The sequence below is a fragment of the Odocoileus virginianus genome, chromosome 6 (assembly GCF_023699985.2).
Source record: "Odocoileus virginianus isolate 20LAN1187 ecotype Illinois chromosome 6, Ovbor_1.2, whole genome shotgun sequence".
Lineage (NCBI taxonomy): Eukaryota > Metazoa > Chordata > Mammalia > Artiodactyla > Cervidae > Odocoileus > Odocoileus virginianus.
Genome location: NC_069679.1, coordinates 9,820,981 through 9,888,047, shown reverse-complemented (window position 1 = coordinate 9,888,047; position 67,067 = coordinate 9,820,981). Strand labels below are relative to the sequence as shown.

At 47.5% G+C, this 67,067-nt stretch overlaps 1 long non-coding RNA gene across 2 annotated transcripts; it reads right to left on the bottom strand.

Annotated features, from left to right (window-relative positions):
- Window positions 1-8,347: 8,347 nt before the first annotated feature.
- LOC139035562 (uncharacterized) lies at window positions 8,348-41,108 on the bottom strand. 2 transcript variants are annotated; one of them, XR_011488160.1, is made up of 4 exons: window positions 40,983-41,108; window positions 36,851-37,048; window positions 10,204-10,316; window positions 8,348-8,608 (listed from the first exon to the last, which is right to left on the bottom strand). It is a non-coding gene; the product is annotated as an uncharacterized lncRNA (long non-coding RNA). The 2 variants fall into 2 exon arrangements; XR_011488159.1 differs by lacking the exon at window positions 36,851-37,048.
- Between the last annotated feature and the right edge of the window lie 25,959 nt (window positions 41,109-67,067).

The window sequence follows — 67,067 nt, the reverse complement described above, 5'->3', positions numbered from 1 at the left end:
GTGACTCCCCTAGAGATTTTGAGTCATAAACACAGACCTGAGTCTGGGAATTTGTATTTTTAAAGTATCTCCCCCGCAACCCCCTTAATGTAGTCTACTGAAGGGTGCTCAGCTACACAGTTTTATTCAGATTCTAATTCCTCTTCAGTACCTGCTCACCTCCTCCAGAAAGTCCTCCTGGATTTACCCACCCCATCTGTCATCTCCAGTCCTCATCACTACTGGCCCTGCTCTCTACTCATGCTCATCTACTGCTCCCCAAAGGCATTTTGTCCTCCATGCATGTGTGTGCAGGTGTGTTCCTGTGTTTCCTATGTGAGTTCAGCAAAGTTAGCCTCCAGACAGCACAGAGGAAGGCACTCAGCCCTGGAGCCGGCTAGCCCCAAGTTCCCAGCTATACTCTGCTGCCGAAGGTTGGGAGATTCTGGAGAAAAGACTTAACCTCTCCAAGCCTCAAGGTCCACAGCTCTGAGATGGGCCTAAAGAGACATTACCTCACTGGGCGGCCCTGAGCTGCCCTGAGGGGAGATGTGCGGGCATTCATCATGGGTCCCGGTGGGGAGGGGACAGCTGGGTTAATGGAAGGATGCGCCCAGAGCAACCTGAGTCCCTAGGAAGCCAGCCACCCTTGCGCACCTGCACGACTGTGCTAGCGTGCATGGGTCCTCAAAGGAGAACAGGGTCACTCAGAGTTCCCACAGAAAACAGAATCCCCCAGGTGGTTCAACTAAAGAGACACCAATGGATGGACCATTGACAGGGGAGGGCAGGGTGAAGGGAATCTGAAAGCGTGGTGAGGCTCCTAGAGACCAGCAATGACAGATGGCTGTTAGCATCCCAAACCTAAAGAGCTAGGAGCCGGTGGCATCACCAGAGCCTGCCAGGAGCTGGAGCCGTGGAAGAGGGTCCACTCCTCAAGAGCAGCAGGCCAGTGGGAGGCAGCCATTCCCCAGACACAGCATCCTGGTAGGGAGAAGCAGAAAAGAAGTAGCCTCTCACCCTGCCTTCTCATTCTAGTACCTTCTATAGGCCAAGCCCAGGCTGCAACATCAGCCACTAGTAGTCCCCTCCTGGGCCACAGCAGGGCAGAGAAGGCAGAGAGAGTCTTGCAGGCAAGGGGGAGAGCAGGGGGACAATCAGAGGACAACCAGCTCTCGGGCGGCCTGGCAGTCACCCACTTTCTCCACTCTACAGGTGAGGGGGCGGTGGGCAGAGGTGTGGGAGGGCACCCAACACAGCCCCCTCTCTGCCACAAAGCCACAGGGTAACATCAGCAAGTCACCTTCCCTCTCCAGGCCTCGGTCTCCTCCTCTGTAAACCGTCGGGGCTAAGCCAGCTGTCTTGGACTACCTCTCCTCATTCTGACCTGAGATTTTTCCTCTTCTGCCTTTTCTAGAAGGGAGAGGCCCTCTCGACAGGAAAATGGGCTGGGAGAAGAAGGGAGCTTAGCAAATGGAAAATTAATTCTGGGCGGTAAAGAGCAGAGGCTGTTGTTTGTGATGTATAACTTACTCTTTGTGTCAAACTGTGTACTGTGAATATCAGTGGGATGGCAAGAAAACCGAGATCTATTACTTAGAGTTTAATCTGTTCTCCGTGTCGGGGAAGGGAGAGGGAGGAGGGAAGAAGACTACAACTTTAATCACAGACCCAACTCGAGATGTCAAGCTGCTCTGGGGTACGCTAGTAAAATGATGTCGTATTACAGCCCTCCCAGACAGCGCCCCGCACCACAGCTTCAGCTGCCGAGCCGTAAATTAGCACACCTACTTCACGCTCTTCAGGTAAAACCGGTAATTTAACTGAAAAATATACACACACGCACACAGAGCGTGGGAAGGGGGAGCTTAGGAGAGGGGGCTGCTCCCCTTGAGCAAGGAATAACTAAAAAAAAATTGTGCAAAGACAGAGGAAATGACACGTGGGCTACACCTCCCGTCATGGCGCGTGGGCTCCGGGTGCAGGCCTGACGGGGGCCCACCTTGCTTTCTACCTGCCTTGGTGCCTACCCCCACCCCCGACACCCCTTCTCGCCATGAAGCGTAAATTACATGCTGACACCTTTAATTTGTGCAAAGGATGCCTGGCTGCGCCTGGCACCAGCAGCCGGCTGCTATAATAAGGTCAATCTATATTCATTGTCGCAGCACTTGATGTGCCAGATAACACAGGGAGGCAGCCTGTGGTGGCTTCTCCGGGCCGGGCATAGCGGGGGTGGGGGTGCCCGCTGCCGCTCAGCGCGGCCTGGCACCAGTTGGTTCATCACTTATGCATGTTATGATTTAGCTAATCACCATCAGTTATGCATCCTACTGCTGCCTGGAGACTCCAGCCAGAGAGGGGCCGCCCCCCACCAGCACCATGGAGAGACCACCGAGGTGGGGGGCGGGGGGTGGTGGAGGGAGGGCTGATTGTCCTTTCTGGGTCGTGGCCCTTGGTGGTGTGTGGCTCAGAGCCCCGAGCCTGGAGGAGAAGCTGTTGGGCGTATCCCTTGGGCAGGGGCACTCATGTAATGTCTCTGCATCCTTGAGCCCAGCCAGAGATGGGCATCTTAGTGATAGGTCACATAGCCTGAGGCCAGGCGTTGAAGTCACAGAGTTCTGGGTTCTAATCCCAGCTCTGCCTCTTGCAAGCTGTGAGAGCTTTGTTAAGTCACTTAACCTCTCTGTGCTGCAAATTCTTTACCTATAAAGGGGATAAACAAGGCAGGGAGAGTGTAAGGATGGGAACTAATATATGGATGCAGTTCCACGTGTACGCACACTGTAGGCACTCCGTCAAAGGCAGTCCTGTTATCAGAGCCCCAGTGGGTCTATCACATGTGTTTTGGGTGAATGTCTGCTTTCAGTGGGGAATTCAGAACCATGAGGCTCCTAAGGGACAGGAACCCATAGGTGGGCCCATTTTTTTTAATAGAGGTTTTTTTTTTTGTTTTAATGTTTATTTGCTTTATTTTAGGTTTTTTTTTTTTTTTTTGTCTGAGTCAAGTCTTAGATGCAGCTCGTAGGATCTTCACTGTGGTGTGCGCGCTTCTCTCCAGCTGTGGCTGGAGGGCTCCAGAGTGCACGGGCTCTGTAGTTGGCAGCTCATGGGCTCAGTTGCCCCAAGGCAAATGGGATCTTAGTTCCCCAATCAGGGACTGAACCCAAGCTCCCTGCAATGAAAGGTGGATTCTTAAACCACTGGACCACAAGAGATGTCCCTGTGAGCCCATTTTAAGACAAACAGCACTCAGATGGGGCAGTGTTGAGACAGATCTTAGATTCTGAGATATTTAAGCTAACCCATGACTGGCGAGGATCAGGGAGGCAAGGATGAAGCAAGTTCTCAGCCTCAAGCAGGTGGGAGGTAACGGATGAAGCACCAGTAGCTCAGTTGATGGTGGTGAGAGGATTCGGAGTTTGTTCAGCCAAACCCTTTCTGCTAGAGATGGGGAGAGGGAACCCCCAGTCCAAGATGGCCTACAATGAGAGGATGGAGTTGAGGTCTCCCAGGCTTCTGTCTTCACAGTTCCCCACAGGACAGCCTCAGGGAGAGACCAATGCCCATCAGTCTCTGGGGGCTTCCCTTGGGATTACCAGGCACCCTCTCCCCTCTTCCTGGCGCTTTGTCAGGGGTACACACCACGTGTTCCCAGTTTTGTCATGGCCACATGATTGGTGGGAGGCATGAGGTTGCATCCTGAGGCCCTTGGCCATCCTGTCTTTCCTTATTTGCACCACAGAGCCAAAAACATCTGCCCTTCAGTGCCGAGGAGAAGATTAAGTGAACCCACCTGTGTGTGAAGCTCAGAGCACCAGGGAAGAACAAATGGAGAGTCCTTTTCCCTCCAGTTAAGTTTAGAGTCTAAAGAGGGCTGGCTGGGAGGACACCAGCCTAGAGGCACCTCAGTCCAGCTACACACACAGAGCCAATTTAAATAATTAATTCTCTGACCGGGCAGCTCATCTTCCACCACACCTTTGTGTCCCTGCTGTTCCCTCCCCCAGGAATGCCCTTCCCTTCTCACCTCTCCAGGTCCAGCCCCTCCTCCCAGGTCCATACCAGCTGCTGCTGCTTCCAAAAAGCCCTTCTTCCTCGTCAGCATCTTCCTCATCAGCCTTCCCCTGCCCGCAGTTCCACACTCTCCCTGACGGCAAGTGGGTTCCTTCTCTGTCCACTAGTGATCTGGCCCCAGGTTAGAAGCACTGGGTAGAGAGGCCGCTATTTAAGAGCTAAGCAGCCTTTGGCCTCTCTGGGTCTCTACCAGCTCATCAGTAAAATGGGCAGGCAGGGGAGGCATGCCATGCTCTTGGGGCCCTGGGCATCACATTCCTAGTCAAAGCTGTTAGGAGAATTGGGGGTCTAGAGGGACTAAAAGGGTTAGGCAGTGGGCATCTCCATGGAAACTAGTGCCACTAGGTTAAATTTCCCCCCATTCTAGTAGGATGGAGACTTGGAGCCCGACAATTTAAAGAAATGCAAAAGTTTTCACCTGCCTGGGCTTGTGCCCTGAGGTTTCTTCCTGTTGCAAGGTGAAACCACCCACCCTGGTGGTCCTGTAGCCGCCGCTGCCCCAGGCCAGCCCACGGCTGCATCTCTGCACAACTCATGTATCACAATTACACAGACACCTGTGTCGCCAGCGCCTGCCAAGCCACAGCACATCCAGTGCTCAGTCGCCCTTGAAATGCATTTCAGCTCTTACCTGCAAAAACTCAGACAGCATGGAGGGTGGGGCCTTCCACAGCAAGCAGGGCCATCAACTTCCCACCACCAACTGGTGGGCTTGCTTGGCTGGACACCCCACACCCATCAGTCCCAAACAAGATCAGAGAGTTCCTGACTGGCCAGCGTGAAGCCAGGCCCAGACCCTTGTCTCATAGCATCCTTATCATTTCATCAGCAAGTGACCATAGCCAGTCACTACTACTGAGGACCAGAAGCTGGAGGGCCATGGGGCTGGTGCCTTCTTCACAGTGCAGAAGCTAAGCCTCCCACAGACCCTGAGACATCCAGCTCCTGGATGAGCACCACCCCTCAGTTCTGGAAACTCAGGGTCTATCATCCCAAACAGCCTATTTCCCCAATGTCTTTTCTGAACTTTGACACCTGGCTGTCCCCTGACACACCACTTCCTGCCGCCTCCCAAGGGGGTGCTGTTCTCTCTTCCGTATCCCACACCACCTGGGGCCAGGAGGTGAGGTGGGTCTCCTACCTCCCCACTGCCCTCCCAAGACATTGATCCTCCCTCCCAACTCAAAACTCCAGCTCCTCTGAATCCTGGACAAGAGACTTTACCTCTCACCACTGTCCCTGTTTCATCCCATTGACAGGTGAAACAACCCCCACCCCACGTTGCACCCCTCATTCATTACAGACTTAAGCAACACCCTCACTGTCTTCTTCTCCACCCCCATAACGGCATCGTTTAGGGTGACTCAACATCCATTTGGAGCATCCATCAACATCAGGGCCTCTCTGTTCTCCACTTGGAAGCCCCCATCCACCTACTCCCATGGGTGTCCCACCCTTGACCTTACCATCATGGAAATGGCACCGTTTAGACCGTCTCCACCTCAAGCATCCTGCCAGATGATCACCCATCACCTGAGGTCCTTCCAGACTGCTCTCCCACAGCCCTGCTGAGCCCTCCAGACACTGAGCACCTCTGGCTCAGGATCACTGCCCTCTGCGGTCACTTTCTTTCCTCTCTCTCCCTTTATTCTTAGAAGCCACGCCCAAACGTGGTAAATCCACACACCCTCCTTGGTGCCTGCACCCACACAGCAAAACACTGCTGGAGAAAGAGAGAGCTGACTTTCCCCTAAATGCCTAACCTCAAATCTCAAAAGAGCCCTGTCACTGCTCAGCAGCGCTATGCTCGCTGTCTAACTGCCCTTGTGCATGTTCTCTGTTCTCCCAAACAAGTGTCTCATCCTGTCTCCTCTCCTCACACCCCACACCATCCTCACCCACACTGGCCTCATGCTTCGTTCAGAACACAGTCCCCATCAGAAAGCACTCCCTCATCCTCCCATGAGGATGCTTGGCAAGCCTCCCATATCTGCACCCACACTCTGCCTCCCTTCCGCTCAATGCATGGAGGAAGGTCGCTGCTCTGCCCAGGGCTACCCACACCCCCCCACCCCACAAGCAGGGACTGGATCTCTCACCTGTTCAAGTATCCAGGGGTCCTCTCTTTCTGTATCACATCTTCCCCCTCCCCACCATGTCATCCATGGCAGAAGGCATACCTGCTCCATAGTCTCCTGTAACAAACATCCAATTCGACCATGTCCCTGCCTGTCCCCAGCTCCCAGCCCATTTTCCTGCTCTCCTTCACTGCAGAACATGTTGAATGGATGGTCTGCCGTCCCTGTCTCCTCTTTCTCACCAATGTTCTGGCCCTGCAGCTAGAGCTGTGCATATGCAACCCCAGCTCGGAGCTGGTGGGCTGTGGAGCATGGCCAGTGCTCAAGAGGAAGAGGGGAGGGCAGCTCTGATGGAGAGGAAAAGACCCTAAGAGGGAAGGGCCTCAGAGGTCACAGAAAGAAGTGAGCTGTTTCCTGCAGCAGTCTTCGGATTTGTGTTGTAGAAAGGATACTCTGGTAGCACTGGGTGGGGTGGGCTGGAGGTCAAGAGAGGTGACAATTAGGAGGACATGGAAGTGATCAGCTGAGAAATCCGGAAGTGATCCAGGTGAGAAATCCAGAAGGCCTGAATTAGGCAGCCAGTGGAGAAGGAGAAGGATGAATTCTGAAGACAAAGTGAGAGTGTAGAATCATCAGCAGGACTAATGGGCCCGTTAGCATTTCCAGCATCAGGAAAGATCAGGACTGACCTTCTCTGGCTGGAACAGAGGCAGAGTCGAGTTCCCCTGACTCCTTACAGGCTCCTTTATCTCCAGGTACTTTCTCATCAAGAAACGGACCAGACTGAGTGACTCTCTGTTTGGTGACTATAGCTCTGTCAGTAAAGCATCTGCCTGTAACGCGGGAGACCTGGGTTCAACTCCTTGATCAGGAAGATCCCCTAGAGAAGGAAGTGGCAACCCACTCCAGTGTTTTTGCCTGGAGAATCCCATGGACAGAGGATCCTGGCAGGCTGCAGTTCGTGGGATCACAGGAGTCAGACAGAACTTAACACTCTTTCTTTCTTTCCTTATTTCTCCTGCACTAGCTGTGATCACTGCAATGCCAGTGGCTTCTCACCATTGCCCTTCAAGCTCCTGCACCCTGCCCTTCACTGCTAGCACATGCTGGGCACTCAACACAGCCAGGGAAACGGGATGACACAGAAGGGAGAATGGGCTGGGGAGGAACAAAGGGCTGTGGGGTGTCAATGCCTGCCTCGGAGCCTGAATGCCATCATAAATAGGTACCAGGGAGACTCAGAGGGTTTTAAGTACAGAAGTGACAGGGCCAGCTCTGTGTGGGACATAAACCCATCTGACAGCTGTGGACAATGAATTCAAATTCATTGTCAAGACTAGAGGCTGAAGTCAGTGTTGAAATCCCAGGCAAGGGAGGACGAGGCCTGATCTTGGGAAAGGAGACAGAAGAGAGAAGAAGGCGTGGCTTTAGAAATACCAAGGATGTCAGACTGGTAAGGTAGAGGGATAAACCGGAATATGGTTCATTGGTTGGTGGCTTAAGCAGATGGGTAGATGGTGTCACTTACTAGGATGGGGCGATGGCAGGGGGTGCTGTAATGAACCTCACTTTGGGAGTGTTGAGTTGAAGGTTAACTGTGGCCCATTTGGGGAGAAATGCACTAGACTGGAGGGTGGAGACGTAAGTATGACACCCAGGGTGGGACCCAGGACTAAAGAGAGAGAGGTTTGGGAGCCAAGAACAAGGAAGGGTGGCGACCACAATGACAGGATAACCAGGGAGTCACCGAAGTAGGCCACGACCAGTGGAAGGAGCGGCAGCTCCAGGACAGAGCCACGGGGAGTGCCCAGCTTTGAGGACTGGCAGAGGGAGAGGATCCGATAAAGAAACAGAGGAGAAAAGGAAGCCAGGGAGGAAACGGGGACAGGGTGGTAGCCCAGGTACCAGGAATAGGGTTCGGGAAGGAACAGTGGGTGGTCAGTGGGGTCAACATCAATGGCAAGAACTTCCCTGGTGGTCCAGCGGCTGAGAAATCGCCCACCAATCCCAGGGACACAGGTTCAGTCCCTGGTCTGGAAAGAGCCCACATACTGTGGAGCAACTGAGCCCATGCACCACAACTCTGAGTCCATGGGCTCTACAGGTCATGTTCTGCAACGAAGAAGCCACTGCAATGCAAAGTTGGCACTCTGCAATCAACAGTAGCCCCTGCTCATCTCAACCAGAGAACGCCCATGCACAGCAACAAAGACTCAGCAAAAAATAAATGAATTTTTAAATATATCAATGGTAAATAAAGAAGGACCAGAGCCTTCCACTGAATCTGGCAGTGTGGTGGTTCCTGGTGACCTTTGCCAGAGCACTTTCCATCAAGTGATGATGTGGAGGGAGTCATACAGCTCTGGGCTGAGGTGTGAGTCAGCAACAAGAACATAGAAGCAGCTTGATTAGTCAGTCAATGGCTTGGCTATCATTGTCACTCTGCCCTCTTCCAAAAAGAAGCAATGTCTCCGCTGTAAAATAGAGAAGACAATGGATCAGAAGATAAAACATAAAGAACTTAGAACTGTGCCAAGTGCAATGTGCTGCTCAATACAGGTTAGGAGCATTTGTTTCTTCTCTCAGTAGGAGAAGAGTCAACACAGCTATTGAAATGGAAAATGGAGAATCATGTGCAGATGCAGACAAAAAAGAAATAAAAGCAGAAACTTGAACAGATGCTCGTACACCCAGGCCCATAGTAGCATTACTCACAGTAGCCAAAAGACAGAAGTGTCCATCAGTGGATGGATGGATGGATAAAGGAAATGTGATATACCCACACAATGGCATATTATTCAGCATTAATACAGAAGGAAATTCTGACTCTTGACTACATAGATATTATAGTTGTGACATTACTCTAAGTGAAACAAGTTGGTCCCAAAAGAGCAAATGTTGTATAATTCCATTGATACAAGGTACCTAGAGTAGTCAAATTCATAGAGATAGGAAGAAGAATGCTGGTGGCCAGGGTCAGGGGAGAATGGGGATTGAGGAGTTATTGTTTAATGATTATGGGTTTCAGTTTACGAACATGAAAAGAATTCAGGAGATGGATGGTGGTGATGGTTGTACCAAGTATAAATGTACTTAATGCCACTGAACCGTGTGCTTTAAAATGGTTTAAATGGTAAATTTTATGTTGTGTCTATTTTACCATAATTTTTTTAATGTACAGAAAGACAGAAAATAGGTACTGCAGTGTGGGCTAATAAAATTACTAGAACTGAATATTTGTTTAAGTTCTGAGCTTACTAGTAACCAAGACTTAAAGGGAAACTTTTACATCTTGATGTTTAATGAATGAAAAAATATTACAGATTTTTATTGAAAAATATTTCAGGAGATATCAAATCCACCCACTCCTATCTCTGCCCAGGGCTGGTTATAACAGACATGTACCTTGAAAATTCTTACCAGAGGCATTCACAGAATAAGGGACAATTTATTCTACAAAGGTAGAAGAACTAACACTGTACACGGACATGTTCATTACATAACCACTTGCGGCGATGATTCTTGAAGAAATGTAAGAGAAAAATCAATAAAACCTAACTCCGGAAAGCCTTTCTGGGGGGAGTGAAGTTAATAAGGTCTAGAAGATCTCCAGTGTGGGATTTAGAATTCCCCAAAAAACATGTTCACTCAGTGCCCCTAGAATTTCCAGAAGCAGAAATTTCCAGAATTTCCAGGAGGCAGCTGGCAATTTGCTCCCAAGCTCTGGGGAGAAGCCTGGTTTGTGGTGGGAGTCTGCATGCCACCAACACAGAGATGGTGTTCAAAGTCATGGGCAAGACTGCAGTGGGCAGGATGGGGGTAGAGTCCCAGGAAATACTACCTCACAAATACCTCCATTTCCCCAGGGCCCATCCAAGTGCTAGAGCAGAAAGCAGTAGTGTGGTGCAGAACAAGAGCAAGAGATCATGACCTCTGACTCTCGGTCATTGCACGCCATCATCCCAGGCCCCTTCTCTGTTCAGAAGAAAGAACCTGGTGCTGGACACCAGAGGACCTGTGTAAGAAGCTCACGCTCTCACTTGCAGCCTTACGGCCTTGGACAACTTACCTGAGAAGATGGTATCGACAGTCAAGCATGCCGTATCTGATGAGAGTGTGGATGCTTCGGATGGAGAGGCCCAGGGGTCAGCTGCACGTAGGGGTCCAAAACCCCTGATGGGTCTAGGGAAAAGAGAGAAATTTGGTCGTCAAATTCAGCATATAGGTAGAAGAGGAAATAAACACGGGTCCCTTCCAAAGGGTTCAAGCATTAATAACTTGAACAGTGATGTGATGATTGGGCATTAGGAAGGAGCTGGGGAAGATCTGAGAAGACTGGGGGTCTCTACATGTGTCAGAATTTGAGCACACCCAGCTGCTCAAGCCCACGTGAGTGGGACCCTCAGTGTGCAGGCCTCTTGACACAGGAGAGCCTGCAGAGAGGGGCCCCGCGATAGGTTGGACAGGCTTCCTTGCCAGACATTTTCAGACACATCATCTCTTAAAGCCACAGCCCGGATGACTGTGCTCAGCAATCATGTGTTTAAAAAGCAATAAGACTAAACACTTTTCCGTTTCCCCTTTGAGAGACCATGTATGATAAATGATAGGCAATTTCATGGTTGGAGTTTCAATTTCCGAAAATATTAGTGCTATTCCCCAAGCTCCACTTCAGAGATAAATTCTTTTTGGCAGCCTCCTCTGTTGTCTCCTAATTCCCTGATTCTGAATATATTTGGAGGTCTGGTGTGAATTTCATCAGCTCATCCCCAGCGTTCCCCTGTCTGGGCTGCATTGGAAGGGGTATTACCCATCTGCCACTCTTCAGGTTCTTTCAGCATTGGCTTCAAGTCAGAGGTGTTTATTAAGCACCTATGTCTTCCCAGCTAAGTCTGCTAAGTGTCATTATGGTGGGTGTAAGGGAGCTTTTGATATCAACATAATCAATCCTTTGATCCACAAACTTTGGTTATGTATCTAGTCCCTTCAAACTCCAAGCAATAGTAACTCTACAGTAACTGATACCTCATGTTTGTTTCACATGGTCCTCATTTCACTGTTGGGGAAACTGAGGCTCAACGCTAACCTAGTAGAGTTGGGATGGACTGGTGGAAGACAGCAAGCATTTTCTGAGCACCTACAATGGGTCAGGTGCAGGGCTGAATGCTTACCCATCCCTCTGCACACGAGTATAGGCTATCCATCCTCCTAAAACTCACGCTGAGGGTGATTATCCCGATTTCACTGAAATTGGAATTGAGAATCAGAAAGCTAATCAATTTACCCAAGAATTCTCATCCACAGGACCACACTGCCTCTCCTGGTGTCCGCGGGATAGATGGTGCCCCAATAATCATTGCCAAACTATGGGAGTTCTCTTGTTGGAAAACATCAAAGTACCAGATCACGTCATGGGAGGAGACTACCCGTCCTCTGGGTTAGCCCCTTTATCTCACATTACTCGGCACGCTCCACCTGCCCCAACACGCTGCCGGTGTCCTCAGCGTATCACTGCCCCCCAGGACCATGCCCTGATTTCTCTTGTGTCAGCATCCTCCAAACCTTCTCCATCATGGGTCAGCTTAGATCCCTATGGCCATCTCTCCCCTCTTTTCCATTCACTCACCCCTGAGAGGGACTAGTTCATGCCTGGGATGATATTTTCTTCTCTTATCATCTCATAGATCCTTATCAAAATACTGAGCACAAAGCAGGTATTCCAGAAATCTCGAGGGAGCACTGGGATAAAATGAAATGGAATAGGTCAAAATGAGGTGGAAACTCTCAGACTAGAGCAAAGGGAATGAATTGGAACAGAATGTAATGGAATAGAATGAAAAAGAATAGGATGGCACAGGTGAAAACAAGGAGAAAAAACAAAACTATGGACTAGAACAGTATGGAACAGAATGAAAGAAGGTTGAACTAGACTATGACAGGCTGGGACAGAAGAGGCCAGCGTGAAACAGAATAGAAGCAGGTGAAACAGGATAGAAGCAGATGAAACAGAATAGACCAGGTCAGAACAGAATGGAACAGAGAGGCCAGTCCAGGATGCAAGAGAGTAATATAGAAGAGGATTCAACAATAGTGTGTAAGACACCAGAACAAGTCTGAACAGAAGAGAGTACCACAGAATAACCGGACTGGGGCTAACTAAATGTTATATAACTGGATAAAATAAAATTCACTCTATTCACTCAATAAATATTTATGGGGTGCTAATCCTTGCTAGGTGAGAAAAAAATAGACATAGTCCCATCCCTTGTAGATCATACTGTCTGATGAAAGAGACCCCAAAAAAGACATAAGTAAGCATTAACAAATACACGATTGCAAAATATAAGTGTGAACTACCACGAAAGAATGGACAGGTGGCCATGATTAACGACAATAGGATAGGACTTTCCTGGTGATCTAGTGGTTAAGAATCTGTCTGTCCATGCGGGGTCACAGGTTCAATCCCTGGTCCGGAACGATTCTATATGTCATGGGTCAACTAAGCTTGTGCACTGGAGAGCCCGTGCTCTGCTACAAGAGAAACCACCGCACTGAGAAGCCTGCACACAGCCAAAAATAAAATAAATTATTTTTTTAATAAAAAAAAGAATAATAAGATCGAAGAAAAAGAATAACAGGAGGGGTGTCATCATATTCGTAATAAGGAGGTCAGGAAACCTAAGACCTAAAACGTGAGGAGTCAGAAGACAACTGAAGGAGCAGGGAAGAGCATTCCAGGCAAAGGGAACAGCATGTACGAAAGCCCTGAGGTGAGTGTTTTGCCTGTTCTGGAAGCTTAAAGAATATCAGGGCGAACCAAGCTCATGGAGCAAGTCCTAGACTGACAGGGAAGAGGCAGGCAGGGGCCCGACACCAGAGGGCCTGGTGCGAGTTTGGAGTCCCATCTAAGCGTAATGAGAAGCAACTGAGGGGAGCACCAGTAACTACAGCGTGTTTCCTGCTTCCTCCTCGGCTGGGTAAGGGAATGAATGAGGGCAGGGAGGCCATTCAGCCATCTACTGCAGCCGACAGGGTAGTAATGTCAGTGGCACCAGAAGGGAAGAGATGCAGGAAGTGATGCAGCCAACTGGGGAAATATTTGTAAACACAGCCAAGGAATTTGCCAATGTTTTGGATGATGGGCTGGCAGAAAGGACAATCTGAAGGTGCTTCGGGGGGGGAGGGGGGGGCAGTGGTTCTATTACCTGAGATGATGCTAAGGAGAGGTGGTTTAAGGAGGAAAATCAAGTTCTCGTTTAAATCCTAAGGCTCCGATGCTTAGGTTGGGTCCAAATAGAGATGTTAAGCAGATTCAGAGATAGAAGCCTGGAGCTCTGAGCTGGAGGTCTAAATTGAGGAGTTGTCAGCATATAAATACTGTGCGTGCTTTGGGACTGGATGAATCATATATGCAGTCGTGCAATGCAGAACTTCATCAAAGCGTGTTCCATGAACTACTTGCATCGTAATCTCTTGGGGTACCAGTTGAGCATGCATATTTCTAGGCCTCCAGGCCACTAAAATGGATCTCCAAGGATGGAGGCTCAGGAGTCTGCACGGTTAGCAATAACCCTGGAGTGTTTGGATGGCGTCTAACTCATGTGAAACACTGATCTGGGCGAGGAGTGGAGGGCAGAGCCCCATTACTGAGACAGGAGTACATTTGCACATCAAGAAGGAGAAGCCAGCAAAGGAGACAGAGGATAGCCAGAGAAATAGGAGAAAAGTCAGGAGCGGGTGGTGTCTCAGAGGCCAAGAGAGAAGGGGGCGTCAGGACCTGGCGATCAACCGAGCCTGAGCAGGCTCTGCTGAGTAGGATGAACCCAGGACAGTGACCGTGGGATATGGTAATGCACACATCTCTGGGGGTGGGAGGGGTACTGGGCTACACCAGAGTGGACTGGGCATGAAGAGGACACTCCAATAACAAAGTGGGAGCATGGAATGCATAACAAGCAAGATCTAGTATCCAAGTCAATGGAACATTTGAGGACAGACCCTAAAGTTCATTTCACACAGGTGATTTTGTCCTCTCTGGTCACAGCTTCTGGAGTCCTCTGGCTTAGGGGAGTAGATATGCTAACACATACCAGGAGCGCTTCTTTCCCACCACCTTCCCACTGGGCTCAGCATCCTCAGATGCCCCGCTACTCCTAAGAGCCCACACAGTGCAGAACTTCCTGTAGGTCCCATCTCTCTCCCTAAGCATGCTCCCTCAGGTGCCTCTCCCCTCTTCTTTAGAGCAATCTACATGCTGCAGCCATCCATATAGATGCTAAGGGCCCACTGTGATCTATATTCTTGGGCCCCACCTCCCAAGAGTGAATGGCTAAGGCTGCACACAGCAGGTTGGCAAGGCAGCCACTGTTTGGCAAGAGAGCCTTCCTGGCATCACACAGATCTCCTTGACCACCCCTTAAGCAGCTGCCTAGTCCACCTAGAACCCTGATGCTCAATAAGCGATGAAACAGGCAACTTTTAAAGGATACTTTCAACTGCATATTAGACTTTCATGTTCACAAAACAGAAAGCAAAAACCCATTGCTTTCATAACACAAAACTCAAAAAGAAAAAAGAAATAAAAGCAAGTCAAGAGCATTTTCTTGTTGATGGAGCTACCAGAAACAAGAGATTTTCAACTGAGGATCAATCCCTGGGGGATTCTTCAGATCCAAAGTTGGGAAGGGGGTGTTTATGTTTTTCAAAAAGGTTAAATAATATTAGGTGGTAGTGGCAGGAGCAAAGCCCACCCTTGCTTCCCCTACATGGGAATTTCTTTCCCATGTTACAAGTATGCCTTCCCAGCTTACGCCCCCAAGGGGCCACACACACCTCTGAAGACCCAAAAAGCCGCTGCCATCCATCTGGAGGCAAATTCCTGGCAAGGAGCAGCATGGAGAGACTTCACAGCCCTCCCCGAACCTCTGCAGAAGAATCTGTGGCAGCAGAGGGATTTTCCCCAGGAGAGCGAATGACAACACAGCGCCTGTTTGTTTTTGATGCAGCAAGGAGCCAGGAACATCTGCTCCAAGAAGCCACTTGAAAGATAATCAGGCAGCGATGTTGGCAAAACAGCTGTGCGGCAGGCAGGGAAGGGGGTGGCGGGGAGCTGGGAGGGTAGGGGAATGGGAGGAGGGAAGTTAAGCTCTGAGCTAGGGCTGCCGCCTGGGAACTCAGTCTGATAAGTCCTCCGCCCCGGCCCACCCCCACGGAGCTTGGAGGGAGCTCCTGCTTAGCTGAGAGCAGCTCACATGGGGAATCCACTTTGCTAAGATCCCTAATTGTCCTCATGGAGAAATGCTGGGTCTATTTTACATTTCCTGCAGGGCTCAACTCAAATTTTAGGACAGGAATGAAAATGTTGTACTTGTCCTAAACCCGTGATCCTGGAAAACAGCAAAGTCAAAGAAGTCCCCGCCCCCTTCACCTGCCCATCTCTTTGTGTTTTGGAAAAGATAGCTCATCACCATCCTTCCCCCTGTGACTCAGATAGGACTTATAATGTCCCCCTGTTTATTCATTACAGAACAGACACAGACTGTCCAAACTCCAATCCCTTTCTTATAAAGATAGCTGAACTGTTTTGTCCCCACCAGTCAAATGGAACAAGATGCTTGTTAACCAAATGAGTTAAGTTTCTCTCCTTCATCCAGGCTCCTGTACTTGAAGCCACCTTCAGCCTGAGCCAGAGAACACCCCCTCTTTCACAGCGCCTCTAAAGAACAGGCTGGCCTCAGGGTAAAACATCCTCTAATCAATTGTCCCTTTGAAGACGATGATGCAAGGGGGACAGATCACTCTTACTTGTCATTTCTGGGTCAGTCCATCACTCACACACACAGTACTGATTACATTAATCAAAAGCGTGTGTGTGTGTGTGTGTGTGTGTCTTAGTGTGACTCCTCCCAGAAGAAGACCCTGAGACCAGGATTTGAGGAAAAGTAGCTCATTTGAGGGGCTTCTCTGGTGCCTCAGACAGTAAAGCATCTGTCTGCAATGTGAGCAACTTGAGTTCAATCCTTGGTTCAGGAAGCTCCCCTGGAGAAAGATATGGCAATCCACTCCAGTATTCTTGCCTGGAGAATCCCATGAACAAAGGAGCCTGGTGGGCCGCAGTCCAAGGGGTCACAAAGAGTCGGACATGACTGAGTGATATAACTGCAGGAAGCACCAAGAAGACGGTGCAGGAGGTGGGCAAGGAAGGGAAGGTGACCAGTGCAAGCTTGTTAGTGGGCAAGTGGCTGCTGTGAGTAGGCAGTGGCTCATTTGGGAGGTCGGTAGTCAACTCCTACTTGTCCAAAATCTGCCTATAACTCAAAGTCCTCAAGCTTTCCCTCCTGTGTGGAATTTCTCCCCACGGATGTCCCAGAATGTAGGAAAAGGAAGGGTCATTTAGGACTCAGTTTTCCCCATGGACATCCTGGACTCTAGGAGATACTTCAGTGACTACTAAGGCCCAGGAACTAGTGGTCAGGCAGCGATCTCCACCCTCACTTCAACTGAAACATCTCCATTGTTCTCCTTGAAGTATTAGGCTTCCACTTACAATATTTTTGGAAGGATTCAGCAGCTTAAAAGTAAAGTTCAAGTCCACTTCTAGTTCCAGAAGATGAACCAGACGTGCATTCCCTTATTCCTCGCGCTAAGTTGAGCTGCATCCCTGGACATTACATATGAAACAATGGCAGGCAGACTCTGAGAGGTGGACAGACCAAAGCAGATCAACTAGGGATATCATGACCCCAGGAACTACACACTGATGATTTCCTTGGAGTTTTGTTATGTTTCATACATCCCAAACTTGGAGCTGAAGAAACCAACAACGCAGAAACTCCAATGACCACAGATTAAAAGAAAGCCCCAACAAAATCTTGTTCTCTTGTCAAAGGACAAATAAAAGGGCAGCCTGAAAGTGAAAGTGCTAGTCGCTTTGCTGTGTCCGACTCTGAGACGCCATAGACTGCAGCCTGCCAGGCTCCTCGGTCCATGGGATTTTCCAAGCAAGAATACTGGAGTGGGCTGTCATTCCCTTCTCCTGGGGATCTTTCTGACCCAGGGATCAAACCCAGGTCTCCTGCATTATAGGCAGATTCTTTATCTTCTGAGCCACTAGGGAAGCCTCAAAGGGGCAGCCTAGAAAGACAAAAAACAGTTAAACAATAGCTATTCTACTCTAGCCAAATACCACAGAATTAAAAAAAGAAAAACTGCGCCCCCCCACCCATGCTAGCAAAGGTCTAGTGGGGAACTCAGACTCCCTCCCTGCTTGATAGTAACAAGGCTTTCCCTCGACCTCCCCACTGGGATGTGGTGTCAGAGAAGGTCTAGTGGAAAGCCAGAGTCGGGGTAACACGGCCACCCACAGCTCAGTAGCAACAGAGACTGCCAGAAATCCTACCCCCACCCATGGATGATGGGGGTCCCCCTCGCGTATCAGCGGGAGCTGAGTGCAGGACCTGCACTTCTACCCCATATTCAGGGCAGGTGTCTTCCCACCCTGCCCTGGCTGGGGTGGTATACAAAACATTCAGCCAAACCAGAGGGCTTCAAGTAGGATCCAGAGTCTCATAATACAAAAATATCCAGATTTTAATAAAAACTTACTCATCATACCAAAAATGATCTCAAGTTTCATGGAAAAAAGCAATCAGTAGATGCCAACACCAAGATGACAAAGAGGTGAGAATTATCTGTGACAAAGATTTGAAGGCAGTTATGATAAAATGCTTCAATGAGAGATTATGAACATGCCTGAAACACATAAAAAAATATCCTTAGGCTTCCTGTGGCTCAGTACTAAAGAATTAGCCTGCCAATGCAGGAAACACAGGTTCTATCCTTGATCTGGAAAGATCCCACATGTCGCAGAGCAACTAAGCCCACGTGCCATAACTACGGAATCCTATGCACCCTGGAGCCAGTACTCTACAACAAGAGAAGCTTACAGTGAGAGGTTTGGCAGCTAGAGATACTCACTACTCACTGCAACTACAAAAAAGTGCACCAAGGAAGACCTAGCAGAGCCAAAAATAAATAAAATTATTTTTTTTAGAATAGCCTCAGTAAAGAAATAGAAGATACAAAGGAGAAATAAAATTAAATTTTAGAACTAAAAAATACAATAACCAAAATTTAAAATTCAGTGAATGGGTTCTACAGCAGGGTGGAGAGAATGGAGAAAAGAATTGATGAACCGGAAGACAGAATAATACACACAACCTGAAAAGCAAAGAGAATATAGACTAAAAGAATAAACACAGCCTTGGAGATCTGTGGGACTATAACAGAATATCTAATTTCATGGCCCTGGAGTTTCAGAAGGAAAAGATAGAGGGCAGGATTGAAAAAGCTTAGAAATAATGCCTGAAAACTTCCCAAATCTTATCGAGCCCTAAATGGGACAAAGTCAAAGAAGCCTATGCCAAGACTCTGGAAAGTAAAAACAAAATCTCAAAAGCAGTCAGAGAAAAATGACACTTCAGCTTCATAGGAAAAACTGTTTAAACAACATATTTCTCATCAGAAACCACAGAAGGCAGAAAAAGTGGCACAACGTTCTTCAAGTGCTGAAGGAAAAAAAAAAAAAGACCAACACAGAATCCTATATTCAGCAGAAATATCTTTAGAAAATGAAGATGTATAGTGATCAAGGAAAATAAAGGGACTTTGTTTGCAGCATGCCTACTCAAAAGAAAGGAAAAGAAGGAAGGAAGAAAGAAAGAAATTTTTCTAAGTCCAAAGGACAATAAAAGAAGGAAACTTGGATCATTGGGAAGGAATAAAGAACACTGAGCATAAGTGTGGGTAAAAAAATGAAAAAAATGGCTTTCCTTCCGTTACCAAATATTCTAAATTACATTTGTCAGAGAAACAATTATAACCCTATTTGATGTGGTTTTAAATGACAGGAGAAGAAACAAAACAATGTAAAGTAGGGGAGAGTAAAAAGACGTAAAAGGAGGTAAACTTTCCACTTCACTGGATGAGAAAAATGATGACACCAATAGATTGTGATATGTTATGTATATAATGTAATACTGAAAGCAACCACTAAAATGCTAAACAAAGAGATCTGATCAAGATACTATAGATAAACCAAAACAGAATTCTAAGAAATGTTCAAATAACTCATAGAAAGTCAGGGAAAAGAAAACTGACAGACAAGAAACAGAAACTATAAAACAAATTTAAACCTTGAAATATCAATAATTAAATATAAATGTTCTAAATATACCAATTAAAGGACAGAGACTGGCAGAGTGAATTAAACAGCATGACCCAACCAAATGCTACCAAAGCACACTCACTTCAAATATAACATAGGCAGGATGAAACTAAAAGAAAAAGAGACATCATGCAAACATTAATCAAAATATAGTAGGAGTGGCTATATTAATAATCAGATAAAGTAGACTTTGGGCTTACTTAGTGGCTCAGTGGTAAAGAATCCACCTGCAATGCAGGAGATGCAAGTTAAATCCCTGGGTCAGAAAGATCCCCTGGAGAAGGAAATGGCAACCCACTCTGGTATCCTTGCCTGGGAAATTCCAGGGACAGAGGAGTCTGGCAGGCTACAGTTCATGGGGTTGCAAGCGTCAGACATAACTTGGCAGCTAAACCACCACCACCACCAAATTAGACTTCAGAGCAAAAATAAATTACCAGAGACAAGAGAAGAACATTATAAAACCAACAAGACATAGAAATCCTAAATGTGAATTCACCAAAAACCAGTGATGCAAACTATGTGAAGCAAAAGCTGATAGAACTAAAAGGTAAAATAGTCAAATCCACAATTGGAACAAAAGACTTAAATACCTCCTCTCAATAATATATATTAATTATATACAGAAAACAAGCAAGAATATAGAATATAGCACTGTCAACCAACAGGTTCTCATCAATCTTTATAGAACACTCCACTCAAAAACAGCAGACTATGTATTATTTTCAAGTTGCCCAAAGAACACATACCAAGATAGTCTATATCCTGGCTAAAAAAATAAACCTCAAAAGTAAAACAACTGAGAGCATACACAGTGTGTTCTCCAAATATAATGAAACCAAACTAGATATCAGTAACAGAAAAATAACAAGAAAATCTCCAAACATCTAGAAACTAAGGAAGCCCCTTTTAAATAGCCCATAAGTCAAAGAGGAAGTCTCAAAGGAGATTTCAAGATACATGGGACTCAACGAAAATGAAAATATAGCATATCAAAATTGGGGGGACAGAGCTAAAGCCATACCAAAAGGTCAATTTGTAGCACTAAGTGCTGTCATTCGAAATGAGGAAAAGTCTCAAATCAATAATCTAAGTTCCCACCTCAAGAACCTCAAAAAAGAAGAGTAAAGTAAACCCAAAGCAAGTAGAAGGAAGGAAAGCATAAATATAAGAGTAAATTTGATGAAACTGACAACAGAAAAAAATTGAGAAAATGAACAAAGAGCTGGTTCTTTGAAAAGATCAATAGAAGTTACTATTTCTAGAAAAACTCACAAAGAGAGAGAAAACACCAATTACCAAAATCAGAAATGAAACGAAGAGATATTACTACAGACCTACAGACATGAAAAGCATAAAGAGAATACTACAATGAATCTATGTAAATAAATTTGCTAACTTAGATGAAATGGACCAACTCCTTAAAAAATACAAACTACCACAATCCACCTAATATTAAATAAATCATTTGAATAGTGAACCTAAAACTATTCAAGGAAAATGAATCCATAATTTATTTTTAATTCCCAAGAAAAAAAATCTCCAGACTCAAATGAATTCACAAGAGAATTCTGTCAAATGGTTAAAGAAGAATTAACACCAATTCTACACAATCTCTTCCATAAAGATGAAGATTCAACAAACTTTCAATTCTTCCAAACTGGTATATACATTTAGTGTACTTCCTATCAAAATCTCTGGAGAAGGAAATGGCAACCGACTCCAGTATTCTTGCCTGGAGAATCCCATGGACAGAGAAGCTTGGCAGGCTACAGTCCATGGGATTGCAAGAGTAGGACATGACTTAGTGAAAAAAAATCTCAGAAAGATTTTTTTGTAGACAAGATTATTTTAAAATGCATATGAAAAGGCAAGGAACTAACATAACTAAAACAGTTTTGAGAAAGAAGAATAAAGTGGGAGGAATCGATCTACCAGATTTCAGACTTATATAGCCTCTGTAATCAAGGCTATATAATAAGGGCAGAAGGATAGGCATATTGGATCAATAGAACGAAACAGAGAACCGAGAAATAGATCTACACAAATACGCCAAAGTGATTTTGACAAAGATGAAAAAGCAATTTGAAGGAATAAAGACAGCCTTTTCAACAAATGGTGCAGGAGCAATTGGATATCCGGAGGCTTACTGGGTCAGCTTCCAGACTTGCCTGTGTTTTTAGAGACTCTAGATAACGGTTGAAATAAACGGAACATGATAAGAAGCCCACGCGTATAAATTGCTCTACAGAATTAAAGGGATTGAGGGAAGGAGAGGAGGAAGAAGAGAAACAGAAAAGCTGGGCATTGAAAAGAGTGTTGGTGGGACACTGAGGAGCTGAGGATGTTACAGGGCTGAGAAGACTGGGAGAGTGGCAATGGGATTTTAGGAAGGGTTGTCGTGTAGCTCTCCTTGAATGCCTTATGAGAAATCCAATCTCGATTGGAATTGCTTTTATTTTTGTTTTTCTGGACTATTTTCTTTGAATTAATATTCTGGTGATCCTGGGCACTGTGGGACCCCACCTAAAAATAGCGTCACACGTCCTGCCCACCTCCTCCTCCCTACTGCTCTGTGCCACAGCTGAGTCAAGGAGCCATCCACAACATGGACAACACCGCTCCAGGCTTGACCTAGACCCTCAGAACCACCTACCTGCAGATCACACTCCCATTCAGACCTTTACAGCCCACAAGGTGGCACAAATTTTAGGGGCTGAAAAGTAAGATGACAAAAGGGTGTCTTAGGAAGGCCAATTGTGGATAGTGATGTGCTGACTAGAGAGAGCTACCACTGGGGACAAATTGTCACTTAGCACAGTGTCTGGTGCAGAGTGTAATCCAGTAAATATTTGACTGATGGCTTCCCTGGCGGCTCAGTTGGTAAAGAGTCTGCCTCCAACATGGGAGACCCAGGTTTGATCCCTGGATGGGGGAGATCCCCTGAAGAAGGAAATGGCAATCCCCTCCAGTATTCTTGCCTGGAGAATTCCGTGGACAGAGAAGCCTGGTGGGCTACAGTCCATGGGGTCACAAAGAATCAGACATGACTGCGTGACTAACACTTTCCCTTTCTGACCCAATCAATCACATTACTGATGGGGGTTAGAATTAAAGCAACAAAAACAGAAGAATTGACAGAGCTTGGGACCCTTGAAAAGAGTGATGGGACAAGATGAGCATGAGATCTGGGGCCCTGGAGACTGGTGAGGCCTTTCATTGTAATAAAGAAGCCAGGGGGAGACCAAAGTGGACAGGTGACCACAGTTTGGTGCCCTCGGAGCTGTGGTGCTGTTGGGTTGCCTGAGTAAAACTGTCCAGTGGGCAGATGGACATGGGGTGCTGGGGTCCAAGAAGCAGTCTTAGAAATCTTTCCTATCAAGGTGACCTCTGGAGCAATCAAGGCAGATGGCCAAAACTCCCGGAAGACCACAGATTCCCCATTTGCTAGTCCTGGACCCATGTCCTTCCAGCAACCACACCTCCTCACCCAACCCTTTACCCCCCACTCCCCAGGGAACGAGGCCCCCACTAAAGCCAGATAAAGAGGTTCCCCATGCTATCTGTGCTAACTCCAAAGCTGGCATGCCTAGGTTGCTTTCCAACTCTCTCCTGCTTCTTTTCCTTTGCATCTCTTTCTGCCTCTCTTTTCTCACCCTTTCTCCATCTCTCTGTCTCTGCATTCCTCTCGTATGCTCTGTCTATGCTCACTGGAACTCACAAGCACGTATGAGTTTTTAAGAGACCAAGATCTCAGGGAAAGGGCTCCAGCCGACTGGCATCAACGTTCCTCCTTAGCCACCTTCAGTGGGTGATGTATTACAGAAATGCATTAAGGAGCCGTCCTGCTGACAGCAAGCTAAGGTACTATGTCAAGGTACCAGCCCTGGGATGATGAACGCCCCCCATAGATCAGGACACCATCACTCTGATTACACTTCAGCACTGCGTGTCAGAGTGCTGCGGGGGCATGATAGACGGTGGGGATCCATCACCAGCTGATGGCCCATTCCCAACACAACACTCATATCCAGGAGATGATTTAAAGGCAGAGCTGGGACCCCTCCAAAGATGCACACACAGCAAAAGTAGACTTTTTCCTTTCTACTAAAGGGAGAAGTTTGAGCAGAGAAACACTTTTAGAGTATGACTTCAAGGTCAAAGTTTTGTAATTCAGACAATCTTGGGTTTAAATTCTGTGCACAGTCGCTCAGTCATATCTGACCCTTTGTGGCACCATGGACTGTAGCCTGACAGTCTCCTCTGTCCATGAAATTTTCCAGGCATGAATACTGGAGTGGATTGCTATTTCCTCCTCCAGTGTATCTTCCAAACCCAGAGATCAAAATTGTGTCTCTTGGATCTCATTTGCAGGTGGATTCTTTACTGCTAGCACCACCTGAGAAGCCCCAGGTTTAAATTCTAGTTCCTCTATTTAAAAGTTATGTGACATGTGGACAAAATTTCATCTCTCTGAGATCATTGCCTTGTGTGAAAAATGGGGATAATCATACTAACCTTCCAGGATTAAAGCGAGGCTCAAATGAAACAACACAGGTTAAAACATTCAGCACAGAGCCAGACTCAGGGTCCTGGGACCACCACCACAACCTGGTCAGTGTGCACACGGTGGGAGCTGCAAGGCCCAGCATCTAGCTGTTAGTGGAGACCCAGGACATTCTCTTCTCTTGCACGACCTTAACTTTTACCTTCTTCCCTGTTCCTTTTCTGATGGCTCCAAGGCCTGTGGGAGAGATTCTGAGGACACCCATCTCAAGTCAGCCACCCAACCTTCTTTCAGGATTGCCCATCAGTTCACCTCCCCATCCATTCTTCATTCAGTTGATAGGTACTGAGTACCCACTAGGTACCAAACCCTGTTCTAGGCACGGAGGACACAGAAGCAAATGAAACAGAAGAAAACTCCTATCATCATGTGCCAACATAATGATTGAATCCTTTGATCAGTCAATCCATCTGACTGTGGGCAGTAGCCCTGCCAAAGAACCAACCCTGTGAGACCACTCCTGACCCAAATGAACTCTGAGATGACTATGATTTTCAACTGTGAGGTTCAAAGAGAATTGTATCGTGGCAGCTCTCCAAGGGACCATAGTCATGCCCTCATCAGGTCCCAAGGAGCTGAAGTCTAGAGGTGGATGGTGAGTTGTCTACGGTCATGCAAGGAGTATGAGGTTGAGTCAAGGCTAGAACAGAACACAGTTCCAGAACTTAAAGTTGACCTGCAGATCTCAGTGAACACCAACCAATTCAATTCCTCCTCTTACAGGGTAAAGGAGACTGTTGGCTCTTGCCATTTGAGAAATCCAGCCTCCCTGGAGAGAGAGAATACAGGAGCATGAAAAATCAGAACTTACATCATGTTCTCGTAGGCTATTTCATTTATCCTCACACAGCTCTCAGTCAAGCATCACGAGCCCATCTTATAGATAGATAGGAAGGTTGAGGGCCAGAAGTTAAGTAGTAGGCCCTGTTAATTCTGCCTTTCCTCCATACTACATGCAGAAGAGTAGAAAACTGAGATTCACTGTTCTTACACGTGCACATCCTTACACACACACTTTTGACTATTTTTTCATTTTTAACATTCCATTGTAAGCATAGTCCCATGTTTTTAACTATTCCTTGATACATGCTTTTTAAAATGTATTCTACAACATAAATATACCCTATTTTATCAATCTCTTGTTGCCATATGCCTCAATGACTTCCAATATTTAAGTTTGGTAAATAATGTTGTGATGGGGACTTCCCTGGTAGTCCAGTGGTTATCACTCTGAGCTCCCAATGCAGAGGGCCCGGGTTCAATCCCTGGTCAGGGAACTAAATCCCACATGTTGCAACTAAGAGTTCGCATGCTGCAACTAAGATCCCACACAGCCAAATAAATAAAATAATAACAATGTTGTGATGAAAATTCTGACTCATCAGTGTTTTCTTATGATGAATTCCTAGAAATAGGACTGTTGAGTCAAAAAATAGTAAGACTGTTGAAATTATTCCAGACTGTGACAATTTTTGTTCCAGTTTCATCACATGGTCACTAATATTTATTTCATCATCATCATCATCAGTCTCAACAATTGAACAGGTGAAAATGGAAACTTGTTTTATTTTGCATTTTTTTGGCAAACAGTAAAATTAAACATTTTTTTCATAAGGTAAGTTATTTGTATGTATTATTCTGTGAATGTTTTTGCCAATTTTTCTACTGGGATTTTACAGGGTTTTTTTAGACTTTGTAAGAGCTCTTTATATAAAAAGGTTGTTAACCTTTTGTCATATCTGTTGGCAATATTTTTTTCAATTTATCATTTATGTTTTTATTTTTTAATGTCTTTTAAAATATATTTATGGAAGTTTTGTGTAGGTAATTTCCTATGTGATTTCTTTCATTTCTTTTAAGTTTAGATAGGTGTTTCCCACTCTAAGATGATTTAAATATTCACTTCTGTTTACTTCTGTTGTGGTGGGATTCCTTGTGTTTAATGCCATAATTTATCTGAAATTTACTTGAGGAAAAGATCTAAAGTGATTGTCTCCCAAGTAGTAAATTTTCTCAACATAATTGTTAATCTAACCCTTCCCCATTGATTTGCAATGCTTCTTTTTATCTCATGTGACTTTTATACCCACATAAAGGTTGTTTTTACAGCAATGGATTATGTACTATTGATACTGGGGCTCTGGAGCCAGTGCCTTGCTGTACAGTCACTGCAGCTTTGAAACACATTTGAATATTGTTAAACAAATTATGTTTTCTTGCTCTTGCAAATATTTCTTAGCTATTTTTAGCTTGTTATTCTATCAGGTTCATAACCAAATTGCCAAAAGTTTCCATTGAGATTTTGATTGTAATTTTGCTAGCTCTCATATTAGTTCAGGAAGAATGAATGTCTCCTCATTGTTCCCTTTTCTCAACCAAAAACATGTGACATTTCTCCACTTATTCAAATCTTCTCTTACACAAAACGAATCAAGTTTTGTGGCTTTCTGCATGAAAGTCCCACAGAATTCTGAGAATCATTCAAAGGCAGATGATGTTTTTGATTGCTTTTATCTTCAAACTGGTTATTGTGGGTATATAAGAAATTGATTTGTTTTTGTATATTTTAGCTTGCATATCAGGGGGGAGACTATATTCACTAGCAATGTCCCCAGTGATTATTCACAAGAAGACTAGTGAGAGCAAAGAAGGGTTATGCTCCCAAGGGATTCAGTCCTCCCTTCGCTGGGGTCGTGGGGACAGTCAGAAGGCACAAGAGGCCACTCCTCCAGCCATCGTCACGTCTCAGACACAGGGCAGTGGGGTCCACTGGTAGAGGAGAAGGTGTAAGTGGGAGAAGAGACCACAGTGATGAAAGCACCAGCTGAATGGAGAAGTGCCAGGGGATGAACCGCCACCACGAAAGTGTAGCTTCTGGAAGAGGAAAGATCGTCTAGAGAATTTCTGGAAAACATTCTGTTTATTTGGATGTGTAAGTCCTTTGGGCATAGCTAGCCCTCTTAAGAAATTCTGCAATAAAACTCCACACAATTCTTTAAGGTTCCTACAGTCAAACGTAGGTTTCCTTCAACTGTAACTGTGTTCTGAGACTGAGCCACACGGACCCTGAGATTATTAATGTTGCCATTCCTTTGGCCACTTTAGCAAACTCTTCTAAATTTTAAAGGGGTCTCTATTGATTCTCTATGTTTTCTAGATATATGATTATCTACCCTAGAATCTATAATAATTTTCTCTTTTTCAATAGAGAAAAAGGTGCTTTCCACCACCAGCACCACCCCTCCCCACCCCCCCCACTTTATGAAATTTTGCCTTGGCTAAAAGTGCTAGGAAAATGTTTTAAACAATATTATTGATGGAGGATGTTTTTGTCTTATTCCTATCTTCAGATAGGTTTTCTTTATCAAATTAGGGAGCTATCTTCTCTCCTGGCTCTTTTGAGTTGTATACATTTTGTGTTTTTCCCCACTAAGAAGGAATGTTTCCATGGTCATTTCAGTGGGAAGGGAAGGGAAGCAAGTCTCTGACAACTGCTGCCGCTTTGCCTCTGCGGGTTACAGAGGAAGCGCACAAGTGTTCTGATCCCCAGGGAAACCATGCTGGTGGACCGGAGGGGGAGGACCCCAGACAGCTGCTTCTTCGTCTCTCTGCGAAAGCACAAACAGCCATCAGGAGGTCTTCCCTGGGGGTCCAGTGACTGGGACTCCAAGCTCCCCATTCAGGGTGCCCAGGTTCCATCCTTGATAATTGGATCCACATACGGCAAATAATCCCAACACTACCTAAAGATCCCACAGCCCTAACAAAAGACTCTGCATGTCACAGCTAAGACTCGGAACAGCCAAAATAAACATGTGTTAAAAAAGAAAGAGAGAGGCATTTGGAAAGGCAGTTGATTTTGTGATTAACCCCGGGAAGTTGGTCCTTCTGCGGCCAACTTTGATTCTGAGAGATCCAGATGTATCCCAAGTATTTGAGGTACATAGCCAAAGCTCTCAGGAGGATGAGGCAGATGCCAGTGGCTTTTCACCGTTCTTGATTCTCAGTTTCCTCTCCTTTTCTCTCTTCTCTCCGTCTTTTCCATTTCCTTCCCCCATCTCCGGTCAGGCTTCCCAGGTGGCTCAGTAGTAAAGAATCCACCTGCCAATGCAGGAGACGCAGGTTCGATCCCTGGGTTGGGAAGATCTCCTGGAGGAGGAAATGGCAACCCACTCCAGTATTCCTGCCAGGGAAATCCCATGGGCAGCAGGGCCTGGAGGGCTACAGTCCATGGAGTGGCAAAGAGTCGGATACAACTGAGCACGCACGCACATACGTACCCATCTCCTCTTCCTCCTTTCCCCCCTCTTTTCCCTCCTCTCCCAGCCTCCCCGTACCTCTACCACTTCTCTGCCCACTGCTTTGTCTTCCTCCTACTTCAACATCTTAACTTCTCCCTACATCACCTGTTCGTTTTCCTCCCTTCTCCCCTCTCTCTTTTTCTCTCTGCCTCTTCACAGTTCATTTTTTACTTTCTCTCTTTCCTACAGAAAAAAGAAAATTAAAATGGAGAAAGAAAATAATTTGATAATGTTTGGATTGCCAAAGACTGACAGAGGCCAGGGCCATTGTGTTACCCAAAGAGCAGCGCCCACATTTCTTATCAAAGCTGGAGGGAGAATTACCAAGCTGTTACCTACTCACATTTCAGGTTGAAGACCAAACAGTCAAGTGCAGAAGGGCCAGAGGCAGGTTCCAACACAGTCTCCTGACCACTAACCTCCCCCTCCCCACCCTCTACCTATGCCTGCCCACTTGCTCACATCTTCCTCTCCCAGCACATACCTGGCCCAGCCACCTCTCCAGAGCCCCCACAAACATGTGCAAACCCTCGCTCCTACCATCCGTGGCCTATGCTCCCCTCGTCTTCACCTTCACAAATCCTCCCCAACCTCCCAAGCTGAGTTCAAATCCCACCTCTTCCAAGAAGCCATCCCTAAACACCCCAGCTATCAGAAACTTCCTTTCTCTAAACTCCTGCAGAACCACAGGATCCCAGCACTGCAGGAACGTAAAACTCAGCATCTCCCCAACCAAAACACATCTGGGACTTCAGGAAGTTAATGACTTACAGAAGCCAGTAGTATCGATCAGCCCTTAGTGGTAAGTAACAAATGAAAATATATCCTCTGTGACTGGGAAATCGTGTATTATAATCTTTCCCATGGTTGCTCAGAGTTTACGCTTCTCAAAGTCAAGAATCACAGCTTAGCATTTTTCTTATTTCCTGAAGCAGCCAAATAGTAATTATTCAAGGACATGAATGAATGAATGAACTGCTAAATGATGGAATGAGCAGCTGAATAAATGGAGTGAGTATTTAAACAAAGGAGTGATTCAGAGAATAAATGGATGTCTATAGGAACAAATCATTAAACTGCTGTATTAATAACTCAGGCAGGATAAGAAATGCCAAGGAAACAACGTCAGTAATGGTCCCCTTTTCAGCAAGGGAGAAGTATGACATGAGGAGCAGACTGAGGTTGGGAGGTCTTGGAGTGGAGAGTGAAGAGTACTGGATTTAGGCTCCAAAGACCTGGAGTGGTCCCTGCCTGCCTTCCTCCTAGTGTGGTGTGTGCTCATGGATGGGAAAGCATTGGGCGAACGCAGAAGTGTTGTACATAGACTTTATTGTGTCTTTTGATTGTGAAATGAGGCCAGAGGGAGCCAACGATGGGCCAGGCCATGTCTGCACGTGAGCAGGAACCAGACGCACATCGCTGACCAGGAGTGGCCTTATCCACACAGGGGCTGCCTGCGTCCTGCCTTGGCTGCTGTCCAGACCTCAGACACTTGGGACAAGAAGAGACATGCAAGGGCCACAGAACTCATGGACGGACTAGAGACATGTTCCTAGGAAGGGTTGCAGGCAGGAAGGCAGGTACCCACAGCGTACCACCCACAGTGGAAATGTTGGTGCCCACCCAGCCCTCCACTCTCGCCCACATCCCCTTTGGACTGTGGAACTTTTAGCATCTGCATTTCGCTGAAGCACACACTTATAACTTATGAAAGAGCATATTGGGCAGAGGAAATGGAAATCCTGGGGTCTGATTCACACTTGCCAATACTCAGAAAGTCCCCAAAACAGCCTCGGACCCACTCACTCACCCAGCCAGCTGCCCCAGCTGCCTCGTGATGGAGGTCCCAATTTGCTAATGATGGTCCCACGGAAGGCACAGCCATGAGGAGCCCTGCACAAGGGCTCTTTTCACTGTATCCAGGAAGGATGTATTTCTCCAGAGCCCTGGACCCCAGACATCAGCTATACCAGAAGCTGCCAAGCACTTTTTAAGTAATGGAAATCATTCTTTGATTAGAAGCCTATAGGAAATCTGTCGTTAGAATGAATAGATTAAAGTGAAGCTGCTGCCACCTGGATTGGAGGTGAAAAGCCCTGAATCCCCCCCTCCCCACCCCTAACGCCACACACATACTTGGAGTCAAGTATGCCACCCCTTGAAGGTACCTGAGACATTTCTCCAAGTTTCTAGGACAGTGCCAAACACAGACCTGTTTTTAAGGGTGGGTCAACGGAGACCTGAAGGGAAGACGATTCTGGGTCAAGATCAAGCAGCGTATTCATGAATGGGAATCCTGGCATCTGTCAGCCCAAGAGTGATGTAGAGGCGGGAGGGCTATGCCCATGAGAATGACCTGAGTCAGGATGAGATGATGATGAAGCACCCATAGGGGTCGCATCAGGCAGTTCTGCTTGGACCACGTGATCCGACCTCACAGCCTGCTCCTAATTGCAATGCTTGTGAGTGCACTGGAATCCTGAATTACTCAAGGGATCAATTAATCAATGGGAGCATGAGAGCCAGGGGCCTATGTTCTAGCTTCTACTCTGCCTCTCACCTGCCAGAGACCTTGGGCCACTGCCTGCCTGAGTTTGACTCATCATCTTCAGTATCCCTTCCAGCATCTGTGCTCCACACACAGGCAATGAAACGAAGCTTTATCACCTACTGCAGGTACCAGAATTCCTCTAAAGTGCAGAAGGTCTCTATCTGGGGAGACACCTTAAAGAGCAGATGGCGAGGTCTGAAAGGCATGGGTATGTGCCAGGTCCAAGGCCATGGGGGCACAGGTAAGCCTGTTCTGCAGGAAATGAGGTAAGGATTGAGAATTGCTTAAAATAGGGAAAGGGAGAGAGAGAATCAGAGATGGGAGGAATTGGGGAGCAGAAGGTCCTGCAAAAGCTGTGGCTGCCTGGAGTAAAAGGCAAGGGAGAAACATCAGTGGTGGAATGGCCAGAGGGCATTTTAAAATCAGAAACACCTAATGTTCAACTTGAAGTTTTTGCCTTGCCTGACCCACAGCTGCTTTGTGCCAGAGCTGTTCTATGAACATGAGATGAGGCTGAACTTTCCTTCTGGGCTCATGAGCCATGGGGTAAAGAGAGTAGGTGTGAAAGCAGGAGCTTTGGGGAAGCAAGAGCTGATTATATGATCTACCAGAGGATCTCAGGAATTTGGGGGTCACTGTATCTCCACAGGGAGGGCTTTGGAGGTCTGAGTCAATCTTAACTGGATCTCAAGAGGCAGAGAAGAACACACATAACATATAACCTGATTTCAATCATAAGAAATATTTATGTTGTACGTTCTATGTGTCCAGCTCAGAAGGGGAAGGCAGTGGCCGTGACATTTTAGCAATTAATTGGGACCTTGGGGACTTGTTAAAGAGGAAGCTTCCTAGGCTCCTCATTGTAGATCTCAATTCGATGGAACTTAGACAAACACTAGGATGAGATGGTGATATGATCCCAACCCTCAGGAGCTTGCAATGCCCTTGGCTATTTTAGAGGCAGGACTCATCTGAAGGCCTCTGTCCATCCTCTGGCCACTGCCGGTTTCTGTTGGTCAAGAGCCTCCAGGCCTAGCACAGAATAACCAACCTCCGCTGAGAGATACCAGTCTTTGCTTTGGGATCTGAGTTCCAGATGCCAGGGCTACTGTCTTTGGCATATGGTTCTTTGTCATTCCCTTGGGAATGCTGTACCATCTAAATGGAAAAACCGATTGACTCCAGTTCTAAAATCCTGATCTTTCACACCTGATCTCACATCTCCAGTGTCCTGGCCTATTTCCAGCACCTGACTCCTTTCCTACCTGGACCAGTGAAGCCATCCATCCTTCTCGGCCTCAGCTGGCCCCTCTGGAATAAGCTTGGCCAGCTTTCCTTGTGGCCCTTCTAGGAACAACTTAATTGGGGGAAATAAGACAAAGAGAATTAAAAGAGAGGATTTCGCCAATATATGTAAGCACAGCCTGGGAGGCTGAAGCTGGGTAGAGATCAGAGCATCCAGAGGCACAACCAGGAGATCAGCCTAATGGGAGAGAGCCCAATGGGCTGGAGGGGTTTCTGAGAAGGAAGTTAAAAAGGAATTGAAATGAGGAAACATAAAGTTTTATTCATTCATTCATGCATGCAACAACACGTGCTAAGGACCTCTGCCTTAGAGTAACAAACATAAACTAGTTCAACCTTTGTCTTAAGGAGTGTGCCATCTACTAGTGGACGGAATTGGTCCTTGAAAGTCAACAAGATTCTGGATAGTCAAATGTTGGCCGAAGTGCATTCCAAGCAGGAGGAACAGCTTGAACAAAAGTGTGGAAGCAAAATGGCAGAGCTGAGAACCAGTTTGTTGACCACCCTAAGTGGAACAGAAGTGCAGGGAATTACATTCTAACTCAACAGATCTTTTCTGTGGGGCTGGGCCCAAGCTAGGTACTAGGGACATTAAGGCGAATAACACAATCTCTGCCCTGAATAACTAGAATCTGTGTTAGCATTCCAGAAAGTACCAGGGAGCCACATGGTGTGTGCCTACTCTCAGAAAGCATTGCAAGCTACCAGTGTGGGTGACACCACAGACCCAGCTAGCCTCATCTCCCAGCAAAAGGACAGACTGGCCAATGATCTAAAGAGAGCCGGTAGAGAGAGCTCGAGTGGCCTAAAGAGAGATGAAATTTAGTTTGGGGAGATAGATGTCCCTGAACTACAATCAAGTCCCTGATTCTCCCTGAGGGAGGCAGAGCCTTAACGAAAACCACCCAAGAAAAACAGGGAGGAGGGCTGGCACCCTTGAAGACAGTCTAACCTAAATAGACAAACATAAAGCGCCTATGAAGGCAGGGTGGGGTGGTTTCCCCAGATGTGTGCTTGAAGACAGTCTAACCTCAATAGACAAGCGTAAAACATCTATGAAGGCAGGGTGGGGTGACATCCCCAGATGTAATGCTTTATCCTGCAGAATGATCACGGGCAGAGCAGCCCATGGCAAAACGCCTCTCTCTGATGTATGCAGTAAAGGCTGCTCAAGTCAGGGCTGGGAATAACAGATTTTATTACTTTCTGGTTTTGTTGCTTTGTTTGCATTGCTTTTCTGCTTCTTTTGTTCTCAATGAGGTCTGAAAAGTCAAGGTGGTTCTAGATGGTTTGGAGGAAAACATACTGTCCTGAGAATCAGAGAAAGTCTGGCCCTGATAAGCTGTATGACCTTAGGCAAGTCCCTTCCCCTCTCTGGGCCCACTCCTCAGTTACCTGTCTACCTCATCATATTGAGTGAGCGTCCAAAACTATAAGAATAAGACATTATTCCTTTCAAAGAAGTAGAGAGAGAGGAAGAGGGGTAGGAACAAAGCTCTAGGCAAAGTAGAAGCTTCTGGAAGCAGATCCTAATGCTCTGCCAACATATGTGGAGGTTGTTAGAAAATGGGGCTATGGCAGGAGGAAGTTTGAAGGGTGTTTCCCCCTAGAAACCAGTGGTGTGGGGTTAGGTATGCATTTCATCCGGTTTGGGAGTAGAGCTTGATTTCTAGCTCCTTCCCACCAACCCAGCCTGAAGGTGGAACAACACCCTCTGTGAGTGCTGACCAATCAGCTGAGAACCTCCAAGTGCCTCCTGGTGCTAAAGCGCTACAGAAGTGAAGATCAGAAGGACCATTACACCCAGCTTTTCCTCAATGTGGACAGAGAGGAGATCCTAGAACTTCCTTTTTACTCTTTTGCCAGTAGATGTTTAAAACTCACACACACACACACACACACACACAACAGATGAATGGATAAATAAGATGTGCTACATATATACAATGAAATGTTACTCTGCCGAAAAAAAAGAATAAAATAATGCCATTTGCAGCAACATGGATGGATCTAGAGATTATCATACGAAGTGAAGTAAGTCAGAAAGAGGACAAGCATTGCATGGTATCACTTAAATGTGGAATCTAAAATATGATACAAATGAACTTCTTCACAAGATGGAAACAGACTCACAGACATAGAGAACAAACTTTTGGTTCCTAAAGGAGATGGCAAAAGGGATAGGTTAGGAGTTTGAGATTAAAAGATAAAATACGCATACAACAAGAATTTCCAGGAGATCAAACCTGCCAATCCTAAAGGAAATCAACCCTGAATATACATTGGAAGGACCAACGCTGACGCTGAAGCTCCAATACATTGGCCACCTGCTGTGAAGAGCCGACTCAACGGAACAGACCTTCATGCTAAGAAAGATTGAAGGCAAAAGGAGAAGGGGGTGGCAGATGATGACATGGTTAGATAGCATCACCAACTCAATGAACATGAATTTGAGCAAACTGCAGGAGATATAGTGGAGGACAGACGAGCCTGGAGTGCTTCAGTCCATGAAGTCATAAACAGTCAGATGTGACTTAATGACTCAACAGCAACAACAAAGAACTATATTCAATATCTTGTAATCACCTGTAATGGAAAAGGATCTGAAGAAATATACATACAACTGAATCATTTCGCTGTATACTTGAAACTAACACAATATTAAAACTCAACTCTACTTCAATTTAAAAAGATAAAAAAAGCCATCACACCTTACTTTGGGGTTCCTGCAGTCACTCAAGGAGCTCGTGGAATGAAGCCTTCCTCATAGGCTCGCCTACACCTGCCCAGCAGTCAACATTCACTGACAATCCCGGAGCCCCTCAGCCTCAGCCTCAACCCCAAATCCACTTTGGGAATTAGATTCTCCTCGAAACAGAACATTCTCAAAGACTAGACAATGGTCAAGAACGCCAGCTTTGGAAAGTCTCCCTGCAGTCTCTCTCCATTGCCTTGGTTTAGGTCCTTGCCAGAGTCCAAATGAAGCCTTCATCTCCTGCTCCAAGAGGGGCTGGGTGATGGTCAAGCCTGGTGAAAAACAACAGTCACACCAGGGGCCATAGCTCCATGAAGGACTTACCACAGAGTCTCTCCCCCATGGGGGATGCAGAACTTTGGACAGGGGTCCAGAGTCAGGTGGTAAGGAATGCAGTTGGCTGTGAGCACCCATGCCTGATTCTGCAGAGGGGAGACAGGACTGCCTTTCTATGAGGGCCATCCTGCTCCCTGGGGAAAACAAAGCTGACCTACAGCCCACGGGAGCGTGTCTCAGGGACAGACCATTAAGTAGCCCAAGTAGGGGTCTTTGAACTCAAAAGTATATTTAAAGGTAATGATGTAGGTGGAACTAGCAGACACTCAAAATGTATCCGGAAGAGTGATAGAGTGATCAAGAAGAGGAGGGATATAATAAGATATACATAACTAATGAGAACCTACTGTATAGCACAGGGAACTCAATGTTCTATGGTGACCTAAAGAGAAGGAAATTCAAAACAGAGGTGATATATGCAGACTACAGCTGACTCACTTTGCTGTACAGTAGAGAAGGACACAATATTGTACAGTCACTATACTCCAGTAAAAATTAAAGAAAAGAGAGAAGGAGGAAGGAGGGGAGGGGAGGAAAGAGGGAGGGAGGGGAAGGGAAAAGACGGAGGGTGGGAGGAAAGGAAGGAAGGAAGGAGAAAGTCACTTCACTTCCAAAGACTCAATTTCACCATCTGTAAAATGGGAATACAATCACCCACATCAGGCTTGTTGTGAAGATAGAAGGTATAGCTTCTGTGAAACCGCAATACAGAGCCGGTGCCCAAAATATCAAAGAGCTGAAGGACCTGTCCAGCTGACACCCAGCTCCTACTAGAGCCAAGACTGGAGCCCAGGGAAATCTGAATCTAAAATCAGAACTTCCCACACCAAACTGCCACACCCGACCTGCTTGGAGATAATGTCACTGAATCTAACACTTAGTCAACATGGTCTTTTCAGACAATGTGGCGACTCCCACCCAGGGTAGTCAAAATTCCCCCACAGACTCCAAATAATAACCCAGGAAAAAACAGCTCATGATGGGATTCACCAGAGGAAATAACCTGTTGAGAGACTGGAGGAGGAGGTGGGGAGAGACCAGCGAACTCAGGTTTCTTTCAGGCTGATGTCACTAACTTCAGGCTGCAGAGAAACTTGGATTCGCTGCCCCGGGAGCCTCCCAGTCTTCATCACCCGCCCCTACCCCAGTCCTACATGGGTTCTCACGTGCTGTTCTCTATCCTTTAGACCATCGCAGTGCCTCCCTCCCCGGTACCATCACCCAGGTGCTGGCAAGCAGACCGTGTGGTCGCCAGGGAGGTAGGGAGCCAGGATCCAACTCTGGGGGAGGCTGGGAGGTGTGATGAGGTTTGGGGGTCTGTCCCTCTGCAGTTCTAGTTCTTAGAAAATTAAGGAAGAAATAAGAGACTTTCCAATCAAGGTAGAAATTAACATCAGTTGTATAACTCCCAGGACACAACTTCAGTCTCCTTGAACAAGTGTGGTACAGACAATGAGTTCCTTCCCTTTCACCAACAGAAAGATCAGGGTGAGCAGGAAGCTATCTGGAGTGGAAACATAGCATGTTTACTGAGGGCATCCCTGTGTTATGGGTCCTAAATTCCCATTCAATCCTCAAGACTATCCACAGGGCAGGGAGGGCTTAGTCTCTTTCAGTTAAGGAACCGGAAATTCCAAAAGTACGAATAATTTCCCCAGGACATAGATTCTACTTACCAGCTGCTTATATTCAAAAGCCAGGCTTGGTCTTACTACTTCCTTTCTGGGTTTTTCAAGTCTCCTCAAGCAAGAACTAATCTCTTCCCTCTGCATCCAAGGTCATGGTGCTCCTAAAATCTGGATTTTAGTCCTCTACTATCTCTGCTCTTAATTAAAGACAACGATTGAGCGTTCCTGGATTTGTTTTCAAGACCCCTGTGGTGGCGAGAATGTTAAAGTCAATAACCAGGGCTGAAGAAATTATAAATGTCTTCATTACAGTTTATCAAAATTGATGTGCCAGTTAACAATCAAGCATCCGTCTGGCCTCATGCTAGATTGAAGCAGGATTCAAATGAAGCCCGAGATGATGTTCTTAGCAGCCTAGTTGGTTAGATAAGACATAGGAAACGGCAAAGAACAATGTGTGACCGTTTTAACCAAGAACACAGAAACTCAGCTTCACCACTGCGTGACATTAGGCAAATGCTTTCATCTCTCTGAGGCTCCATTTCCTTATCTGCAAAATGGGAACAATGATGCTATCTGCCTACAGAGTTATTGTGAGGATTAAGTGAGACAATCACAATAAACTGTTTAGCACAGCGCCAGCAGAAACAGATCTTAATAAACAAAGCTCTTAATGATTTTAACAGCATTGTTGTCACAAGGGATGTTGGGAACTGAAATTTATTAAACAGCTCCTGTAGCACGTCAGACCATTTAAGACAACTTTCAATCCTCAATCAAGCTAGTCCTCTATTATTATCTTCATTTTCTAGATGAAAAAACTCGAGACTCATCACGTGCTGACTCACTAGCAAAGTGAAGATTTGAAACCAGGTCTGTGTGATAGTAAGACAGATATGAACAGATCAAAGCAAACGAACAGGTTTATGAGGGGTTGGCACTGTTGGGACTCTAAAATCTCTAGGACCTTCTGGAGCAGGCTGTACGATAGAAAATTCTATGATGGTGAAAATGTTCTGACTTGCCCTGAACAATACAGGAGAGCACTTGACATGTGTCTAATGAGACCAAGGAACTGAATTTTCAATTTTAGTAAAGTTTAGTTAATTTAAATGGAAATAGCCACATGTGGCCAGTGGCTGCCATATTGAATATCAAGGTCTAGACTACAGCTCTGGCACCCTCTCTAACCTTGCATCCAAACCTCCTCCCCACCCCTCCTGATGTCGCCCTGATGGAACTTGCTTGCTCAGGTCCCCCCTGGCCCTGTGTTCCCAACTCACATCCCATTTCAACCCCTCTCTCTGATCCCTGGCTTTTGGTGACACTCCTTGCCCCCCTCACACCAACTGCTTCTCCTGAGTTGAACATTAGCTTCTCTCTACCAGCTGTTGTGCTCTGGTTTCCTGCTGTGTCTGGCGAAATCTCCCCAGACCAGGCCCAGGACCCTCAGAATCTTCAGCCTTACCTGAATATCCACCAACATCTCAGGCCCAGGTGCAGATGCCCTGGGGAGGCAACAAAGGAACAGAACACCCAAAACTGATGTGACCAAGAAATCCCAGGATGTTTGGTTGCTTCCATATGAGAAAAGCACAAAGGATAAGTGAAGGAGTAAATGGGGAGACAGGATACACTGGAAATACCAAAAGGTGTTCAGGTTCCTCCAGGTGCAAAGGTGCTCCCGGGCGGGCGGGGACAAGAGAGCCACCTCCTGGCTTGGATTCCCCTGGGAGAGGGCGAGGGCACTCTGTGTCCAGGCTCCAGCCTCCTCCGCCCTGCTCTGACCTCTGAAGGCAGCTTGGAGGACATGGTTTCCTCCACCACCAAGCTGCACCACAGCAGGGCAGAAGAACGGAGCAGGTCTCCACGTTCCTCTGCCTTCCTCTCTGCTGGGTGGAGTGTTGGCAGTGACCAGCTTCCTCTAGTGAAGGTGTGGGTCGTACTTGCAACGGTGCTTCTCTCGTGCTTCCAGTAAACACTCCCTCCTCTCGCCCCTTCCAGCCACGGAGGGTAGCAGCTCCCTGCTGCCCGCGCACCCCAAGGGCTGCAGCAGCTCTTGTTCTTCCCCTGAGCCCGAGCCACCCCCTTAAGTGGTCCCTTCTTCAGCGCTCTTCAGGTGTACTGTCTGATGCCTCATCTGTAGGTTACCTGCCAGGACCCTGACGGATACAGGGTCTATGCTGTGTCTTAAAGGATAAGTAGGATGGATGCAGCAGAGAAGAGAAACTCAGAAAACAGAAGACCACACAGAGGAATAGAGGCAGAACAGTCAAAGTCCTGCTCAGGGTGGCAAGGCCCTGGAGAGGGGCTCTGGGTCGGGGAGCTGGAGCTGGAGCTGCTCCGCCGGGCAGGGGAGGCTTTCATCATAGGAGTCAGAACTGTGAGAGCAGGAAGCCAAGGGACCCACGTCAAACTAGGATAAGGCCCTACTTCAGGGTCCCTTGTGCTTTGAAAGTTTCCATGGAACCAGCCCTTTACGAGTCTCATGATGTATCTGGATGACCACACACCTGGCTTTTATATACACATGACACCACTGGTGAATAAACAAAGCTCTAGCTGAGTAGATTTTCTCCCTGGCTTCCGTGACAATCAAATGAGAAAAATTCCATTAATATTCAAGCTTATCTATCCCATAGCCAATTACCTATGGAGTCATAAATATATACTTCAGTCTGTTAGACAGGAACATTCAAATCCTGCCTCTTTGTATCTTATTGGCTAAGCAAATGCAAGAACACATTACATAGTACCTAAGTGTAGATAGATCACTGTGATCACTGTACTTGTCAATTCTCCCCTGCATAATTCAGATCTACTTCAGTTTGGGAAAAGATGTTTCTAATACATATTTTATGCCAGATGCCACTGGAACAGAGTAGGGCATGCCTGAAACGCTCCACGTGATGAGACTAGAGTTATTCTTCTCCATACTCAGCAGCTCCTAGGCCTCCCTGGCAGCTCAGATGGTAAAGAATCTGCCTGTAATGCAGCAGACCCTGGGTTGGGAAGTTCCCCTGGAGAAGGAAATGGTAACCCACTCCAGTATTCTTGCCAGGGGGATTCCATGGACAGAGGAGCCTGGCGAGCTACAGTCATGGGGTTCCAAGAGTCAGACACGAGTGAGCAACAAATACATTCACTTTCACAGCAGTTCCTAGGAAAGCATGGTGACCTCTGGTGCCTTCATAGCTAAGAGAATGTGGGCACCTGGGTTGGCATTTGCAGAGACGTGGCTAGCAGAACTAATATTGCTCCCTTAGCTGAAAGGACACAGAATTCTTTAATGGAATCATGCGTTCATACATACAGAACTATGATATCTTAAAAGACAGGTGAAAAAAATTCTGACTGTATTTCTCAAATTTAAAAAAAGAAAGACTGTTTTGGCTGATATTGTGCCAAAATACCACGTTAACAAGATTTTTGCATCATTTGCTTCCACCTGTTTATTTGCTGAGTGCTGCATGATGGTACTTTGATTGTCAGCAATGTTTCTTAAAGATTTTATAAGGCTTGGGCTTCCCATGTAGCTCAGGTGGTGAAGAATCCACCTGCAATGAATGGGACCTGGGTTCAATCCCTGAGCTGGGACGATCCCCTGGAGAAGGGAAAGGGTACCCACTCCAGTATTCTGGCCTGGAGAATTCCATGGACTGTATAATCCATGGGGTCACAAAGAGTCGGACACAACTGAGCGTGACTTTCACTCACTTATAAGGCTTATCCTTTTCCCACAAGTTAATTGATAACCTTAATTACCTAAATAGACCTAAAATTTCAGGGCTAAATGCAATGGCTGACTTGTTTGCATTTTTTTCTGCCATGCTAATTAATTCACGTGGGTGAAAAGTCCAGAGTGAAGAACACACAGAAGGTGAAAAATAAATGTCCGAGTGACCCATTAGAAGCATTACCAATTAAACCACTGCTTTGTAAAAATCACTAACCAGTGAAATCGACAAAACTGAAAATTTCCACATATTTGCCAAGGGAGTCTAACGAATGGTACAACATGTCTACATGTTTTTCCATAGAATATTATCTGTTCCTTTTATTTTTGACAATCCCTGCCCCTGTATCTTAAGCAGAACATTCTTTCTCCAAATTAAAACCAATTAAAACCTATTTAAGGAACACTGCGACAACAACGTTTAACAGAAATAACAGCACTCACTGCAGACACAAGGCAGCAGAAGTTGCGAAAATCGATGGTTTTGCTAATGTCGCAACGGAGACATTCGAAGTTCGCTTCTCATTTTCAAATTTGTCTGTGTTGACTGAATATCTTGCGGTGCTGACATGTTTTACTTTAGAGTATAAGTTTGACGTTTGTTTAAATAGTTATTTTTTTTTTTGTTCTACAGGAAAGAATGGTATTAAGTGCTTAATACAGTTTCCTGTTTTATTGTATGTGGGTGAGGTGCCACATTAAACTTCTACTTTGAACCCAGTTTTACAGATAATGCCATGGCATTGAAAGAGAATCTAAAATGGTTATATTTGTGCAGTGAATAGCAAAAACTAAACCATTGCAGTTTTCAGAAGGGCAAAGGGGGGAAATTGAGTATTCCATTTGCACTATGCACTATATCATCCATTTTACTGCATTATTAATTTCCATCTTCCCAACAACTTTGAAAGGCAAGAATGTTTACCATCCTCTTTTAGCAAGTGAGAGGCCCTTCACTCAGGGGGGTTTAGCAACTTGCTCAAGGTCAAATAATATGACTAGATTCCGACCTGGGTCTGTCTGGCTCCAAAACCCTCATGAGGTCAAAGAGGGCTCTTTCCCAGGAACCCAGGATCACGGGATGTTTCCTGCCAGCCTTAATGACCATCTAAAATGGTGGAGCCAGCGGTCACCGAAGCAGAACTTGGCTTTCTGATGTGATCTGAGGGCACATTTGGCATCAGGCCAATGCCCTAGTACAGCTCCAAGAGCTGTGCCATTTGAGTTGAGGGCACTCGCACCATTAGTCCTACGATTACGTTTCTGTGTTAGGTGCTCAAAGGGCCAGGTAGGTGCAGGGGTGAGTTTCAGCTCTGCCATATATAGACCCTGGGCTAAGCAGTAAAACCCACTTCACCTGCAAAATAACTTAAAATTCAGGAAAAAAAAAAGTGGGTAGTGGGTGGGAAATAATCTATCCAACATCAAAAGGCTGTCTGAAGGAATAAATTAAATGATCTGTGAAAAATCCTTGGAAAGGAGCATACACACAGAAGGTGCTTAATGGACGTCGGCTGCACACGGAAGCCGTTAAAGCTGCAGTGAAGGGGCACGGCCCCAGGCCCAGAGCGCTGCCTTGGGTCCACCGCTGTTCAGAGAGCAGCCCCCGACCAACAGCATCGCCATCACCGGGAGATGCTTAGAAATTCAGGCCCTACCCTAGACCTATGGATTCCTTTCTAACGAGATTCAAGTGTGCGCATTCAAGTTTGAGAAGTTCTGCTTTAGGCCTCATAGTCTGGCTCTCTAGATCTCAACCTCCAGAGAGAGAGAGAGTAGCAATTATTCCTTATCACAAAAAAATGGAATCAAAGGTCCTCTGAAGTTCATCCAATCCAGGAAAGGTGAATACCTGGCATGGGTGCTGCCATTCCATTCCCAGCAACCAGGGCAGACACTGCTAATCAGTCAGGGAGTTCTTTGTCACTGAGTTCAGAAGGAGCTACTTCATCTTTCACGATGTACTCCAGGAACTCACTCTTTCTCTTGGAGTTAATATGAACATGAAACCTACTTCCTACCCACTCCCACCATGCTTTATTCATAGGTGGACCTTATCTCCCTTTTAAGGCTGTTTTTCCCAACTTTCCAACCAATTTAACATTTATACCCTACAAAAATACGCAACTATCTAGTTACACTGATTCAAGAGACACCGAGTGCCACCAAGGTTAAATGACATCCCCCAAGTGGAGAATCCTAGTCCTCTGGCCCAACTCCTCTTTTTGTCCAGGCCCATCTCTGTGCCAGCATTCACATCAGTGCTTCAGACCAAGGGAAGGAAAACTTGAAACCTCACGATGAACCTAGGACATCATACCAAGGCACTCAAAAACCAAGATAGAAAGACAACAGGAAGTTTCTTTAAATGCTTTGAGACCTTGAACCTCTCCTGCATGCCCTGGCCACCCCACCCTGTCTCCTGCTGAGAGCTGGAGCCAGCATCTTTGCTACCAGGAAAGGATGGTGTGCCAAGTCAGGCTCGCTCTCAAGGCCTTCACCCAGGTTCCCCAGTCACCTGCCTCAAACCAATGTGCAAGAAGCTCTGAAATAGGAGCAATTTGCTGAACTTCATTTTTGTTCACATGTAATAGGAGATGGATGCCCCCACCGAACTGTGGTGCCAATCAGCCAGTGGGAAGCAGCCCATGTTTTAGGAAGGCAAATCATTAAGAACTGGAATAAAGGGTAGGCATACATACAAGCTGGATCTAATTTTAAGTGAAAATTAATGGCAAATTCTTGTAAACCACATTAAGGGCTATTGTCGTTCATTTGAAATCAGTTAAACATGGAAACAATATGAAAACCGTCTTGAGTTCATGGAATATAAATATTTGCCTATGTTTTTTTGCCAGTGCCCCAGAGAGACTAGGAGAGGTTGGCAGATCGGTGTTCTGTAAACACATTTACAAAGACAAAAAAAAGGAACCTGACTCTTGTTGGGTTGAACTATTTGTCAACTTTTCCATTTCCTCAGTCAGAAGATAATTAAACAGTAAGCAGATGTCAGAATCTAATTGTTTCAAGGAAAGATTGCTTAACGACTTATGTTGCTTGTAATTTCTATGTATTGTCTGCAAACAACACTTTGGTGGGTACAAGAAGCAGAAAGGCACCCAGTTCGTTGCTCTCGCCATGGAAGCAGAGGGTCTGCCAACAAATAGATCCATGTAGTCGCTCTTAATATTAAGAAACAAGCAAGAAAGTCCCTGAAACAATGCTTTGGGTGTATTGGACTGGAGAGAAGTTTGACTTTTCAGAAAAAGGAGAGAGGGGGAGATGGGGAAGAGAGGATGGAGATAAGGAGAAGGAAGAGTTGGAGAAGGAGGGAGAGGAAAAATAGGAGACGATATGGGAAAAAAGCAGTGTTTGTGGAGGGAGGGGACCAGATGTGGTCCCATCCAAAGGGCCTGGTCTTCAGAGTCAACCCTGCTGTTTGGTTCCATCACTTTCCACATTTGAGAGCTTGGACCATTTATTTGACCTCCCTGAATTCATTTCCTCATCAGACGATTGGATGCAATAATCCCTGCCCTGGCTCTATCACAAGCATGTTGTTTAAAAGAGTAATATATATGAATGTCTCAAAATTGTGAAACACTACAATTACTTTAATTTTTCATTAAAAAGTAGAGGGAAATTGGGTGGAGAGTTAAAACAAAGTGAGGTATGTTGGGCTAAAAGAGGGTCTTCTCTCTGTTTTGTGGGGTACACTCTTGTAGGGGTCCCACTGCAGCACTGCTTGGGATCCAAGGTGTCTCAGAATTTAATGGAACAGCTCCATCACATTCTCCATCACATCACAGAGCCCTCCCCTTAAAATACACACACACACACACACACACACACACACACACCTACTATCCTCCATGGGTCTCGAGTATGTGTCCGGGGAGCAAGGTATGGAACAGGCTTGAGAAACCAGAACCTCTGATCACTTACAGCTGGGTCAAAGGCATTGTTAATGACCTCTCCTTTCATGATGAATCTCTTCCCTGGGAGCTGTCAACCAGCCCTTAAAAATAGACCCCCCTCAACTAGGGCATCTCACTGGTTACCAAGCATGGCTATTGTAGCCAGTAAGACTTCAACTCAGAATCCTATAATGTAATTTATTATGTGATTAATAATATGTGATTATTAATAATATGTGATTATTATATTATAATATTAATATATTATTAATAATACATGATTCCAAGGAACCAACTTATTAATGAACTATGAGGCTCACATTCACTCTGAGCTCATCCCTGACACTCCCTTACTGTGTGGTCCCAGACCAGCATCAATCCTCTCCGGGCTTCCAGGTTCCCATCTGTAAAATGAAGCTGAACAGCTTGATCTGAAGAAACTTTCTCTTTGTAACTTTCAACATTCTCACCACTTGCCCATTGGAAGTCTAAGGTATAAAGCATAGTCCAGGCTCCCCTCTGCCGTCCTACACTCAGTGGTCTGTCCTGGAGAGGTTGGTTTATGGGGACTACAGAATAGGTGCCCTTGCCCTCTGGATTCTTCATGGCCTCAGCCAACAGCACGCCCCAGCAGGAAGCCAGAAAATGGAGGCTGAGGTCTAAGTGTTCAATCTCCTCCTCACTCCTCAGGAGCTCTCCCCCAGCAGATTGCCTCTCTTCTGGAAACTCGCAACCCCTCTCTCTCCATGGGACTCTCCCCTCGCAAGTGTCGTGAGCAGCTTTCTCCCCTCATTTCTGCAGGCCTAGGAATGGCCATAGCCCTACTGTGACTAGCCCTAGGGAACTGCATAACCCGCTATGGTTCTCCCATCCCTGACAGCACCTCGGTAAATGGCCCCTTTTGTAAATAACCCTCACCAATGGGGGAAGTCACAGATGGTCAGACTGACCCATGGAAGGCATGTGTGGTCCAGTGGGGCCAGGAGTGAATGAGTCAGGGGACCAGGAAGGAGAAGGCAGGACCAAAGTTTGGGGTCTGGGAAAACAAGAAGTTTAGACAGATAAGAAGGGGATGGGAGAGGGCATTTGAACCACAGTTGGGTGTGGGGAGAGCTGTGATGCCGGGGCCCTCTGTGAAAGGAGGCAGAGCTGTCTGCCTGGAGGGAAGACCTTGGTGGAAAAGGAATGAGGGGATGTGGTTGGAAAAGCTGATGAAGGCCATATTGTAGGGAGCTTGAAGGCGAAACTGAAGCCAAGGACGTTATTCCAGGGGTGACAAGAGATTTTGGGTTGTTTAGAACCAGGGAATGGCCCAACAGCACCGAGCCATTTTAGGAATAATAACCTGGCTGAGGGGAGCAGACCATAGTGTTTCCAGTGGGGCAGCCCTAAGAAAAGGGCACAGAGGATGATGCCAAAAGTGACTCAGCCACCCCCCCCATCTCCAGTGAACAGTGAGGGTGGAGGCAGCCCAGGTGTTACCCCTGCTCCCCCAAGCAATCTCACACTCATGTCAGCCTCAAAAGAGCAGAGTGAAGTGCATTGCGTCCTGAAGATGAAACGGAAAACACATTCTTGGAAGAGAGCTCCTCTCAAAGCCGTCCACCCACAGCCCCCAAAATAAGGGGTAGGCAATCTGCTTCTCCTGGCATCGGATTCATCATGCTCCTGAGGCCAAGAGGCCCTAAAAGCATACCTCTGCTCATTTGCATGAGAACAGCCCAATGGGGACCATCTGTCTCAGGATAGGGCCAACGTGTGGGTGGAAATGGTAGCCCCCCAAGGGGTGCTATTTCAGAGTTTCCAGGAAAGAGTTCTGGTGAATATCCCCAGCCACTAATTGGGGGTCTCTCTTTAGCCCTCTGCTGAGTTCTCTGCTAAATGGGAAGCCCCGGCCCCTGGATGGTGGGGGACACTTTCTAAGAGGTTCTGTCCCTGGCATCTCAGGATGAACATGTCTGGGGAAGGAAGGAGCCCAAGGGCTCTGATCTCCTGAGACAATGCAGACAAAATGAGCAAGAAAAGTCAAAAGCATGCAGATTTGAGAGGTGGAGGCCCCTCAAACTACCTGCAAACACTTCTGCTCAGGATTAGCCCTACATCTCCTCCTTGAGAAGGTTGATTTTTGTCCCGATGGACCTGGAAAGGGGCCTTCCTTCCTCAGAGGGGCTCCACAGCCTACCCTAGGGTCCACTTCCTTGGTCATCCCCTGATCATGTGAGGGTCGTCTTAGTGTTCCCCAGGGGGTCACGATGGTTGCATGGACCAGGGAGGAAGCAGTTGAAGAATTTGGATGAAGACAGTAGGGGTCTTAGATCCAAGCTTTGGAACATTCAAACATTTAGAGGTCCAGTAGAAGAGATGGAGCCAGCAAAAGAGGAGGAATCGGTGAGTTAGAAGGAAAACCAAGAAGTGAGTGTCATAAAAGCTAGGAGAAGCAAAAGAGGAGGAAGTGGTCAGTTGCCTTCAATTCCCCAGGCAGGGGGGCAAGTATCGTGACAACAGTTGCGGAGGTCACTGATGATCTCGACAAGAACAGTCTCGGTAGGATGCAGGAAACAGAAGACTGAAGTTAGCATCTCTCCTACCTTCTGAGGGAAATACGATTATCCCATTTCATAGATAAGGAAGCTGAAGCTGAGAGAGATGATCTGATTTCCCCAAAGCCTAGTTACCTATCAGACTGCTCCCCAGCTGCCAGTGATCATGGGGCCATTGACGGGATGTCATAGATGAGGTAGATGGAGACTTTGGTGGTATTGACAGTGATAACGATGCTCACGTTCTTGGTAATGTTGATGATGATGGTGATGATGACAGTGATGTTGCTGGTAGTTGTTCAGATGGGGAAGTTGATAGTGACAGTGATGTGAAACCAACTGGTCTGTGGAATCAGACAAGTCCAGATCTATGTCCCAGACAGTCAGAAGCACATAAGCTTTTCAACTTCAGAGCTTTAGTATCCCTAGCTGTGAAATGGAGATAATATTCCCTACCTCAGAGAACTGTTATGAGAATGACATATATGGGAAGCCACTCTGAAGCACTGGTCCCCTAGCAGGCGTTCAATAAATGCGTGTTTGTTTCATTTGTCTCCAGGACAGATTTACAGAAAGCAGTGAACATTCTTGTCTGAACCTTACCTTTCCAGCTGGACCCATCCCTCTCGGGGTTAACTCCTCTCCCCAGTCAGAGTTAACTCTACCCTCGAGGTGAACCATCTTGGGGGCTGCCTACTCCCCCTCCCCACCACTTTTTGCCCACACCTTTCTCTAAGGGTGAGCCCTGCACTCATGTCTGCCACCACCCCACCCCCTCCAGCGGATGAGTGCCCAGAAGACCCCACAAGGAAGAAGGATGGGAGTAAAACACACAAACACCAAGCACTATTATGTGTCCAACACCCTGGTCTCATTCATCTGGGAAAGAGGGAGTGTAGGCTTGTGAGTTTGGGCTTTGGAATCAGACATGTCTAGAAGTAAGCACCTCTCCTACTTCAAGTCCTTATTCAAATTTCAGTTTCTCCAGGAGGCCTACCCTGACCACCCTGTTTATACTGAAATTCCCCTCTATGAGACCTTCCTCTCACCCTTATCCTGCTTGACTTTTCAGCCCTCTTTTCACTTGCTACTTATTTTTCTTATGTTTTATGTTTGCCTGACTTCTTCCACCGGAACGTTGTTGCAAGGGTAGAGACCATCACCTCTTTGGTTCACTGATACATCCTCATACCCGGCACAGAGGAAGTGCTCACCGGACACGTGTAGAATAAATGAAGTGTCAGCTCAGTCCTTAGCAACACATGCATAACAAGCAGCTTACCCATAACTCAAGTTCACCAGATCTTTCTGGCCCCAGACCCAGGGCCCTTGCACACCCACAAATTCCATTTTCTTCCTGGTCACAGCCTATCCACACAACCCCACCCGTCATCTCTAGAACCCTTTCATTTTGAAGTCTCACTCTTACCTCAGTCCACTGAGGTATTTCAGGGTCAGGCTGCTATTTGAAGAAGATGGAACGCTTCCTAACCTCAAGAGGTCCTCAGGCCCAGCTCAAGCACCTCATACAGAGATAGGAACATGTGCTTTGAGGTGAACCAGCAAGAACGGTCTGACCCACCCTGGCCTGGTTTGCGAGAAGCCCTTTCTTTCCCTTTAAACGATTTATTTATTTATTTATTTATTTTGCTTTTTGACAAAACTTTATTGAGATGATCATAGATTCACGAACAGTAGTAAGAAATAATACAGAAATTCCTTATGCTTTACCCAGTTTCTTCAATGGTAATGTTTTCACAAAGTTATAGTACAAAGTCACAATCACAACATAAAGGAGCCTTTAACCTTCAATGACCATAGCTTGGGGTTAACCACATGAGTCCATCCCATAACTGAGGAAGGTTATGATTTTTGAGTGAGATTCAGTTAGTTGTTCTGATTGAGACTGCATGACTCTAAAAGAAAAAATTATATTTATGGCCAGGATCAGAGCAGGTATTATTAACTGACCAAGTGATGGAGTCCCCTCTAGCAATCTCAGTTGTTGCCCAAAGAGAACTCTAACTATTGTAGCCACGCGTTCCAGGAAACAAACTCACTCAGAAGGACAACGCAGATAGTGGAGTGCAGTTTATTACACTGGTGGGCCCAAGGCAGAGTCTCCCCTTAGCCAAGGACCCTGACCAGCATTTGTGAAAATCTTTTATACCCCATGTGTATGTGTCCGAACCCACCACTCCAAATTCCTTGAGACTTACATAAACAAAGGAAGGGTAAATACAACCTCTCCACGGTCAACTCAGGTCCAAGGGGCAGGAGGCAAGGCTACTCCGTGTTTGCTCCAAGGGGTCCACCTACTGGGAAAACGCAGGTAAGTCAAACAAGCCTGTTTGTTCTCCCAGGACAGCAAACAAAAAACAGGACTAATTCTCCTCCAAGGCCTCCCTGCTGGACCTGGGAGGTGTGATTAAAGTAAGGGAAGATAAATATTTTCCTGGAGAAAATGATAGAAGTGAAGGCAGGAAAACCAAACAGCATCTTCAAAAGGGCAGCTGTGGAGGTGGTGCCCCAGGAGCAGTTAGAGAAGGTTCTAGAAGTGGGGGAAGTGTGTGGCCTGTGAGCACCTGGCTCGGAGGAATGGGCTGAGGAAAGAGATGGCTTTTCTGAAAGCAACTGACATATCCAGCACAGGGGGAACCAGTAGAATTCATTCTCCCGATCATTAGGATTGTAATATTCTTATGGAGGTAGAGAGAATTCAGATGACCTGGTTCAGGACCGACCAGAGCTTGAGCTGAGCGTCAGACATGTTGGGCTTAAGTCCTATCATTCATTCATTCAGTCACTCACTCACTCATTCACTCCTGTGGTCAGTCATCAGCCCTTTCTTGCCTCTATACAGAGTAACTACTATACCCCAGACTCTGGCCGGTGCTGTGTGGCCTTCGGTGAGCCCTCCATCCTCTTAGAGCTCCCAGTTCTCATCTGTAAAACAAGCTGGTGCAGGATTGTTGGGAACCCTCCTGCAGGTCCCAGTTTGCTTTGCTTCCTCAGGACTGTAGCCGGGAAAACATCTTCCTCCTTCCCTCTCTGATCTCAAGTTTCCTGCGTGTGCATGTGTGCTCAGTCGTGTCCAACTCTTTGCAAACCCATGGACTGTAGCCTGCCAGGCTTCTCTGTCCATGGAATTCTCCAGGCAATAATGATCATTCAATAATCATATATCCTACCAAGATCTTAAAACTTCATTTCAACACGTCTTCCTCCAGGAAGCCCCCTTGACTACCTGTCTTCCCTGTGCTGCTTCCCAGAGCATCCGGGCTTAACTTGGCCAGCACATCACTCCATCTGGCCTGATCCTGCCTCTCAATCTCATGGTAAACTCCTCCAGACCCAGGAACATGGTGCATTGATCTCTGTGTCCTCAAGGTCAAGACTAGGGCTTGGAGGACTCAAGAAAGACTTGTGACTCACGACTCAGGGCTAGGCCCTAGAGCTGAGACAAGAGGTGGGGCTCTGACAACATGGGACAAGGGGACTCACTCCCATCAACTGGGGTGAGAGTGGGGAGAGGGGTATCAAGGACAACTGCTGAGAGAAGGAAATGCTCTCAGAGTGGAAGGAAGAGAAAGAATTAGCCAGAAACAGGGAGTGGGGAGGGGGCCCCAGGCAGAGGGAAAAGCACATCCAAATGCCCAGAGGAGGCTCTGACAGCCCCTCAAACATTATGGGCAACTGTGGCCAGCAGCCCTCTGAAGGTCTCTCTGGACCTTATCCTCCAGGAATGGAAAGACCCTGGGGATCCTGAGCTACGGTGGGGCCTGATCACACTGAGTTTTAGCAAAACCCTGTAAGAGGGCTCTGTGGATGGAAATGGGGCTCAGGAGCTGTCACACTCTTACCTTGTTGTAATATTAGATCCAACCATGAAAACCACAGTCCTCACAAATGTCAATGCCCACATTTGGCTTCAAAGTGATGAACAACCCCAGGAGCATCATGACTTGGCTGCAGTCCCTGTGAAAAAGACCCACGGGTTGTAGGTGGCCTCAAAGTATCACATGAGCCCACTCAGGGATGCTTCAGAAGTGAATGTCATCCTGCAGTGGAAGTTAGAGGTATAGAGTTCAGGCCAACAGAGGTGGTAAGTCTGGGCTATGGACTTCGTTTGGGAAATTACCATTGCACTAGGAACACAGGCTGAGAGTGTCACCCAAGAGGTGAGAGGTCAGAGTGTTACTGACCAGGGTTCTGGCCTTCCACAGTCAATAGAAATTGACTAGAGGCCAGACAAGAAATTCAGGCAAGGCTTTACTGGGGCTCCTGCTACAGCTGGGGAGACTAAGAATAAACAAAAGATTTCCTCGCTGGTTTGCTCCCCAAGTAGGGGGTGAGCTGGTTCCTTATATTGGGTGAGGGTAAGGGTGTGTCCAAGGGTCAGGCCAGAGGGGTGACTTAAGTGTTTTGCCCATCCCTTAGAGAGGGTTGTGAGCAGAGGACATGCTCAGTGCCCAGCTTTTGCTCCAGGCTCTTCGAAAGTGGCAGTTGGTTTTTTGGTCTCTTTGTATCTTTTGCCCAGAAAATGCCCTAATTGCGCATGCCTGTGTGCTAAGCGGCTTCAGTCAGGGCCAACTCTTTGCCACCTTGTGGGTTGTAGCCGGCCAGGATCCTCTGTCCATGGGATTCTCCAGGCAAGAATACTGGAGTGGGTTGCCATGCACTCCTCCAGGGAATCTTTCCAACCCAGAGATCAAACCAGTATCTCCTGTGTCTCCTGCATTGCAAGTGGATTCTTTACCACTGAGGCACTATGGAAGCCCCTTGCACGTAGCTATTTTTAGTCCCATATAGTTTCTTTGAATTTTGTTGCCGGAGAAGAGGTGTGTCCAAATATAAGCATTGCAGTACTGCAGCAAAGGGTCCCAGGGCCCAGGTCTCAGCCTGTCTCGAGAGAACCTGGCTTCTTGAAAAAGTAGCTAAAGAAAATTCGATCACAGGCCTGGACAGGGAAAGGAAAAGCATGGTTCAGTGTGGGGTGTGTGCGTGTGTGCTCAGTCGTGTCCAACTCTTTGCAACCCCATGGACTGTAGCCCACCAGGCGCCTCTGTCCATGGAATTTTCCAGGCAAGAATACTGGAGTGGGTGGCCATTCCTACTTCAGGGGAATCTTTCCCATCCAGGGATCGAACCCGCATCTCTTGCATCTCCTGCATTAGCAGGTAGATACTTTTACCACTGTGCCACCTGGGAAACCCAAAAAAATACTGGAGTGGGTTGCCATTTCCTTTTCCAGGGGATCTTCCCAACCCAGGGGTAAAACCCGTGTCCCTTGCAGTAGCAGACAGATTCTTTACCACTGAGCCACCTGCAAAGCCCCTGAGCGTGAGTGCCATCTTCAAATACCCGTCATGGGCCTGAGCCAGCCTAGAGAGGCCGACCCACATCCACATGCCAGCTCCACCCCTACTGAGCCAGAGGCCCTCAGCAAGTTACTCAATTTCCCTCAGCCTCAGTTTCTCCATTTGCAATATGGAACATGGAGTTGTCGTGAAAGTTAAAAGAGACGGCAGAGCTGGACACAGGGCACATTGAGCACAGAGCAGTGCTCAACACAGCATACTCCCCTTGCTTCTTTAAGACAGTGAAGGCCTGCATTGAAAGGAAGAGCAGGACTGTGGGGGAGGTGGGGAGAGGGTAGCCAACATCTGCTCATCAGCACATTTGCAGAGGGCACGTTTGTCCCAGGGAAACATCCACCAGGATTGAGGGGCCCCAGAAGCTCTGCAGGAGGGATACAGTTACAAGTACCAAGGACTGGATGCTGCAGGTGAGGAGGGGGCACCCAGGGAGCCAGGGTTCACTGAAGACAGATCTGCTTCAGAACCCCCTCAAGGGCCATCACTGCTCCCCGCCCACTGTGCCATCACCCTCAGATCAACCCTATGGCCCCACTGAAACAGTCATCTCCATCAGTCTTGGTTTGGGTTCCCCTAAGGTACAGACCAGAGATTCCCTGGTGGCTCAGCGGAAAAGAATCTGCCTGCAATGCCAGAGATGCAGGAGACACAGATTTGATCCCTGGGTTGGGAAGATCCCCTGGAGAAGGGCATGGCAAGCCCCTCCAGCATTGTGGCCTGGAGAATCCCATGGACAGGGGAGCCTGGTGGGCTACAGTCCAGGGGGTCACAAGGAGTCGGACACGGCTGAGTGACTAAGCACACAGCACGCTCAGAGCAGATCCTGAGCAAGGACACAGGCACATAACTGGGAAGTGATCCCATGAAGTGAGGATGGAGTGAGGGCTTTAGGAGGAATGGACAGGGAAGGAACAAAAGCCAAAGAGGTGAATTAAGGAGTTGGTCACCACCGTGGTCAACTGAGAGCCATGCTGTGGATCCCCTCTGGGGACCTGAGTGGACTGAACCCCAAGAGGTGTGGAGGATGGGACACTGAAGCCCCATGGCATCCCCCAGTGGTGGGAGCTGCCCTGGGGACAGTCCCTGCATCTCCAGTTGTGCCTTCCTGCAGTCAATCTGTGCTACAGCCAGCCCACAGGCAGAGAAGCAGAGACCTGCCGGGTGCTGTCACTGTTCTCCAGGAACACCCTACAGCGGCAGGACGACTCCGGGGAGCCCAGACAGGGTCCGGTGAGGAGTCTACCACTTGGCCAGAGTCACCACTGACCCCAGATGGCAACCGACGGTCTCTGCCCTGTGTGCCACCCCACGGGACCCCGTCTACCTCCACCGTGGGACTCCCGTGATACCACCCCAGGCCCACCTTCCTCCTGCTCACCTGTCCCTCCTTGGATGTGTTTGCTGGCTTCTGTCTTCCCTCACCCTTAAGTGTTGAGATCCCCGGGGTTGGCCCCTGAGCCCCCTCCCCACTTCACTCTCCTTCGTGTGTGTGTCACAGATCTCACTGTGAGACCCCGCAGGGGAGCATGGTAAAATGCAGGTTCCCAGGCCTTGCCCTCCCTCAGACCTACTGAACCAGACTCTTAAAAATGGAGCCCGTGAAAATGCCTGTTAACAAGGTTTCAAACCTGAGTTGCAGATAAAATTTAGGATGTCCAAAGGTGCATGCCACATCTGGAGACATACTAAAAAAATTCCTTGTTGATCATCTGAAATTCACATTTAATGGGGTATCCTGTGTTTTCATTTGCTAAATCCACCAACCCTATCACAAGAGGATTCTGCTGCTGCTGCTGCTGCTAAGTCACTTCAGTCGTGTCCAATTCTGTGCTACCACATAGACAGCAGCCCACCAGGCTCCCCCGTTCCTAGGATCCTCCAGGCAAGAACACTGGAGTGGGTTGCCATTTCCTTCTCCAATGCATGAAAGTGAAAAGTGAGAGTGAAGTCACTCAGTCGTGTCCGACTCTTAGCGACCCCATGGACTGCAGCCCACCAGGCTCCTCCGTCCATGGGATTTTCCAGGCAAGAGTATTCTGATGTACCATAAAGTTCAAAGATGTTTCTTACTGTGTTCTTCCCGAGTTACTGTATCCGTGTCCCCAATTTCAGTTACCAACTACACATTAGTGACTAGGATTTCTTTCTTGCCCAGACCCCTGTCCTGAATTCCATAGATCTGAAAGCCCATAGAACATCCCAGATTTGATGTGTTCAACATAGCACTCATTGCTTTCCACCTCTCCCACACCTACTCCCCAAATCTGCATTTCTTCCTTCTCTCTCTCAGTCAGTCACCCCGCCATCTACTTGCCCAAGCCAGTAATCAGAGGGGTTATCTCAACCACTCTTTTCTCGCTTCCCTCATGCCCTAGTCAGTCACCAAATGTATTGTCTCCATCTCACAAAATCCCTTGCATCCTGTGGTAGGCTGCCTTCCAAATATATCCACCTCCTAATCCTTGGAACCTGTGAATGTTAACTGATATGGTAAAAGAGAATTTGCATATGTGACTAAATTAAGGCCTTGAGATGAGAGATAATCCTGGATTGTAGGATATCCACTGTCCTTGTAAGCGGGATGTAGGAGGCTCAGAGTCAGACAGAAGATGAAGTGATGATGGAAGCAGAGACTGAAATGATGGGGAGTGATTTGTTACATCAGCAAAAAGAAACTAATACAGATCATCAGCTTTCTCCTTTCACATTGCCCCTGCCTGGCTTCTGTCCTCTATCCATTGCAGTCTTTCCACCAGGGTCTCCTGCTTCCAGCCTTGAGTCCTCCATAAGACCAACAAAGTGGCCTTTCCCCTCCTTCATGCCCTTGGATGCCCCCCATCAGGAAGGTAAAGTCCTGATCCATCATTAGCTCAGCTTTCTGGGTTGGACCCCTCCCCTGTCTCTCCTCATCTACCTCAATATCTTTAGACTGCTGGCTTCTGAGCTCATCTCCTAGTTGAATAAACCCTTGCTCTCCTTTCTGACAAAAGTGTTTTCCCCTACTTTTTTTCTTTTTTGCCAAACTCCTGTTAATATAGCAAAACCCAATGCAGATATAACTTGTTCCAGGAAGCCTTCCTTGACTTTCTCCCCAACTACAAGAGGATTAATAAGAGCCCACTCTAACCTCATACAACACATGTTCCTTGACCAAATTCCCACTGTTGTAATTTCCCCAGTAATCCTTCTCCCTACAAGACTCCGGGCTCCTTGAGGACTGAAACAGTTTCTTGTTTGCTTTTGAATCCCCAGGACCTAGGAAATACTCCATACATGTTTGTTGAATGAGAGCAAATAAACGTTTCTCTCAATTTCAACATTCTATGATTTTATGCTACTGTTTCTTAGGCTTTTCTCCAAATCGGCTGTTCCCTACAAAGGAGCAAAAAGACAATTATTTTTTTTCCATTGCTAGTTCCTGTATAATTCACTCAAGATAAATAAAAATTAATAGGCGCTCATTTGTCATGTGGACTTAATAATCCAAAATTACATTTGTCTTGGCCCAGAGTGTTAATACATCGCATAATATTTGTAATTTATGAAGAAAAATTTATGATCCAGTGTCTCTCTCACTTGAATGAATACACACATGCACACAGATCCTGGTTGGGGTCTGCAGGAGCTAGAGCAGGAACACAGAACAAAAGTGTGGACTCCGACAATCCCTCCCAGGGAATCGTCAAGGGGCCAAGGAAGGCCCCTCCCGCACCAGGACACTGGTCATCAACAGTGTCCCCAGTCCTCAGGCCAAAGCTATTCGAGGAAAAGATGTAGCCAAAGGAACAAAACTGTCTTTTTAGCTCCAATCCTAGATGTTACACCTCAAGGCCCCACTCCTTTCCAAAGACGTGTGGTCACTGCCCTAGAAAAGGTTTTTTGTTGGCACTTCTCTCCCACAGTCCTCTGCCACTTGCCAGGATTCTCTGGGCTGATAGGAAGCATCTTGCCCCCACCCCCACCACCCTTCTGCCTGCTGTTTTCCAGAACCTGTTGGTACCCACCCCTGCCCAGGGAGGACAAAAGAGGGGCAGTCAGCAGAGTACCCAGCAGTCCTTCACAACCCACCGTGCAGAATGGGATTATGTATAATATTTGAATGAAGGATTCTGCTTCTAAAAGAACCTCAAAAACCACAGGTTGGAAACTGACACCTCTGATGTTTGAGTTTGATTCTATAGTGAGTGTTCTTTCAGAAGAAGGAAAGGGCATGAAGGTTTCATGCACAGTCAGTGGCCCACAGCCTTTCACATCCTCTGATGGTTGAAAGGATTTCAGACGATTCTCAAGAAGCAGGGGCAGGAAAGATACAAGTTCTTTAACAGGATGTTGGACAGGGGTCAGCGTGGTTTGGGAAATGAAGCAGAGGATGTGAAGGCCTGAGATCTGAGTTCAGACCCCAGCCTTGCCCAGCAGCAGCTACCCTGGACTGTCCATTATCATTTAGACATCCTGCCACCCTGCCGCACAGTCTCCCCCAGGAATGGGGAGCTCCCAGGTTCCCCTTCTGCACCAGGTCTTGATGAGATGCTCTGCCAATGATATCCTCATGTGCTTTTTGGGAAGTGAAAGAGGGGAGAGGACTTTCTTCTCTGGAGGCGCTGGAGGCAGACCCACTGGTGATGTGAGCTTTGCAGATGCTTCCCGGCCAGCGCCAACCCCACCTGCTCACAGCTGAGGGGTCAGCACGAGCCTCCAGGAGGCTCCACACAGCTTCCAGACCCGCTCTTGAGAACCATCCATTTTGGAACCTGCAGGATGACCTTCAAGGATGGCGTCGCTGCCTCAGCCTCCAGTGCCCTGGATGAACACCGTCATACTTGGAACACACAGCATTAGCACAGCAGTTCTGCTCTGGCCTGGCCGCTCTCTCCTCCCCTACCAGGCTCCTGTGTCTCTGCCCTTCTACCTGCCCCCCAACCCCACCCCACCAGCAAAGGTAAAGAGCCATGTTATTTACGGCTGGTTCTTTGTAAGGGGCTTCCCTGGTGGCTCAGATGGTAAAGACTATGTCTGCAGGGCAGGAGACTGGAGTTCGATCCCTGGGTCAGGAAGATCCCCTGGCGAAGGGAATGGGAATACTCCAGTATTCTTGCCTGGAGAATTCCATGGACAGAGGAGCCTGGTGAGCTACAGTCCATGGGGTTGCAAAGAGCTGGACACAAATGAACGACTAAAACTTTCACTTTCCTTTTTTCTTTGTGAGTAATCTTGTCCATGAGACTGACCTGCATGAGGGTCAGCCAACAGTTAATATTATGACCAATAAAAAAATGGAAGAGATGGAGCTGAAAGGGACGAGGTGATGCGAAAGAAGAGGTTGGACTTTTGAGAGAGGACCTGACCCCTGACAGGCCTGGCAGGGGAGGGGGGATCCAGGAGGCAGAGGAGGGAGCGTGTGATGGTGACGCAGGAAGGGCTCCTTCTCTGGCGAGAATACAGGCAAGGAGACCAGGGGCTGTGGGCCCCGCAAGTGTGCAAGCAGAGTGGGTCTGCTTGTTGGAAGTAGGTTCCACCTAACGGCTTCACTTTCCTGCGAGGCAGGCAGCCCAGCGTTGCACCTGGCCTTCTTCACAACCAGAGACTGATGAGGATTGCTCGTCTGTCCCTCACTTTAGGCTCCTCTAGGGCAAGGGCCCTGTCTGACTTGCTCAGGACACAGTGGGTGCACCAGGTGCGGGGTGCTGGGATCGGGGGGTTGAAGGTAACACTGGAAGCTAGAAATGGCTGTGGACGGGGCTAGGAGATGGGGCTGACAACTCAGGAGAGGATGCCAGGCAGCCCAAAGAACTCAAGGGGATGTGGATTCCTTGATGTTTGTGATGCAGCAATTCCAGGGGATTGTAAGAGTGGAGACAGCTGCCCTTTGGTTCCATCGACAGGGGCAGTGAGAGGCAAGCAGGGATAAAGGACCAGGGTGTGGGTATACAAGTATTGACATGTGGTTCCCACAGTCCAGGCTGATGCAATGGACACTAAGACAGGAGGAAACTGAGGGGCGAGAAGGAAAGAGAAGGATCAGAAGCCTGGAAGGCTTGATGAGGAGGCCTAGTACGGTGAGGAAGGGACCTGGAGGCGGCCCATGGGGTAGAGGATAGGCTGCTGTCAGGCCGAATTCCAGGAAGCACCACAACAGAGGATGACAAGATCCAGTGGTCCCTAACCTGGCTGATCGTCAGCATGTCAAGTCAAATTCAGTGTCCCATCTCTAGAGTTTCTGGTACCTGGGAATCTATATTTTATAACCTTTAAGTGGTGAGGATGGTAGCCAGCTTTGGTAATCCCTAGCATTTAGGGTAGAACTGAAGTTGTGAGTAGTGGCATGAAGTGTGATGATGGCCATCAGCCCTGAAAAGGTTTAGGAGGCCCAGGAGGTGTCGGTGATGTCACACACAAGGATGCTAAAGGCCCCTGGGATGATGGCAGGCCTTTGGGAGGAGAAAGACTGTATCAGGTGCCAAAGCCCTAGATGAATACAGGGGCATATGATCACAGGGATGGTGGAGATGAGAAGTGTCCTTGCCATCTGAGCTTCCATGAAAGGATGGAGCTGAGAGGAGGCAAAGAGCATCCTGCAGAGCCCATCCCCTCAGAGTGACAGCCAGTCCCACAAGGCCATACAAGGTATAAACTCTGCGCCAGCCCTTGTGAGATTCCACGGAGCTTCAGGAAAGGAGCATGTGAACACTGCATTGGGAGTGCGGCATCTAGTGGGGAAGGGACAGCGTCTGCATCCTGTCCAGTCCTTGGACAATTTTCAGCTCCAGTAACATAAGGTGTTCGCCAGAGGCCTTGAGGAGCTTTTAGCCTGAGGTGCTCCCTAGCACTTTGTGTAGTTTTAGGGCCCAGTGGCAACTGTAAAACCAGGTTGCACAGAGCAGCCGCCCCACATTCTCCCTGGGATCTCACCCCACCTGACGCGCCTTAGTGGCAGACATGCCCGGGGCGATACCCTCGTCACAGACGACGGCTGCAGCCATGGACAGGAGGGGGTGGGGCAGGAGGTGACTGCAGTGTGACGTCACCACAGGGGGAGACCCAGTCATGCCTGGGAAGACTGCCGGCTACTCTGCCTGAGCGCCTAGACGGAAGAGTGGGGTACCATGCGGCGTCCTCATAGGTACCACTCGGTGAGGCCCTGGGATGCTGAGGCCACACACACACTATGTCATTTCTCAGCAGGCTGTCCACATCCCAAGCCCTCACCTGCTTACCTGGAATGCAGATTCTCAGGCTCCACTCAGACCAACGGCTTCAGGAGCTCTGGGCAGAAGGGCCAAGAAAACTGCACCATTATGCCAGCCTCTCTAAAGCTCTGCTTTGCCCTGAGGTCTTGTTACCTCTGTGGAAAGTACCATTGGGCCCACTCTTCAGATGAAAACACAAAAGCTCAGAGAGGTTAAGTCACTGACCTGATGTCTTACAGCTATTAAGTGCCTGAGTTGGAATTCAAAGCCGAGTCTTTTGATCCCATGTTCTTTCTATTAGTCTCCATCTCTCCAAGAAGGAAGGGTTGATTGAGGGCTGGAGAAGTGAAACTCCCTGTAGAGCTGAACATAGGCTGGGCTGTGAAGCTGGGCAGGGTCAGGTGGGTGACGCATGAGGGGCCTGGAGGATGAACATTACTGAGCACCTGTGACATTATGCACAGCACCATTACCAGATACGCAGGCCACCTCATTGCATTCTCGTAAAAACCTGGTGGGCTGAATGTTACTACTCTCACATTGCAGGCAGGACCACTCATGCTCAGAACACTTAGATCACCTTAGGGAATATGGCCAGTAAGTGGAGGGACATGGATTAGAACTCAGTTACCCCTGGCATGAGAGTCAAATCATTTTCTACTACAACTGCAACTGCTCTTTTTTAAACAGTAAAAGCCTCTACTCAGCTGAAATCTGACATGGAATCTCAGGATGCAAGAGAGAGAAGAGCAAGGGTCTCTGGCTGGAGCCATCATGCCGAACCCAGAGCCGCCTTTCTCATCCCCCTTGCTACCTGCCCCGAGGCTTTTCCATCCACAAACAGTGCCACCTGCCCTCTCTTTCTTGGCCACTCTGAGTGGCACAAGAGATCTTAGTTCTCTGATCAGTGATCAAACTGGTGCCCCCTGCAGTAGAAGCACAAAATCTTAACCAGGGGACTACTAAGGAAGTCCCAAAACAGCCCCTCTGCACACCACCTTCCCAAGAGGAAGAGAAACTCATGAGCAGGGAGTCAGAAACAGGCCAAACCATCTCCAGCCAAGTTTCTAAAGAAATCAGGCAGTGGACCTGAGAAATTCTGAAGGACTTCCATGGCCCTATAAGACATCCCCCTTTGGGATGTCCATGTATTCAACAAGATTCTCTCACCCCTTCTCCTGTCCCATCTAAGGGACAGAGGTTAAGGAAGGAAGGCAGGGCATGAGAGCAAGGCTCCCTTTCTTGGGGTGCTGCAAGGAGAAGTGTGTGTGTTGACTTTGGAAAAAGAAAAAAACCCAAAACAAAACCTTTCTGCCTTTCTGTAGTTGCTGAAACACACTGGAACTACTCAACTCTAACTGCCCATGTCTTCCTTCCTAACTAAAACTATTTCCTTCCTTCGAAATATCTGAGCACATAGAAGCCTTCCCTCCTCCTAAGATGCCACTTCCCTGGAACCAGAGCCAATGAGTACGGTGGGCAGGACCCTCATCATCCTGGCTGCCCAGGGATGGCCTTCTGCCTCCTGCTCCCATCACAATAAAGGGACCAACATGCAGGAAGGGAATGTCCCCCCAGGCTCACTTAATGGCAGGAGGCATCATTGTCATTGCTCACCCACCCCAGCCATGCCATATTGAGACCCCAGCCTGGAGAAGAAGGCTCCAGGCTGGGCTGCATAGCCAGACGTGGCCAGAGCTGTTCTGCGCGGGCTTTCTGGCCATCTTCCTGCCCTAAGGACCAGCAGCAAGAACAGTGGTTATGACACAGAAAGCCCCCAACACAGTCCAAGCGAGCCCCAGTCTGTAAACACTTCCTCTCTTGACCTCCCAAGGGAGGACCAGAGACGAGCCTGGAGGTGACTCTGCAGAGAAGCCTGTGTCCAGGGAGCCCCTATAGCCAGCGTGCCCTCCCCGGGGGCCCAGCCTTGGCTTCTCGTAGGGTTCAAAAGCGCACAGGTCAACTCCTGGGTGGCAAAGAGCAGGATGGGGAGCCAGGGATGGAGTGTTATAAATAGGCGGGTGTGGCTGAGAAGATCACCGGCCAGAGTGAAACATGCCAGAAATTCAAGAAGAGAGAGATAGATGTAAAGTATCTGAGTGTCCAACAACCTCTCTCTCAGGGTGGAGCGCTGAGGGTTCCGAGACAGGGCAAGGGTGAGGAGGCGGCCACAGACACCCAGCCAGGGCTGAAAGGCCTCTTGCACTGAAGAGGCACTTGGACGTGGCGTTTATTTCTTAAAGAAGCTGGCTTTTCTGGGCACTCACGAGAGACTGGCCTCCCGAGATGAGGAGGGGGAGGACCTCACCCTTCATCCCCTCCCGTTTCTCCACTGGGTCTCTGCACAAGGAGATGGCCCCTCGGGAACATTCGGCAACGTCTAGAGACATTTCTGTTTGTCACTCCTGAGGAGGGGGAGCTACCGGCGTCTAGTGAGTGGAGGCCAGGGACGCTGCTCAACGCCCTATAACACACAGGACAGGCAACCCACAACAAAGAAAGACCCAGCCCCAAGTGTCAATAGCTCTGGTCTAGCCCTCCCCCCAAGCCCCTCCACCTCCAGACACCACCTCCTTTCTTGTTCATTTCCAAGGGCCCTGTCGAGGCAGCCGGAGCCACAAGTACGCATAGCTACGCAAATAGCAACTCCTTACTCACCCTGTTTGCTCAGCCAATATTGACTTTGCAGCCTAACACTGGTGCTATTGAGCCGGGGTTATTCTCAATATTGTTTGAGCAGCATTAGAACAGCCTGTGATAACCGGCAGCAGAACAGGAAGCTGCAGCCCCCCCCTCCACCCCCCAGCTCCCCGCACCCTCCCTTCCCCAGCCGCGCCCCCTCCGGAGGACAGTCCTGTAAAGACAGAGGAACCTGTGTGCTCATGGAGTCAAGCGGACCTAATGCCTGCTCCTCTGCTGAGCAAACACACAGAGGTTAGAGAGGGAGCACGCTCTCCGCTCTCCACCTAAGTCAACACTCCAGGGAAGCTGGAGCAACTGAAAAGGTTACAGGGGAGGCTAACCTTTGAAGAGGGCCGTGAAAAATGATGGCGAGGCAGCCTCAGGCTATATGCCAAGCCCTGTGGTTGGAAAAGGGCCACAGGGACTAGGGTTTTTCAGTTCTGGTGACGAAGCAGTATGATGGTGAATCCATCCATCAGCGACGCTCCCATGCGGTGAAGGCCTACTAGGTGTCAGACGTTTTGCAGACTAGGACCAGAAGCTTAGAATGAGAGGGCCCTTGTGAACAATCTAATGCAGCCGCCATGTTGGGATGATGAAGGCCTAGGAAAGCAGCCTCGACCTTGGGGCTGGTCTTTGTTGTAGGGGGGTAACCAGCCCCTGGGCATGAGTTCAGAACTGAGAACAACCTGGTCCTCAGAAAACAGTCTCCTTGCCAGCTGGATTCAATCCCCTTAACAGGAGCCAACAGTGAATATATTGGACTTTCCAGGTGGCGCTGGTAGTAAAGAACCTGCCTGCTGATGCAGGAGATAGAAGAGATGCAGGTTCGATTCCTGAGATGGGAAGATCCCCTGGGGAATGGCAACCCACTCCAGTATTGCCTGGAGAATTCCATGGACTGAGGAGTCAGACATGACTGAAGTGACTCAGCAATATCACTAGCACTAATGGTGAAAACGCCATAGTGAGGGGCTTAAACTAAGTCCAGAAGAGGAGCTACAGTCATCTCTGTTTGAAAGTATCTGGGTGTAAGGAGATGGCTGTTAGGTTCTTCCTGAGAGCTGTCTCGGAGGGGTAGAGGGAACACGGGAGAGAAACCAGTAGCCAGGTCTGCACAAATCACGTGGATGATAGAAGAGGAAGGCACATCTCCAGCATTCCAGAGGGCAATGAAACAAAACTATAAAAGTGGTGTGGATCAGGACTCCTGAGGGTTTGAATGAGAATCATGACCACGGCCACCTCATATGTTTATGTACCACCTGCCCAACTGCAACCAACAGCTCCACGTAAGAACAGACAAGCCAGAGAATGTTCACAGATGAGAAATCCACATGGAGTAAATGGGGCAGCTTTTCCTGGTCCACAGTAAAGCAAATCTAGGCTTAGCCGTACGTCTGGATCTGGGCCCATGGCATGTCTCTAGGTCAATATTAAACAAGTTGCCAGAATCATCAAGGGGGCATTCTGAAAATTAGCTCTGGCTGGCCCTAGTGGCCTGGGAGCACCAAAATGGTCATTTGCTAAAATTAGTCATTAACATTTTCTACTAACTGCTCTCTCCAAAGACTTGGAAAATGAAGAAGGAAACTCCTCAAAAAATCAGTTATCATGTAGGCCCTTAAGATGACCCAAACTCTAAGCTTCAGAAACTATTCATTTTTTTTTAAAGTGCATGCTGGGCCTATCCTGCACATGGTGGAATATTTTATTCAGCAGCCAAGTCATTCCACTCTTCCCCTGAAGCAGGCATGTTAGCCAATGTGCCTGCCAGGTCTGTGCCCCCTTCTCTGAGGAACACCTTCCCACCCACGGGAGCCTGAACACACCTTGTTGGAACAGAGGCAGAGACCTGACTAAACAGAGTCACCTCATTGGCTGGCCACTGACCAATCAGATTCTTTCCTCTGGGACTTAGGATTTAGACTCTTGATATCAGGTCTGTGAGCTGAGAGATCACGTCCCAACTGAAGTGAACATTTTTGGACCTAGAGAAGGCCAGTCTGCAGAGAAAAAAAAAATAGACCAAATGAGGGACACTGAGGTAAAAGACCATGAGGTGCCAGAGAACGAGGGACACGGAGTACAGGCAAGCAGCTGTCTGGGACTCTGGTAACTTCCCAGTAGTTCCACCTTGAGCTTCTCACGGGGACTGGTGTCAACCCTACCCTCGGGTTCACTGAGATTCCTCATAGCCTTCCAAAAAAATTATTTTTATCATTACTATTATTGAGAGCTAATCCTATAATAACTCTGTTTCTTGCAGCAAACAGTTATTGCCCAAGACACCTATTAAGAAATGGCCTGTTTTCTGGACTAAACTTGTTCATCACTGAGCATTTCACCCCATCTTCTTCCCCACCCTTGTTCTAATTTGATTCCTTCCTCTCCTAGGATTTCCATGGAGACTTCTCATGCTTCCTTTGAGTGTCTTGGGTAATAATAACCCGCAGTGTGCCCCGGTGATCAGGAGATGAATAAGCTGTGTAACCTAGACACCACGTTCCACTCAGTGTTGTGTTTGCTCAGCCTACTTCAATAGAGGCTGTTAGACTACCAGTCAATAATTAGTCACTCAACAAATATCCATCAAGCTATATCCCAACCCCACCAAAGACACTGAAACACAAACAAACTTTTAAAGACCACACAGCAAATGTAAGCACATTTTTCCATTTTCCTGTCACAGAAGAGGAAAATTCTGATGTGCTATCAGCCCTAATGCAGCTAAACTTTATGTTACACCAACCATCCGATCAGAATAAGAAGTGACAACACAGGCACAACTTGTTCTTTGCTAACTCTGGAAGGGTATCAGCTGTTGTTGCCCACGAAGAGAAACAAATCATGGCCAGTTAATCCTCAAGATCAGTGGGAATATAGCTGGACCACCTGAAGTATCAGAGCTTCCCTCAGAGGCTGCCCACTGCCTTGACCCCTGCCAACAGGAGAAGACCTACAGGGCATTCATCCATCCTGTTTTTATTGCGTACCCTTTTATTACATGATAAGGAATCTCAAGGAAACATCTCCCTTCTCTACAAGTTTTAGTATTGTTCTACGTCTCAATTTTATTATTATTATGATAAGATTATAACCATTAACATAGTAAGATAAAACCACCTAACAAATCATCAGTCTTGCCCTTAATGCAATAAAATCTTTTTTTTTTTTTTTTTTTTTTGCATATTACCTTCTACAGGTAGTATTTTTACATAGACATGACCCTAGCAAACATATCAGGTTGTGATTTGCTGTTTGGTCTTACCTGCCACTTTTCTATGTGTAAGCGATGTTTCCCAGGCTTGTGTTTCCCCTACGTGACCTCCCAACCCACTAAAAGCTCCACCCAGTCATGCCTACGTGGGGTGCCTGTCTTCTCCTCTTCTGCTTCCCCAGCTCCTGTTTGGGGCCTCTGCTCTTGCAGAACTGCAGGATGGCACTGCATGGCTTCTCCCAGGGCCTTCTCCCAGGGTCCAGTGACCAGCTGAGAAGACTCCTTCCGGCAGGGAGGGCTTCTCTCTGCTGCCTGCTGCCCACCATCCCTCCTGCCTGCATGTTCTACCCATGCCCATCAGCTACCACTGCCTTCCTAGGTCCCAGCATTTCCCCGGAGTGCTCTAGCCTTTGCAGGGGCCATCTCTCTCTTTTCTGTCTTTGAATACCCAGGACCTGACACAGAACGTAACGCAAAGCAGCTTTCAAAAACATTGGGTGAAAAAAATGAGTGAATAAATGAACGAATAGTTTGTGATGAACAAATGAGCAACTGGGGCCCCCAGCTTCCTCCTTCTGCCCCTCCTTCCCCTCTCCCTATCGCTCTCTGCCACTCTGGCCCAAGTGTGTACTCTGAGAGCTCATTCCTCAGACACCCATGCCCAGACTCTGTAACTTGCACACACAAGAAAGGTCAGCCTAGAATTGGGGCTGGTTCAGTTCACATGGCCTTGACAGAGAAAGGAGCAGCCCTGGACTCTTCCCATAGTCATTTGCTCCCTCTCACTCCTTCCAGTCCCAGTTCTAGCTTCCTTTCCCATCTTGCTAAGAACTCCTCCTGTCACATCTGCGCATTTCCCTTCCCTCATCTTCATTGCAGGCAGATTCTTTACCATCTGAGCCACCAGGAAAGTCTGCTTTCAAAGGTGAATCCTCACCCGCATAGGAGACCCCACACAGGTCCTCAAACCCAATGAGGATCGGAGACTCTCCTCCCTCCCAGGAAGGGTCAAGGTTGCAGTAAAGTACATGCTTGCTGGGAGTTCGGGGAAAGTGTAAAGGTAAGGAAGACGCAGAAAGGGGACCTGAAAGTTCCAGGGACACACTTTCACAGGCAGGATCAGTTCCAGGTGGGATGAGCAGCAGGTGCTGGCTGATATATCCAGGTCTCTGCCTCCCGCCCCATCTCGTGACCTTGTGCCCTGAACGATGTCAGAGGCCTCATCCCCGACCATCAGCAGAACTCTCGTCCTGTAAGGGGATCTGGAGCCCTGTACTCTGACCTGCTCAGTTTACAGCTGGAGGAACTGAGCCTAAAGAAAAGCCAAAGGACTGAGTCTCTCTTTCTCGTTAATTTTACACCAACTCCTGTTTTGCAAAATGCCATTGGGACATATTTATCCCCCCCAATCAAATAATTTCATTTCTGAGACTCTCCTTTGAGGAAATAGTCATCCTAAGCAGAGGAAAGGTTTGGGCTCAAAGATGGTCATCATAGCATCATTCCACCTAAAAGTGCCAGACAAGGGGGCAGGCCAAGCAATTCCCCTAGATGGAAAACAGTTTGTGGATGATCCACTAAAAATGATAGTTCAGTCCAGCTTTT